The sequence below is a fragment of the Arachis stenosperma genome, chromosome 8, assembly GCF_014773155.1.
Source record: "Arachis stenosperma cultivar V10309 chromosome 8, arast.V10309.gnm1.PFL2, whole genome shotgun sequence".
Taxonomy (NCBI): domain Eukaryota; kingdom Viridiplantae; phylum Streptophyta; class Magnoliopsida; order Fabales; family Fabaceae; genus Arachis; species Arachis stenosperma.
The window spans coordinates 28,048,239-28,119,399 of record NC_080384.1 but is presented as its reverse complement, the minus strand read 5'-3'; the positions used below and the strand labels follow the sequence as shown (position 1 = coordinate 28,119,399).

The window sequence follows — 71,161 nt, the reverse complement described above, 5'->3', positions numbered from 1 at the left end:
GATAATATTTATATATTCGCAGTAATTATTCGCATTCGATCTGAATTTTTTGGATATTATCTGATCTGCAAAGCTATTAGATTGGATTAGATTTGATCTGCACTATAATAGGATCGAATAATAGATTTGGTCATGATACCTGCAGATCCGATTTACAGATCCGCATATCTGCACATTATATAAATAGCCTAGTTTCACCAAGTGTTGTGTTATAAATTTTAGTGTGTTGTCATAAATTTTATGACATATTATTTTTAATTTTTTATGTTATACTTCAACTTAGAACAATTAAACTTAGATATTGTGTTATTATTTTTTTTATTTAAAAAGACTTTTATTGATAATATTTTAAAAGTAAATAAACTTAAACATGTGAAAAATAGATTTTCTGAACATTTTTTTGAAAAAACAACCACATAGGAACTTAAATCAATTTTTTGAATTATGCGAATATACCCGATCGATATCCAATCCGATCCGATCCACAAGTATTTGGATCAGATCGGATCCGACCTAAAAAAATGCAGATATTGTATCAAATCCAATGGAAGCAGAACAGATCGAATAGAACTTTAAGCTATATGCAATCCGATTCGTGTACAATCTTAAATGAAATTAGCTAAAATTACATTAAAATACATCATTATTAAAAAATACATAATTTATATTCATATTTTATATCACTTTTGTCATTTATGTACCATGCGAATTAGTATGTATAATAAAGTGATTAGGAGAGTAGATTTTTGTGTATATTATTGTAGTAGTTAAAATATGTGTATAAAATGATATGTGATTGAATATATCGTGTATTGATGAAAATTTATATAAAAGTTGGTTTTCTTTCTTTTAGAGCACAGATTTAATTGCAACATCAAAATCAATTTTAGAAATAGATGGTTATGGTTTATAGATGGTCACCGACTCACCGTCTTTATAATGATAAGTCTTTAATCTCTAATTGAATATCGAAGATAATCTATTTTTGTCAAAGTGATATATGAAGCTTCTATCTCATTATTATATCGCTCAGGTTTAATGGTACCATAGCTAGCTCATTTTAAACTCAGCCTTTGTTTGCAAATCAATTTATATTATCACTTAATAAAGATTCTTTATTTCTCTTGAAGCAACAAAACATTTTGTGTAAAGAAATAAAAAAAAATCATGTATATCAAATTTAAAGGATAAAAAATCCTAACTTAAATTTTTAGAAAAAATAATTTTATAATATACTATAAAATCTTTTATAAATGATCTAAAATTCAATTCTTATTTATCCTAAAGAAAACTTAAGCATAAAACAAATAAAAAAAACTATAAAAAAAAACCACTTAGATAAAGATGTTAAAAATGTCTTTTTTTTAAGATATTTTTTAAAAATTAAAATTTAACACGTATAATTAATTAAACTGTCTTATTTTTATTAAAATTAGACCGGATAAATTAATCTAGACAAAAAATTAATAAATTTAATTTTGAACGGTATAAATTAATATTTTTTATAAAAATGACTATAATAGCTCTATTATAAAAAATAATTAAAATACTCCTATTATATATATATATATATATATATATATATATATATATATATATATATATATATATTTAAAACTTTAAATCCTAATCCTAAGACGACATATAGAGAAGCAACATGTTAGAATTTAAGATTTTCAAAATTAATATATATAATAAGAGTATTTTAGTCATTTTCTATAATAGAGGTATTGTAGTTATTTTTTATAAAAAATAATATTAATTTAGACCATTTCAAAATTTGATTCACCATTTTTCGATCAAATCAATTTGTTTGTCCTAATTTTGATAAAAAGAATATGATTTAATCGATTATATATATTAAATTTTAATTATTAAAAAACATCTTTTTAAAAAGATGCTTTAAACGTTTTTATTGGAGTGATTTCCTAAAAAAAATACATGCAAAGTACCATAAAAATATTATCTATTTAAGTTAGTGGACAATAAAAAAATGATTTATTATACCTAAAATGCCGAAACAATCTCAATATGTTTTTGAAAAAGGCAACTACTCCTGTGAAGATGCCAAAAACATCTTTTTATGATGATTCTTGTTTAAAAAGTGTAACTTATTTATTTTGCAACACTTTAAATAAAGATAACACTTTTACTTTAAATGAAATTAAGCTTTACAATCTATCATCTATTGATCAAAATGATATATCTTTACATAACGACAATCATTAAATCTTCATTGAAATAGCCACCTTTAAAAAATACATATTTAGATCAAGTTCAAAGTTTTCAAGGTCAGCAAGGATGACACAGCTACATTCTCATACACACACAGAAAATATTGATTCAAATTTTATCTTATCTATACAGTAATTTATTAATTAATAATAAATTGAATTGTTGCAATTCCTTTTTCAAAGTACTTTGAGTTTGTTTAAATTATATATATATATATATATATATATATATATATATATATATATATTCAATAAGCATTGAACTTTATAGTTTATACTATTTTAATAGAGAATCATTTATCCTAATAATTTAAATTGATAAATAATTATATCTCTACCCTGAACGGTTAGAATGGACCTATTCGGGGGGAGTTGAAATTTTTGACTTCGTGTTGTGAAGCAAAAGAAAAAGTATAGTAGATGATATGATGTGTTAGTTTATCATTAGGTGTGAGTGTGGAGTAATCACCGTATAATCAACTACCTATAACCAAAAAAATATAATTAGCCATGGAATTGTAAAGAATATATCTGATAGAATAAAAGCCAACTATCAATCATCATAAATATCATTATATCAAGTCTGAAAAATTCACTTACTTTATTGGTTACGTTGCATGCATTTTCTCATAAGCAACTTCTGGTTCAACCCTAGCTATTATTCAACGCCACATCGTCCAACAAATTAAAACAAACCCGTTTAATTTGAGGCCTTAATATCCCTTCTTTATTTGTCTACGGAGGCCCTATAGCTTATTTGGATTAAAATTTTTTAAAATAAAAAATTGATAAACACAAATAATTAATTATTTTTAAATTAAAATAACGAGACACATGTTTTATAAAATTATAAAATTAATAATGATTATTTTTTTTTTATTGTTTTATCATTTTTTTATTTTAAAAGATCTAAATACAGATTGTTTTCTTCAACATTGATTGAGAATTTAACTTCATGCTATTATTGTGATAAACTAAAGTCGCATGTGGGCAAATAAAGCAAGCAAGTTCTAAAGGGTATTCCCAAAAATATTGAAAATATTTGATAACCAAAATAAATTAATTAAAAATAGTTAAAATTTATTTTATTTAATATTTATTAAATAAAATAAATTCTGGCCTCTCAATCCAATGTTGCATCATGAGATGTTGATTAATTAAGTTGGCAATTAACAGATTTAAAAAGCATTAATTAATAGCTTGTTTGTAAGAAACAGGAGATGCAATGATAATAGAAAGCAGAATCCAGTGTGGGATTGAACAGCGAGCAAGTAGCAATGCATTATGGATTATTATCGTAGGTCAGAGGCTAACATCCATTGGTGTGGATCAGACAATCCATCAACTCACCCAACCCATGCCATATTACTATCATCATCATCATCATCATCATCAAAAACTCCTTCACATCTTCTTTCTTAAGATAGCAGCAAAAGCAATTGATGTTTTCCTACCAATTTTACAACAATTTCAACTTCATATGCAATCATGTGCTCTTCTTTTTTGAATTTGCCAACACACCCACTCCAGATCCACTGCTTTCCCTGCCTTCCCAAGCAATATCCAACTTGCTATTATTCACACTTTTCTATCAATTTTTTTTTTCAAAAATATCAAATTAGAATATATTGAGATAAAATTAAAGAGAAACCAATATTGTTTGTTGTACATTCCAAATAAACATCTCATAAATATATATGTTTTGAGTCCTTCATAAAACCACTCATTCCAAAAGTTTAATTTCTGAAAAAAGATAACACTAATGGTTATATCTTTAATACTGAATCAGATATTTTTAAACTTTTATTGTACACATTGTATAAATATTCTATTGACTTCCTATACTTCCTCGTATATTTTATAGGTTTGAAAAAAAATAATTTTCCAAGAGAAGTTATTGAAAAGAGTATTGTTGGTTGTGAAATTAGCATTGTTAATAAACCAACTTAGATTGGTTTAATAATCAATTTACTCGTCCGCTTAAATAAATATTAAAAATTTAAATTTTGCATTGTGCATGGAGCATCAGAAATACAATGAAAAAAAAGCATTGCTAATAATGATATTAATTAAATAACTTTTGTTTTGAGCAATGAAGCCAAGTGTCTCACTCATTATAACCTTTGAATTATGATCATCATTATTAAGATACACATACATATGCATGTTTTGACATACATAAACCCCATTGAGTCCTCAATAAATTTGACTCCCTCCCACCCCTCACTCTCACCAACACACACAAAGAAAAAATGGTGAGAATAATGAAATTCTTCTACTCCCTCTCACTTGTTCTGATCTTGTTGTTCTCTTCCACCACCACCATTTCGGCAGCAACAGCACCAGCACCGGCACCGTCGTCGGCGCCCACAGATATCATAAGAATCCTGAAGAAAGCCGGAGGATTCACAACCCTAATCCGTCTTCTGACAACCACACAAGTTTCGACGCAGATGAACGCTCAGCTCTTAAACTCAAACAACGGCATGACACTCTTTGCACCAAACGATAACGCGTTTCAGAGCCTCAAACCAGGGTTCCTCAACTCTCTCAACGATCAACAGAAGAACGAGCTCATCCAGTTCCATCTTCTGCCATCTTTCGTTGCGATCACCAACTTCGACACTCTCAGCAACCCTGTGAGGACGCAAGCCGGTGACGATCCTGAGAGGCTGGGACTCAACATAACAAGTTCCGGGAACCAAGTGAACTTGACAACCGGCATTGTTAACGCCACGCTTGGTGGTAGTGTTTATTCTGATCACCAGCTTGCGGTTTATCAGGTTGATAAGGTGCTTCTCCCTAAGGATTTCTTTCTTCCTAAGAGGCCACCGCCGCCGGCACCCTCTCCGGAAGAGAAGCCTAAGGATTCTAAGAAGAAGTCTGATGCTGACGGTCCTGCTTCTTCTGCCGATGCTTCTTCTGCGAACAAACGTGGAGTCATGTTGTTGCTGCTAACATTTTTTCTTGTTGCAGTTTCATCATTGTGACAATCATGATGGGACTTTGCTCCAATGTTGTGCTTCATTGTTTCTTTTTTCTTTTTTCTGTCTTCTTTCACGAATTCGATCGGTTTGTGGTGAAGAAATTGTAATTCGATTTTTGAAGGGTTTTGTTTTATTTTTTCAAGTTTTTGAGGTCCTCGTTTTGTTTGTGCACTCTTGCAAACTGTAATCAAAGAATTTTCAATATAGATATCAAGAGACAGAATGCTTCTTTATTATATTACTTTAACTATCTTTTAGTTATACATGCATGATTCTTATTATGAGATACATAAACATATATTTTAATATATAACTATTTCACTATGTATAGAAGACACTTGATCAAGCATTCATGTTTCTAAAATTTGCCAAAACTTAGATCTTGGTTTATTTGGAACTATCTCAGCAAATCGGTAGCACAACATAACTAGCTTTTACTTTGTGAGCTATAAAAGAAATTGTCACTACGATTTTTTTAGATAGACAATGACTTTGTAAACAATGTGAATAATAGACTCTAAAATTAGTTAAATAAAATTTCATCCCAAATTATCTCATAAATTTTAATATTAGAATAATTATTTACACATCTAATAAATTGAACATCCAGCAATTATTAATTGTGTATGAATAAATCGAATAAAAAAAATAACTATCCAATAAAAAATAATATCATCTGCATACCTATTGAATTGAACTTTTAACATATTCATTTTTAATATTGTTTAGTATTATAATTGAAACCGATAAAAAACATAAATAGACCAGGACAAAGAGCATTATATTTACCATAAAAAAAATGCCATACTGTCCAAAACTCCAACACAACACCAAAGAAAAGAAAACGAAAAAGGATAATAATTTCAATAATGTGCATTTTTATCAGTCAGCATTCCATATATTCTGCCATCACATCTTTTCCTGCATTTCCAAGTAAATGAAAGTGGCATTACAGTTAACAAATTCCATCACTAATGTAACACCCTCACTATCAGTAGTCACACTTCCGGCTGCGCCATTCTGATAGCAAGGAGTATTACGGCTACTTTACATACTAAATACTAAAATAGGAGTCTGTGACTCGACACTGTATCGCTGATTCCCTTGAAAACCAGAAATAAACACTTTATCTTAATAAAAATACAAACAGGCATAGATTCATATACAAGACTCCTTACATAATAACTCATAATATAATATACATATAAAACATATAAATCCTATCCCTCTTACAAATTTGTAATAACAAAGACGAGGGAATAAAATAATCTAATTAATACAACAACATATCAACCAAACGCAGTATAACTCTTCTTAACGCTTCTTCATCCGGTTCCTGAAAAGATAAAGCTGTAGGGGGGTGAGAACCTAACCACACGGTCTCACCACGGAGTTTCAAAGTTGTCATAAGAAGATATTCAATAAGAAAACTATTTTCAGATTCTGTGATTATCATTGTCTTATAAATACTTCTAAAATTCAATAGCTAATTGTTTAAAACCTTTTCAAAGAGGCAGTGTTTAACATTTTCAGAAATTCAAAGTCTTTCCTTTCTCATAAGCAAATCTCAATCAGAAACCAACCACACAATCAAACAACGCAGTCATTAATTCAGCACCAAGGTTCATTCTCAAATGTAGCACACCAGGACAAACACAAGCAAGGCAAACAAGGAAAGCACAAGTAGGTAGCAGTTACAGCAAATAGTTCAAGTAGCAGTTAAGAACAGTTTAGCAATTAGGCAAACCAAAACAAGTTCAAACCCAAGCAAAGCATACAAATGCATATGATGCATGCCTGTCCTATGGCTGATGAGGCTCATCTGTCGGTTATCCAGCCAACCCGACAAGTCTGAATTGTCCTTAGACTGTCCCCCGACGTGCATCCCCAAGAGTCTATGCATAGTTTTTTCTCAAATAATCAATATTACTCAATGGGGTAACATTCCGGGAATTTATATAGTGCCCGGTCACACTTACGTCGTAGGGTCAACAGAGTATCGAGTTTTCAACCTGGTACACGTGGTGGTAAGCCATGGCACTTAATCCAGGGAACCTCGTATCTCAGATATTTCAAATTCATAAACCATATAAATAATTCATTCATCATCATCAATCCATATCCATTTCCAAATCATTCAAAAATCATATTTCAAATCATCCTCATCATCCTTCTTTCCGTTTTGTTTACTAACAATTCTCAATCCAAAATAACTTTTTCTTTGATAAATGAATTATTCTTAAATCATCATTTAATGCTTTAAATTAAACTTTTAAATAACTACTTCAATGAAACTTCTAATTTTATAAAATTTCGGCAGCATCTCCTCTAAAACTCGGATTCTGCCACCCTTTTCGGGTCCCATCCAAACATTTCTCAAACCTTTCCAAAACTCAATCATTTTCCAAGATTCGGCTAGTTCCAATATCAAATAATTTTCAAAGCGAATCAGTGCCCATAATAAATCTCTTTTTAAATCAGACCAGCTCAAATACTAAATCATTTATAAAGTCACTAACTCAAAATTAAACCACTTTCAAAGCCAATTCCTTTACATCATCAAAAATAGCTTCAAACCAAGAAAAGACATTTCTCATAATAATCAACTAAATAACCTTTCAAACTATTTCTTTTCAGCAATCACAAACTACTCAAGCAGTCAAGCAATCAGTCATTCAGTCCAGCAAACAACCACATTTAGAAGGCAATTATAATCACAGGCATATGTTCTCTCACATTAAGAAAACCCTACCTCGACTCATCGAAACCATAACTTAAAATGCGTCAACGAAACCATTTCTCTTAACCCGAAACCAACAGCAACCGCAAACTCAGTCCCTGATCACTTCGCAGCACTCACAGCAACTTAAGAGCGACATATGACGCTCAAAACACGACCCTACGTTACCAGAACCTCAGAGTTTATAATCAAACATAACAGAATACTAACACGGGTTTCCGAAACATAAATACTTACCAAACTAAGAAAATGAATAGCGGCAATGGCAGGACCGGACAGAAGCTCCGGCAGCGCGGATTGGCGGCGACGGCTTCTCAATGGCAACACACCCCACGACGGCAACTCCCGCGCAGCGCGTCTCTCTCTCTCTCGCGAACGGCGGCGACGGCGACTCCGCGCGGCTCTCCCCTCGGTCCTGGTCTTCCTTGCGACGGCGGAGTGACGCGGTGGCAGCGGCGTCTGCGATGGCGGCGCGAGCTGGAGCACAACGGCGGCGGCTATGGACGTTACCGAGCTCGATGACAACAGCGGCCTCTTCTTCTTAGCTCGGTCGGCTGCTCGGTGGCGGTGGCTATGGCAAGACGCGTCGGCGGCGGCGGTCCCCCCTCCCTTCCTCATTCTCAGTTCAGCCCTCTTTTCTCGCTTTCCTTTCTTTTCTCTCTATCTCAGTATGTGTGGGTTTGTGTGTTACAGATGTGAAGGAGTTAGAAGGGTGAGGGGATAATGGCGGCTACTGAAGGAAACATGGGAGGTATAGGTGTGTTTGTGTGTATGTGGCTGGATGGAGTAATAATAATAATAATAATAATAATAATAATAATAATAATAATAAATAATAAATGATGATGATTAAATCAATGGTGAAAGAAGGCTGTTAATGAAGTACGTTTCAAAAGCTACACATGATTTCTAATAAAAATTATGATATAATGTATAAATTTAAAATCTAATTTAATTCATTAAATTATTTTTTAAAAAATATTATTTATTTATCAATTTGCTAATTGGATTTTAATTAAGTATTCCAATTTAAAATTAAAAATAATTAATTTTCTTTGTTTATAAATTAAAGTATTAAATTCTAGAATCTCAATTATTTAACTAAATTGTAAAAATTCTTATTTTTTTACAACTGTTAATCTCTATAATTTAAATATAAAAAAATTATTCAATAATTATAAAATTAAATAAAATTTTTAATTTATTTGTCAAAACTTGATTTAATTACTTTTAATAAAAATAATTTTTCTAAAAATAAATAATTTAATGAATAAATAAATTGAAATTAACTCATAATAATATTATTTTCGAAAATTATGGGTCTTACATCCTACCCACCTTATAAAAATTTTCGTCCTCGAAAATTAGCGTATTACAGACAATATTACATGGTTTTAGCATTTTATGAAAAAGTAAAGAACCTTAGCATTCTTATTTATATAGTTTCAAATACTTTGATTATCATATGGTATAAAAATATAAAAGTAGGAGTGTGACTGCAAGACAGAAATTATAAAGCAAGCTTGACGCAAATGCTGACATGGTTCAAACATGTAATGGTAAAGCAAGGTGACGAAAGATTATAAAACATGTTGGGCTTTAAACGATGTGCTTAACATTCACATACTAATCTCGCACCAACTTCAAATATTCAACTATTCAAATTTCAACATAACTTATTTCTACTATTCTCAACCGTACTTCATCGAACAACTCATCTGAGGGTTCTCAACTTCATCAAACACTTTGCAAATCTGACCAGTCCCAAACTTAACATCAACAAAACTCTTTCGTGTAAAACAAAGCTCCACAGCATCCTATGGCATCGCACATTTACTAATTTTACCTTTTGCATTCACTAACCGTGTCCTAAGAACTAATGTATTACTTACCATATCTAAGATCACACGTGACATTAAAATAAGTCTCGAATCACGTAGAAGGTCACATTTTAGAAAAGAACGATAAGTGACAAGAATAGTACTCATAGGATTTTGAAAGAACGAATGAGATTACAGGTAAATGAGGATACATAAGTAATGAAAATTGCCAAAAAGGAATTAATTGACAACTACAAGGATAACTCTGAATTAAAGAAATTCGATAAGATAATAAGAAAAAAAAACAGCGTGTTAGTCTGAAACAGATTTCAAGCTGAGTCAAAGAAGTATGAGATTTTGTAGAAATGGAATGATTAAAGACAATAGCGATGCATCACAACAGAACAATTCGGATTACTATAAGAGTTCCTTAGCTCGTGGAGAAATATGAGGTCAACAACTGTGTTACTAGAGTCTTATCTTATTCGAAAATGTAAATAGATCAAGATATGTGTAAGGTACATATTGTGAAGCAAAGAAATATAAATTACATCTCAAGAAAAGAAAAAGGGCAAACAACACGTCAAATTACGTGGCACGATTGGAACACATAAGCATATGACCTGATTAAAAGGAACACTTAACATTTTCAAAAATTCAAGGATCGGTGTTGTACCGAAATAATTTTAATGTTATGTCAAGAGTATAGGATCATGTAAGGAAGTGTAATGACCAAGACAGCTCATAAAGATTCAAACAGTATTTTATAAGTAAGGGACGGATGTATAGAGAGTTCGAAGAACTTTAATGGAGACTATGAGAAGAAAACAGTACATTCGTCAGAATTGAATTCAAACTGAATTTAAAGTACAAGACTCATAAGAAGGGAGTAACCAAAGTCAACGACGTCGTTTACAAAATTTAAGAAAATGTTTAGGAACGCAATTAAATGAATGTCCACAAAAAAAATAGATGAATTTAAGAGGAAGATTATCTTACTTTGTAAAAAGAAAAGATATGAAATAATATTTAAAGAACTAACAAAAGTATAGATTTGCGTTGATTCAAAACGTACCTGGGCTGAAATATATTACGTGAGGTTCATAAAATGAAAGTTATGTAAAATAGAAACAAATCTTCCTTCAAGAATCTCAAAATATGCTTAATATAACCAAACAAAATGCATAAAATTGCAATAGGATTAGAAGGAAAATCAAGTTCTTTACTTCAGAACTGTTCTTAAGATAAGAATAGAATATGTGAAGTTTGAAAGATGGAATTTAATTAAGCTAAGAACCAAAAGTAATTTCTCAAAAATTCATAAATATTAGTCAATTAGAGATATGTAGTGAAATTGCAGTAAGTTGAAAAGAATCCAAATTTGTTTAAAAAAAAGGATTTGAGATAAGGTCTCAAAATACATATGCTTTCAAGAACTCATGAATCAAAGCATGCTAAATTCAAAACATCTTCATCAGATTTAAAGGAGGGCATGCTATGGATACAATCAAACAAGAAAATATTGACTTGAAATTTCTTTAAAAAGGCCTAGAACCAAAATTCCAAGGGCACTCTTGAAATTGCAACCTCATAAAGATGTTCAAGGACATTGAGATGCACCTAAAAAGAGAATCAAATCGTATTTTGAATAAGAAACTTAAATCAAAAGTATTTGATAGGACCAACAAGATGAAAAATAATACAATATTTGAAATGAGTTCAAGCTGAATCAAAGAAGCGCGTTTATAGAAAAGAATATCCTAAACCCAAAACAAGGTTCACAGAACTCGAGAGTACCATTAAAAATACTTTCAAATGCATTATTCATAAAAGAATGGAAAACTTGCGAAAAATTATTGCGCAGTCTAAAAGAAAAGGTAAGCAACAAACATTCTTTAAAAGAATAACAAAAGCTTGAACGTAGCTTTATTCCAATATAAATTTAATTTGAAGTAAACTATGCAATATTTGAAAAAGAAAAGACTTAATTTGGGTAAGGCAAAATTATATTTTCTCAAACATTCCGAAAGGTATTCAAATACCAACTAAACAAAAGCATGCATGAATCTGCAATCTAGTTAGAAGGAAACTTGAGATAAAGTTTGCTTATGAAAAGGAATAGAAATGCACCGTTCAAGTAAAAGAATGCAAAGTCAATAACAACTTACACAAGAATAAACCAAAAGTTCTTAAAAAAAAGATTTAAAACATGAGTGAATAGGACTCTTAAAATCACAACCCTATAAAGATATTCAAAGAGAAGTGAAATATGTAAAAAAAAAATCAATTCACAGAGTATGACAATTCAAACAAGTTTGCAGCTAATTTCAAAAGAATGCAATACTCTCAAGGAAAACAACTTAATTGATAACATAATCGCAAAGATTCCAATGATCACTCTGTTATTTCAAACATGTTTCAACGCACATCAAAGAGTACATGAGTTAAGAAAAAGAGTTTAAACAACATAAGGCAGAGGGCATATAAACGAAGGGATAGGGTTGGGAAATAGTCAAACTATTTTTCAAGAAAGAATTCTCTAACAAGGACTTCAAGGCACATCAAGAAGGAACAAGTCACATGTCTTCAGCAGAGTTTCGAGACACATAACAGAGTAACCTCGAACGAACTCCTAACGTTCCCAAATCCCGCGACTCGCGTTATCTATAACTCGTATATCGTCCATGATAACTCATTAGTGCTAACATATACATAATTTACTAGTGTTAAGTCGGCCAAACTTAATACCAGGAATTATGCAATGCAAGACTAATGGCATTAATCAATAGACCGTCATGTGCATAAAGCTCTAATTCTCGTTATTCAAACAAGACCTACTACATGACAGACTCTCAGAGTATGCAATTGAAGCATAATCGGTCGATTCCTCAGGCTCTACAGGAAAGACCGCTCTGATACCAAAATGTAACACCCTCACTATCAGTAGTCACACTTCCGGCTGCGCCACTCTGATAGCAAGGAGTATTACGACTACTTTACATACTAAATACTAAAATAGGAGCCTGTGACACACTGTATCGCTGATTCCCTTGAAAACCAAAATAAACACTTTATCTTAATAAAAATACAAACAGGCATAGATTCATATACAAGACTCCTTACATAATAACTCATAATATAATATACATATAAAACATATAAATCCTATCCCTCTTACAAATTTGTAATAACAAAGACGAGGGAATAAAATAATCTAATTAATACAACAACATATCAACCAAACGCAGTATAACTCTTCTTAACGCTTCTTCATCCGGTTCCTGAAAAGATAAAGCTGTAGGGGGTGAGAACCTAATCACGGTCTCACCACGGAGTTTCAAAGTTGTCATAAGATATTCAATAAGAAAACTATTTTCAGATTCTGTGATTATCATTGTCTTATAAAACTTCTAAAATTCAAGCTAATCGTTTAAAACCTTTTCAAAGAGGCAGTGTTTAACATTTTCAGAATTCAAAGTCTTTCCTTTCTCATAAGCAAATCTCAATCAGAAACCAACCACACAATCAAACAACACAGTCATTAATTCAGCACCAAGGTTCATTCTCAAATGTAGCACACCAGGACAAACACAGGCAAGGCAAACAAGGAAAGCACAAGTAGGTAGCAGTTACAGCAATAGTTCAAGTAGCAGTTAAGAACAGTTTAGCAATTAGGCAAACCAACAAGTTCAAACCCAAGCAAAGCATACAAATGCATATGATGCATGCCTGTTCTATGGCTGATGAGGCTCATCTGTCGGTTATCCAGCCAACCCGACAAGTCTGAATTGTCCTTAGACTGTCCCCCGACGTGCATCCCCAAGAGTCTATGCATAGTTTTTCTCAAATAATCAATATTACTCAATGGGGGTAACATTCCCGGGAATTTATATAGTGCCCGGTCACACTTACGTCGTAGGTCAACAGAGTATCGAGTTTTCAACCTGGTACACGTGGTGGTAAGCCACGGCACTTAATCCAGGGAACCTCGTATCTCAGATATTTCAAATTCATAAATCATATAAATAATTCATTCATCATTCATCAATCCATATCCATTTCCAAATTCATTCAAAAATCATATTTCAAATCAATCCTCATCATCCTTCTTTCCGTTTTGTTTACTAACAATTCTCAATCCAAAACATAACTTTTTCTTTGATAAATGAATTATTCTTAAATCATCATTTAATGCTTAAAATTAAACCTTTTAAATAACTACTTCAAATGAAACTTCTAATTTATAAAATTTCGGCAGCATCTCCTCTAAAACTCGGATTCTGCCACCCTTTTCGGGTCCCATCCAAACATTTCTCAAACATTTCCAAAACCTCAATCATTTTCCAAGATTCGGCTAGTTCCAATATCAAATAATTTTCAAAGCGAATCAGTGCCCATAATAATCTCTTTTTAAAAGACCAGCTCAAATACTAAATCATTTATAAAGTCACTAACTCAAAATTAAACCACTTTCAAAGCCAATTCCTTTACATCATCAAAATAGCTTCAAACCAAGAAAAGACATTTCTCATAATAATCAACTAAATACCTTTCAAACTAATTTCTTTTCAGCAATCACAAACTACTCAAGCAGTCAAGCAATCAGTCATTCAGTCCAGCAAACAACCACATTTAGAAGGCATAATCACAGGCATATGTTCTCTCACATTATATCTATTTATCACATCTGTAATATAAATTAGATTTTAAGAAAAACCCCTACCTCGACTCATCGAAACCATAACTTAAATGCGTCAACGAAACCATTTCTCTTAACCCGAAACCAACAGCAACCGCAAACTCAGTCCCTGATCACTTCCGCAGCACTCACAGCAACTTAAGAGCGACATATGACGCTCAAAACACGACCCTACGTTACCAGAACCTCAGAGTTTATAATCAAACATAACAGAATACTAACACGGGTTTCCGAAACATAAATACTTACCAAACTAAGAAAATGAAATAGCGGCAATCGCTGAACCGGTTTGGCGGCAGCTCCGGCAGCCACCTCGAACGGCAGCGACGACCAGAACTCCGGCAACGGCGACTAAAACAAACACAGCGATGATTAAGCTCCCAAAAATTCAAAGAAAACGAAAACCAACTTAAAACCTTACCGGCGGCAGATCTCAGTGGCGGCAGAGGTGTTCTCCAGTGGCAGGACCCGGACAGAAGCTCCGGCAGCGGCGGATCTGGCGGCGACGTCTCTCTCGCGAACGGCGGCGACGGCGACTCCTCGCGCTCTCTCCCTCGGTCCTGGTCTTCCTTGCGACGGCGATGAGTGACGCGGTGGCAGCGCGGTCTGCGATGGCGGCGACGAGCTGGAGCACAACGGCGGCGGCTATGACGTTACCGAGCTCGATGACAACAGCGGCCTCTTCTTCTTAGCTCGTCCGGCTGCTCGTGGCGGTGGCTATGGCAGACGCGTCGCGGCGGTCGTCCCCCTCCCTTCCTCATTCTCAGTTCAGCCCTCTTTTCTCGCTTTCCTTTCTTTTCTCTCTATCTCCGTGTGGTTTGTGTGTGTTACAGATGTGAAGGAGTTAGAAGGGTGAGGGGGTAATGGCGGCTACTGAAGGAAACATGGGAGGTATAGGTGTGTTTGTGTGTATGTGGCTGGATGGAGTAATAATAATAATAATAATAATAATAATAATAATAATGATGATGATGATTAAATCAATGGTGAAAGAAGGCTGTTAATGAAGTACGTTTCAAAAGCTACACATGATTTCTAATAAAAATTATGATATAATGTATAAATTTAAAATCTAATTTAATTCATTAAAATTATTTTTAAAAAAATATTATTTATTTATCAATTTGCTAATTGGATTTTAATTAAGTATTCCAATTTAAAATTAAAAATAATTAATTTTCTTTGTTTATAAAATTAAAGTATTAAATTCTAGAATCTCAATTATTTAACTAAATTGTATAAAATTCTTATTCTTTTACAACTGTTAATCTCTATAATTTAAATATAAAAAAATTATTCAATAATTATAAAATTAAATAAAATTTTTAATTTATTTGTCAAAACTTGATTTAATTACTTTTAATAAAAATAATTTTTCTAAAAATAAAATCTTTAATGAATAAATAAATTGAAATTAACTCATAATAATATTATTTTCGAAAATTATGGGTCTTACAACTAAAACATTATATTACTATTCCCTAATTTCATAATTAATTAATAAATCTTTTGCCTCCCCATCATTTCTACAATCTTAAATTATTTCTAAGCAACCTACATAAATACAGGTTATTGAACATATATACTTTATAGATTTATTACACAATCGCATTATTATTATCCAAATTCAATTAAATAAATTTAACAATAACAAAAGTCACTCTCATTAAAAGAGTAGAATTATACGCGCGGAATGCGTTATCAACGTCATTGTCTTTTCTTTTGCGTTTCTTCTTCTTTACGTGTTTTCTCTTCATCGTTATTTTTTTATTGCTGCTGTTGCATTTTTTTCTTTTCTTCTTCTTTTCTTCGGAGATTTTGCGACATTATATATTTTGAATTATACAGAACAACAAGACCAAATGCACTTTAATTCACTCAAAAATAAATAAAAATTTTCGAAATAATTACTTAATGATGACGATACACGCAAACAAACTCGTTTAAAAACAAGCGCAGATTAATTGCACCTTATTCAAATTCATCAAGTGATTTTGTAGCATTATGTGTTTCTTCTTTTTTTTTTTCATGTTTTTATTATTGTTAAGAGGATAAAACAAGAAGAATTATGAGAAAGAAAAACAAGAAGGAGAAGATTAACAAGACAAGAAGAAGAAGAAGAAGAAGATGAGGAGTTTTTTTATTTTTTCTTGGTTTTATTCTTCTAAAGAGAGGATGTAAGGAGGAAGAATTTTAAATTGTGCAGAACACTGAGATCAAATGCACCTTAATTCACTCAGAAATAAATCGAAATAACATACAAAATAAACCGAAAATTAAATTCAGAATGTAAATTCGTTTCAAAACAAACACAGACCAAGTGCAACTTATTTAAATCCAAAATGAAGCAAAATTACTTAATAATTGCGACATATAAACTCAGTTAGAAAACAAGCACACAAACAAAATTGAATTATAAACAAAAATGCATCCAAATCTATCAAGTGAGTTTGCAGTATTATGTATTTTTTTTCTTTATTTGATTAGATGAACAAGACAAGAAGAAAAAGAATATGATGAAGAGTTTTGAGAATTGTTTTATTCTTGTTTTCTCTTTTCTGTTTGATTTTTTTCTTTTTTTTTTGTTTTATTTCTCTCAAGAGAATGAAACAAAAAGAATTATAACAAAATGAAATAAGAAGAAGATGAAGAAGAAGAAAAAATAAAAAAGAAGAATAAGAAGTAGTTGAAAGTGAGGAGGAAGAGTTTTGAATTGTGTAGAACAACTGAATCAAATGCATCTTAATTCACTCAGAAATAAACTAAAATTATATTCAGAATGAGCCGAAAATTAAATTCAGAATGTAAACTCGTTTTATAACAAGCACAGACCAAGTGCATCTTATTTAAATCCAAAATGAACTGAAATTACTTAATGATTGCGACATATAAACTTAGTTTGAAAACAAGCACACAAACAAAATTAAATCATGAACAAAAATGCATCCAAATTCATCAAGTAGTGAATTTTCAGTATTATGTATTTTTTCTTCTTTGTTTAATTAGATGAATAAGACAAGAAGAAAAAGAACATGATGATGAGTTTTTGAAGAATTTTTTATTTTTATTTTTTTATGTTTTATTTCTCTCAAGAGAATGAAATAAGAGTAAATATAATAAAATTAAATAAGAAGAAGATAAAGAAGAAAAAATAAAAAAGAAGAAGAAACAATAGAAGGTAAGGAAGAATAGTTTTGAATTTTGTAGAACAACGAGACCAAATACACCTTAATTTACTAAAAAATGAATTGAAACTAGAATGAGACCCTCGCAATGCGCAAACGGTAAATTAATGATGGTATATAATAAATATTAAAAATGAATATGTTTTGTAGAATTAAATTAAATATGTGTAAACTAAAGTTAAATTTGAAAGGTGTTTGTTTAAAATAATTTATAGTATAAAAGATTTGGATGTTAGAGTTGTACAAAGTGACATTTTTATTTGGTAGGTTGATTTTTACATTTGTTTTAGTTGATGGATTTAGTCTTCTTATGTGGCGCTAGTCCTTCTTTTTCTTTATTGGTTATTGTTAGAATTGTTGCTTTCTTCTTTCTGTTGAGGTTCTTGTCGAGGTTCTTGTGAAGGCATGTTCTTCTATTATGTTGTTTGTTCCATCTTTGTATGTATGTTTTTCTTCCCAAGATGTGTCTTGAATTTGTATGGTTCTCTTTTTTTTTTTAATCTCTTGATGTAGTTTTCCAATGACATCTACAATAAAAAGAATAAAAATATGTAGATTTTTTTGTATAAGTTATTTTTAATAAGAATAATTGAAATAGTATAAAATGAAATTACCTGTTAGTATTTTTCTTTGACCCACTCTGTCACATAATGTCTCAAGTGATGCAAATTTAAAATAGTCTTGAAAAATGTTCAAAATTTGATTTTTAATTTTTTTCAAAACAATTGTGAGTAAAAAGTTTACTTTCATTATATCTTTAATTGGCCTATACAAATCATTTGTATCTTTTATTTTTAAATTTTTTATAGTATAGACTTTTTCTTTCCTACAGTATTAGTAAATCATAGTTCATAATTAGTTAAAAAAGAATAATGAATAGCATATTAAAAAAAGTATAATTTTAATAATATTAAAATACAATTATATATAAAATATTATAAAATAATATAAAAAGTATAAAAAGTAAAAATAATTAAAGTATTTTTTTCATAAGTTCAATTTAAAAATATAATAAATATGTTTGTTTTGTACCTTTTCATCTAATATAATCATTTTTAAATAAAGAGACTCTTCTTCATTTGTGGGTGTTAATGTTTCCCATAGATAAACCACGCAAACTTTGATAAACAAATTGTCTTTTTGTTTGGTGATATTGTCCAAAGAATGATGCTCCATTGAGTAAGTTTGAGATGTTGTGTAGTTCGAAAATAATTTTTTTGTGCTAAATTTGATGTCATTTGAAGGAATAGTGATAAGAGACTTATACAAATAGTTCAAATAGTATGGAATTTGAATATTTTTAATGTAAAATTTATTATGATTAATAATATTATTATTACATTTGTAATGTGAATATTTATTATATTTAATGAGTTATTTATAGAAATTAATAAATTAATTATTTGAGTTATAAATTTATTGTATTGTTTATAACGGTGAAATACAATAATAAATATATGGATATGGATTCAATATTTTTGTAGGTGACAAATTTGATTACAAATTTTTGTATATATATATATATATATATTTTGTTGATTTAAAAATAATAATTGATTTGGTAAAAACTAAGTGATTGATTCTAATATTTTGCCAAGTAAGCGATGTTGCTGACATGACATTAGTAGAAAGAAAAAAATATTTTAAAAATAATGTGGATAAACTTATTTATCTATTTTTATATATTAAGAATAGATTATATTCAAAATGAATCAAAAATTAAATTCAGAATGTAAACTCGTTTCAAAACAAACATATATCAAGTGCACCTTATTTAAATCAAGAATGAACCGAAATTACTTAATTATTGCGACACAAAAAGTTCAGTTAAAAAACAAGCGCACAAACAAATTGAATCATAAAAAAAAAATGTATCAAAATCCATCAAATGATTTTGCATTATTATGTGTTTCTTCTTTTTTATTTGATTAGAAGAACAAGATAAGAAGAAGAATATGATAAAGAGTTTTGAAGAATTTTTTATTCTTATTTTTTTTATTTGATTTGTCTTCTCTTTGTTTTTAGTTTTATTCCTCTCAAGAGAGTGAAACAAGAAAAATTATAATAAAATGAAATAAGAAGACGATGAATAAGAAAAAAATAAAAAAGAAAAAGAAGAAGCAGTAGAAAGTGAAGAGAAAGAGTTTTGAATTGTGCAGAGCAACGAGATCAACTGCACCTTAAGTCACTCAGAAATAAACCAAAATTATATTCAAAATGAACCGAAAATTAAATTAAAAAATAACGACGATATGTATTAGAATAACACGACAATGATGATAACGATGATGATCATGATGATGATAATGATGGAAGAGAAAGATGAAAAGGAAAGAGGAGAAGAAATTCCAGTGTGAAAAGAAGGAGAAATAGGAGGAAAAGGTAGTGTTGATAACAACCGTAATAAAAGTGAAGAAGAAGACGATGACGTAGCATCAGGGGTGAAGAAAAAAAAGGGATAAGAAAGAAGTAGAAGAAGCCACAGAAACAGCACAAAAGAAGAAGAAAGTGAAAAAAATAACCACGAGAGTCTAAAATACTTAGTTAAATTTAAATGTTAAAATTACTTAAATGTAAGAAATAATTGTAATATTTATTCACAATAATAATAACTCAAAACTGCAGAAGAAGTAGCCTAAGATTTTGTATATATTTTTTAGTTACAAGGCTTATACTTTGTACTAAGATGTAACATACAACATATTACTAAGTCCATAATTCACAACTCATCATAACCAGATCTATCCAAAAATCTAGAACATATCCATCAAAATTTGGCATAAAATTAAATTAAAAAAAATAATAAGATGAAAGATCATTTATCTTCGTGACAGATGAGTTATACCATGAATCAATTACCTATCATTCATTTCCTTAGCCTCTACATAATAAACCCTTTTTAATGGACCATACATCACAAGAAAAATTCATGTCCTTTACATACTTGCACAAGAATAAAAGCAAATTGATTCACTTTCAGATTTTGACTACTAACTATAGAAAAAATGAAGCAAGTTCAGTTGTCCTATTCCCTCCTTCTACTCATGTTTGCTACCTTCTATTCTTGCACCAATTCAGCAACAGCACCATCTCCAAAAGCTTCATCCCCAACATCATCAAAACCATTAGTCCCTACATTACCAGATCCTCCAGATTCCTCTGACTCAGCACCAGATGACATAGGCAGAATCCTCAAGAAGGCGAAAACATTCAGGGTTCTAACAAGGCTGCTGAAAAGCACAGAGATAATGAGCAACATCAACTCACAGCTGATGACAGCAAAGAGTGGTGGCCTAACAATCTTTGCCCCGGACGATAACGCCTTCGCGCAACTTAAGGCAGGGTTCTTGAACTCCCTCAACCAAGGCCAGAAGATAGAGCTCTTGCAGTTCCACATCTTACCTCAATATGTTTCAAGCACAAACTTTGATTCTCTCAGCAATCCTGTTCAAACAGTGGCTGGTGAGGATCCCACAAAGCTTCCATTCAATGTGATGGCATCTGGTAACAGTGTCAACATTTCAACTGGGGTCGTCAATGCCACAATCAATGGACTTGTTTACTCTGATACCAATCTGGCCATATACCGTGTCAACCAGGTTTTGCTTCCTTTGGACTTCTTTGTGAAGGCTAAGGCTCCTGCTCCCGCTCCGGTCGAGGCAGAGTCACCCATTGCTGATAAGAAGTCTTCTACTGAAGATCAAGAGAATCAGGATAAGTCTGCTGCACTGAGCTTACTTAGCATTCAAGGAACTGCATTGATGTATATTGCTGTTGGTTTTGTTGTAGTAGCAATGATATGATGGACTTGAAGATGATCATCATCCATTTGGTTGCTTCACTTGTGAAGAACTCTTCTTTTCTTGATTCTTTTAAATTTTGCTTAGTTTTCTCTTTCTCACTTTCTGAAATGTCAAGAGTATGCTTTGCTGTCTGATTTGTTCTTTTCAACTTTTTGTTAGTAAAATGTCTGATATGCTTTGATTAATTTGATATTAAATTTCACAAAACCTGTTCACCATAAGCTCGGAAAAATGTGCTATTAAGGCAGGAAACTCTTTAGCTTGGGCCAGTTTGAGGGGTTTGGGCTTCTGTGTTTCATTTCTTCTAGAAACTTCAATATAATATAATATGATACATCAGTGTAAATCCTACTTCTTCTGGCAGTCATACAAGGAATATGAGACTGAGAGAAAATTAATGGTAGTTACTTTATATGGAAGTATTTTAATACCTTTTAATAGCCATATTTATGGATAATTGCAGAGAAATACTAAGAGTGCAAGCATGGAAAAAGGGAAATTAAATTCAATCTCTTCTCTAAGTCTCAACTAACTTGATCTGTATTAATCATCATCCATGTTCTTAGAGTTTATTCAGTACTTCTCTGGAGCTCGTGTATTAATTGCTGGTCCCATACTCAAACCATATTCCTTGTACTAACATATCAAAAATAGTAATGTTAATCTATTCTACTGTACATGTTCGAATCTAATATCTATTCCTATTTATGTGATCTAAGGTTTGGAATAAATGGCAGTACTAATATTCCACCTATCCCAAGTCTCTATCATTTCTTTGGCCTTCTATATAATCAAATATCATTTAAATCTTCTTTCTAAAACACGAGATTAAAAGCCTTCATTACCAATAATTAAGTAGAAGATGAAGCAAGCTCTATTTTCCTTGTCACTACTTCTAGTCCTCTTGATTTCTTCCTTGAATTCTTCAGTCACAATGGCACAGGCACCTGCATCAGCACCATCGCCTCAGGCTCCAGATTGCTGTGACTCAACCCTAGATGACATAACCAGAATCCTTGAAAAGGAAAAACACATTGATAGTCCTAACCATGCTGCTGAAAATAACAGAGAGCATGAAGAGCATCAACAAAGAGCTTATAGCAGCCAAGAGTAGTAATGGCCTAACAATCCTTGCAGCAGATGACAATGCCTTCTCAGAAGATAAAGCTCTTGTGGTGCCTTTATTTATATTATAATTAGTCCAATTAGTACTAGAGTTGAACTTAATCAACAAATTAATATAAATATGGGTGGGTATTAGGAGTTATATATAATATTTTGTGGTTGGAGTATGTTATTCGGATCTGATACTTATAGCAGCCAAGAGTAGTAATGGCCTAACAATCCTTGCAGCAGATGACAATGCCTTCAGGAGAGATAAAGCTCTTGTGGTGCCTTTATTTATATTATAATTAGTCCAATTAGTACTAGAGTTGAACTTAATCAACAAATTAATATAAATATGGGTGGGTATTAGGAGTTATATATAATATTTTGTGGTTGGAGTATGTTATTCGGATCTGATACTATATATTGTGCTTGTGAGTTAGATGCATGTATGTTATATATGAAAATGTCATTTAATTTGCAAGCAAAGGTGCTCCGTCTATATACATGTAAGTTGAGGAATTAATTGAGGAGAATATATATGTGTCAATCATTGTCTGAGTGAGAGTTTTATTTTCTCAAATGCTCAATCTATCATAATAAGAAACCTTACTCAATCACATATATTGTTCTGATGCATTGCAGTACCTTACCTTAATCTTCCTCCCAAGCAAATACCTGCAACCCCTACTATATATATATAATTTGCCCCATCAATAATCATATTCAATAATAACATGAACATAATAAACATGAAGCAATCACTCTTATCAAACCCATTAGCACTAGTACTAATATCTTCCCTCATGTGTTCTACCACCTTAGCTGCTCTCTCACCAGTCCCACTACCAACCTCCGCCGTGGACATCCTTGGAATCCTAACAAGAGGCGGATCCTTTAACACCTTCATCAGGCTCATGAAAACCACACAATTGATCAACCAACTCACCTCACAGCTCATAACCATTAAATCCGGTGGCCTAACCATTTTCGCCCCGGAGGACGCCGCCTTCTCCCAACTCAAACCAGGGTTCCTCAACATGCTTTCGAATGCGCAAAAGCTTGAGCTCGTTCAGTTCCATGTTCTCCCTGAATTCGTCCCCAGCTCCAACTTTAATACGTTAACTAACCCTGTTAGAACACTAGCCGGTGCTAAACAAGGGAAAGTTGAACTAAACGTGATCAGTTATGGTGGAAGTGTCAACATTTCAACGGGTGAAGTTAACACCACCATCAATGGGATCATATACACGGATAACCATCTTGCAATATATAAAGTTGCTAAGGTGCTTCTCCCATCCGACTTCTTCCCCACCAAGATTGCTGCCGCGCCGGCACCTACTCTGGCGCCGGCACCGGCAGTCGAGGTAGCGAAGGCGCCGAAACCTGATAAGGAGAAGCCGTTAGACGACAATTCGGAACCGTCGTCGACACAGGTTGTTCCGTCTAAGACGTCTGCATCTACGAAAAGTAGAGAGGTTTCCGCTGTGTTTATGGTCATGCTAATAATATTGATCGCATAAACTATATAACATGTAAATGAAGCTGTGTTTACGCATTGTTTCTAATGGAGCGTTGTGATATGTTTTTTGTTTCTACGTGCTTTTCTAATAAGAAAATCTTGAATCTGTATAAAAAAGTAAAGAGTAGTGCTAGGGAGCCAATGGCTTAAGTGTACAATGTGTACAATGGGCTAAATTTTTGGTCCATGAATAAAATGAACATCACCATACTAGCTAGAATAACCAAGGATAATAAACATCTCAATAAAAAATTAAACTGATTTTGGGGTTGAATCTGTATAAAAAAGTAAAGAGTAGTGCTAGGGAGCCAATGGCTTAAGTGTACAATGTGTACAATGGGCTAAATTTTTGGTCCATGAATAAAATGAACATCACCATACTAGCTAGAATAACCAAGGATAATAAACATCTCAATAAAAAATTAAACTGATTTTGGGGTTCACCAAGGATCGAACTCTTGACCTTTCGAATTTAGAACTCTAATACCATATCTGAAACCACTCATCCCAAAAGCATAACCTGACAGGACAATATAACACTAATGGTCATATCTCTAATACTTCTTAAACCTCCATTGTACACATTGTACGCTTAGGCCATTGGCTCCCTAGAATTTTTCAAAAGTAAATCCATGGTAATATAAACACAGATCTTGTTCGAGTGAAAAACAAATAAGTATTTTTTATGGTGTCTAAATTTTATTTATATAATTTAAAAATATAAAGATAAATCTTAGTTTGCTCTATTTCTACATTTAAACAAAATAAGCACAACTTCCATATACATCAAGAAAAAGAAGAGTGTTAGGGGGTTAGCCAGTCATAGTTAATATTTTTAATAGTGTGATATTTTATATAATAGTATAATATTACTTATTTTGCTTTTACTGATTAAGTATTGATCAAATTTTAATAAAAGTGATGAATTCGTAGACTTTCTCATCATGAAATTCCCCAAACAAATAATAGATAACTAGGTCTATAAAGTATAAAATATTCATCAGTATTGTTGCCAAATTCAACGAAACAATAGTTGAACTCTTTGCTCATATAGTAAATTCCCCGGCTACATTATTCTATATTGGTTAGTATTTTTAATTAGCAGTTTAATATTTTTAGTCTAGTAACTTAACATTATATTTTTAAATATGGTTGGTTAACACTGCTAATCAAAACAATATATTATACTGATCTATGATACTACGTACTTTTTCAATATACTTATTAGTTTCATTTTTAGGCACACTCACCAAATTATACCTAACCAAGAATCTGTCAACCTATTCCCAACATTTTACTTCAGGAACGAAGAGGGGAAGAAAACATCTAAACCCTAAAATAGCTAATTCCTCAACGTGGCTTAAATTGCTTATCAGTGTTTATCATCAAGTATTTCAAAATTGTTGGATAATGTTTGTAATGCATTGAAGAAATAATGGAGATTGGATTTGAAGAAGCTAAAGCAATATCCAATTTTTGATTTGAGGATGGATGATATAGATAGATGTAGAGGTTCACGGCCTCTAAAGAACTAAAAGTATGTGACAGTCAGCACTGATCACCACAGCATATATATATATATACTAGCAGAGGACCCGCGCAATGCACGAGTAAAAAATATCTATTAGCTAAATTTTTTTATTCAATTTAACTCGAAAAAGATTAATTGCTCTTTTAATTAAAAATGTATAATTTATATTGTCTCAAAAAAAATAAACACATCAACTCTAAAATATCATAGCTTAAATACTTTTTCTAAAACTTGTGGTGCCTTAGCGGGATGATCTTTCATTTTATTTGTAAGCAAAATAATTTGGTAAAATTTTTAAAAAATTATTGCATTTTACAGAACAATGATTTTATATTCCTCTCAAATACAAATAAGTGAGTCAAAAAAAATTACAAATATAAGTAATAGACTTTTTTGATAGACTTCCTTTACCTTTTATTTCTTTCTTTTTACTTTTTTTTTATTATTTATTCTTAAATATTGTAAAAATGACACATCAATAAAATACGATTGAGACTTTGAATTGTTTGTAATTTTAATAGGTTGTTGAGTGGTATAATGTGATTTTTATATTTTTAATGAGATTAAACATTATAAACGAATTAATCAACTTAGTATATAATTTTAAAAATAATAATTAATTTATTTTGTGTAATTTTTACATACAAAAATAATTTGTTCTTTATTTATCAGTTATAATATTAAATGGAAAAAAATAACATATTAAGAAATATCTCTCTAAAATTTGTTACTTATTAAACACATCACACATGGCGTTAAATTCAGTTACTTGCTCTTCTAGGCAATGCTCTAAAATTTTATGAAAAAGGAAGATTTTAACTCGTTAAAATTGAATAGAAGATTAATAAATTAGGGTGTGAATGTTTTCTCTATGTTTGATTATTATAAATGCTTAAAAAAATATTTGTTAAGAGAGAACATAAATAAAAAAGAAAAAGATACTTCACCTGAAAAGAGAGAATTTTTTATTTTATTTTGTATAGTATAATTTCTGTACTAATTAACTAACTCTCTTGCCTTTCATGAATATTGTCCAAGTCTGATCAAATCAATTTTTCTTCAAAACAGAAAAATCAACACAAGACACCACAATTTAGATAATTACAAATCTTAATATAACAGAATTGGCTAACATAATGAGCAAAAATATATATGTCAAAAACGCTCATTGATATAAAACAAAGTCTTTGTTAAAAATTATAAAGAACTCAAATTGATAAGTAATATCTCAATGAATTTTGCCTTAATATATAAAATTCCTGCAATCCTATAAATTGAGTAAAAAAACAAATTTTTGAAAACAATTTTTGAAAACCTTAGGCAATAGTAGCAGCAGCTCCAGAGAGTCCTTGGTGCAACTTTTGTACCTGATTAGAAGTAATAACAATAACCTTTAAAGTCATATCCTATCCTCCATAATAAAAAAAATCACACATAATTTTTCCCAAACTAATAATAATCATCAATGACAATAACATTAGTAATGGCAGTTAAAACAATAAAACTGTTCAATAAAAAAATAAAAATAGAAATTTAACCCCCGAATAAAATTACCTTCTACCCCCTATTGCTGTAACCTTAGAGCTAATAGCTTGTCTTGTCTGCATCTTTTTTTTTAAATAAGAAATCACGCACTAAACCTATCAGAGACATGAGACCAGTAGCAGTTACAAAGGCTTAAAGCAGAACATAAACCCACTACTATCTTGCTAAATAGACCAACAACTTAAAGAAACTACTATTCTAAATCAAGCAAAGAAGATAAAAACCATCCTATAATAATAATCAAGACCACAATAAGACAAAGCATATGTACATATTTCATCCACTCCTCAAATCATTATATTATTGAATTTTAAATTCTCCTCTCTTGCGCTCTTCTTTATTCGACACCCAAGATTGGCTCCAATACTTTATCTCCCATTTCAAAACCTGTGTATTTATCTCCCACTGCTGCTTATACCTCGCTGGAATCGGTGCCGCAATCCATGACTTTAAGCATTCTTTAGCTCATCTACAATGCAAACCTATATTATATAGTACATCGCCCCAAAGACTCAATGCTACATCACAACTAAAGAAAAGATGGCGTACATTCTCTGGCTCTTTACCACACATTGGACATTCATAGAGGCTGGCAAAATCTCACAGCTACATAAGTTGTCTCTAGTGTTACAATTTTTTCATTAAAACAAACCAGTTTAATAGCTCAACATGCTTGATGCTAAACCATCCCATTATTTCTTCATGAACCTGAAATTGTTCGACACCTCACTTGCCATATCTTTATAATGTACTTACAGCATCTTACCTCTATCCCTCTGAAATTCATAAAATCAAACCAACATCTGCAAATAATGAATGAACAAAGAAATATTTCGAAAGTAATGAATGAACAAAGAAATACTTCGAAATCAAAAAGGTCATTAGAATCTATGACATTACAAAATAAAATTGAGTGTTTTGTGGCAAACACATAAATATATTGGTTATTGAACCTCATTAAACATGCAACGAAATCAAAGTGCAAATCCATCAAAGAATTCTCAAAAATAAGGAGAAATAAGAACAAACTTTTGAATCAAAAGAAGTTATTTCACTGAATAAGTAAGAGATCCAGTTCTAACTTAACAATGTATTGAATTATTTTAAAAAAAAAGGCTGCAAATAGATTCAAAGTAGAAAATCAACAACTAAACAAAAAAAGTGAAGTCTAATACTCTACTACAGCAAAAAATAAAGTTTGAAAATAACAAAAAATGAAATCAATTTTTATATAGCAACTTAGTAACTATTGATGACTATATTTGGTATAAAATAGAGTAGTTATTTGCTTGAATATTAATATTCAACAATATAATCAAGAGATATGATTATTTTAGAAATGTATATTACCTACTCCCATTGATTCACCTACTCTCCTTAACTAACCTACGCTCTTTTACTAAAGCTTATTTATACTTTCTCAATTTTGTGAAGGACTGAAGGGAAAAAAGATCTATATCAAGTACTACTTGTACAAAAAGATGAAATAAAAGTAATGATTTATATATCTCTACCAAATTCATAAATTATATGTCTCTAAACAAAAATCGTATTCAATTATTTTTTTCCTAATATTCAGAGCTTGTCATGATTTTAACTCATTAGAAGATCCCAAACACAAAAAGAAAATTTTTTATTCAAAAAGTCTCATTATTTTAAGTATTTTAATTTAGCATCACTACTCATATAATTGTATTATTCTGAAGAACGCCTGATATTAGGATCTAAATACATTTTTTAATAAAAAAGAAAAAAGAAAGAAAAGTACTCAGCTTTTTATAAGAGCAATAAGTTCAGAATAAAATATAATAGTCAATGTCCCATTTTTCCAGAGGAGAAACTAAAAAATATTAAATAGGTTAAATGTATAAGTAGAAAAGATCATCTCAAAGAAATCCAAACAAACTTGATTATCCTCAAATTTCACTTTTGTCCAATCAACACTCTGTCTTAAAACAGAAGTAAATTGCAATAAAGTTATAGCATGATAACATAGTGATAGACAACTAATAAGAGCAAACAATAAACTAATTAAGATCATTTGTAACTAAACTGCTTTATGCAATTGTACTTCACAGCTTTTAGGGGTTAACTTTTAGTTAACAGCTCTGGTAGAACTCCTAAGATGCAATTTTAATCAATTGTTATTGATTATATCAAATGTTATCCTCATCAATTATCAAGTATAAGAACACTTACCCATAACAAAAATGACCAATTAAGAGAATCCATAACACAACAAAAATTGAAACTCTAAAAAAAAAATCAAATAAATTTACCGTCACTTTTATTGCTTTCTTCATTCATCTAAATTTAAAATAATTGGATAAATTCTCTAAACCAAAGAATATTTAAAAGGCATAATTGAGCATAATAATCACATTTAATTTTCATTAGCTCCACAATAGCTTAAAAATCTTAATATATTGTAATCTTCTTGTCATATTTAAAAATAAAATTGAGAAAAATCAAGACCCTCCAAAAACAAAACTTGATAAATAGTGAACTAACTCACCAGCAGTGGCCCACAAATCCAAATTTATGGTGCTTCTATCCACAATAAACATTTATCAAGGTCCTACAATAGGTAATCCTATTGTGATTATGATTAGTTTATAAATATAAAAGGCTCCTATATTAATATAGCCTCTGGTACTTTAGCATTGAAATTCAATGCGTAATTATTTCCAATTTTCTTACACAAAATGGTATTATTATAAAGAAAGAAGCTAAAATTTTTTTTTTAAAAAAAACTACACTTTCATAGACTAAGTTTAAAATTTTAAAGTATTCTTCATCTTCTATTTTTTTTTTTTAATCAAGAAGCAAAATATCTTTATCATAAAGACAAAATCTTTAAGCAAAGTAAAATTATAGTCAAACTCGCATTTGGAATCTAAAGTAAATTTTAACAGTTGTACAATTGTGCACATAATTTTCTGAATTTCCAACAAATAACAAATGATTTACAATTCAGATATCAATTCCAAAATTGTACATTGGCCACTTACAATTAATAACATTGTCCAATCTTTTGTTTCTTTTCGTTAAAGAGTGCATTAACATAGAATGTAAAAGGCATCAATTGAAAATCATAGCGAGTTGAAATAGCAAGATATGCACAAGATTGGCCTACGTATAACTTAACCAAATGTGAGAGAAAAAAGTAAAATATGTGAATAGGACAATGAAAGCAGCTACCAAAGTATAAGTAACAATGCACTTGAATGTTAAAAGTTACTTTTCATTTATTTGGTTAAGGAACTGACCTCGAAATCAGAGAACAATTGGTCCTTTTTTTGGAGCGTGTTCATTAGCCGTGAAGCAACTTCAGTTTCATGAGTTAGAATATCATCCACTGAAATTCGCAAAACATATCACAAACAACTTTAGAAGCATATTTTTTACTATTTTGATCCTTCTGTTCATTGCATAAAAGCAACAAACATATCAATGATGCTCCTTAATTGAATTATTTATTGCTTAGTCATACAGTTAACATGAAACCCAATTTTTATCATGATAATAGAAATATAAACTTAAATGCATACTTCAAAATTTAAATACTTCTTAGAACTGATGAGTTCATATTATTATCAAATGATAATGCAAGACTTGGTAAGTAAAAAATATGAGATCTAAAGTGAGAGGAATAGCTGATAATGCATATAATTGGTTCCTTTTAAAAAGAGAGCTAGCCATAAAGGATTTTGACTATCCTTTAATGTCAAAAGCTTATGGTACAGTATTTACTTATCTATCTCCTATTTTTACTCTCCTGTAATGAACTCTAAAATGTGAAATTCCCAGCAAAAGATAGGTAACTTCAGGATTAATCTTATTTATCATATCCATGGCAATTCTCATATTGAAATGGGATGAAAAGCTTGAAAGAAAAAATAGAGGCCAAATACTAAAACAAATTTTATAAAAAAAAAACAACACAATGAGCTAGAAAGAGGTGAGAAAACTGTGACTCTCACAACAAAATGGGAATTTGAAATTGAACATTCAGGACACGCAGCAATGAACACAGTATAAGAAACATATATAAAACCTTTTTAGAGTGACCAATGATATAAAAAGAACCTATTTAAATAATGATATACAATGAAGTCACCCAAAATTGATTTAAAACAATCCTAAATAAACACAAAAGTTATAAAATCTGAAACATTTAAAGTTTTAGAATTTATAGATTCGTGAATTTTTATAACCTTCAATAAATTTAGCCACAATATTTAGCACTATCAAATTGGGACTAAAACACAACTTACCAATCAAGTAGCTTTTACATGACCTTTAATAAGCACCACCTGAAGCTCTTCATCAACACCAGACCTATTCAAAGTAGGGACCAGAATTGCAAGGTTCATGGATAAATGTTAAAAGTTGGCCCCAAATAAACTAATATTAAGTACTAATTGTGAAAACAAACAAATAATTTTTTTTTTTTAAATTAAGCCTATCAAACTTGAAAGTTTACCTAAACTTGTGGAACCTAGAAAACTTAAAATTATAAAATAAAAAAATATATATTGTCACTCATGTTATATCACTATGGACATAATGACAAATTACTTTTTTTATTATGTCTTTGCATGAATTTATAAAAAAAAAATAAGTGATATGAATCAACATGGCAACAAAATGCTCGAGGAAAAAGTAAGATGTTGATGCAAGAATCTTGATAATCTTGTGTTTTGACCACAATGTATAAAACAAAAAAAAAAAAAGTAAGATGTGATCTTTCAAATATAAAAGAATACATGATCAGCAGAGAAAATGGCCCAAGCTAAGGGCTTGTTGAAGAGAACACTTCTCCTAACCAAACTCACAACACAACGGAGTCCTTGAATCAAAGAGTATCCAGCAGCCAAACCATTCGCAACAACCAAGAATCTGCAAAGTTTTTTAATCCATCAAAAACTAATGAATTAGGACAACAAAACATGCAACACTTTTATTGCTAGAAATTAACATAGAACATAGATTAATAGATACTTACACCAAAGCCTTAACATCAGTGAATTTAGCTTCCTTCTCAAAGGAGAAAAACACCTTCACTTGTGAATCAGTTCTAATAAGAACAGCTGCAACAACTCCAAGACCAAGAATCATAAACCTTAACACCAACTCAGCTATCTTGATCCTCTTATCGAACAATTTCAGGTTTGTGCTATGGTACGCTAGAACTGTTCCAGGACTAAAACCTACACCCAAATAACTCATTTTCTATAGACACTAACAATGCAAAAGAAAACAATGGATATGAACACCAACCACTAAAAAGGTACAAATACCAATATAATTTCAAACCACTCTTGAGATCCTATCATATCATTGCACTTGCTGAAAGCACAAATATTTTCTATCTTCTTCCTGCAATTATCTTTTCTCCCACTTTTCTCAAATCAGATCAACACCCCAGCCATATTTTCATGTGAAACAAAAACGTATATACGGATCAAAAAGATAGAGAGTTGGTGTTGTATTATTATCATTACCGGCCTACATAATACCAAAACCATTTCTTGAAGAGACATGAAGATTAATTTGGAGACTATATTTTGCAATGAATAAAAATGATACAGCTTGATGTTGTTGGATAATGCGAAATCAGCGTGACTTACCCAACGAAATGGGGAAGATTCAAGGCACAAAGGCAACGCTGCAAATCACCTATACCAACTATCAGAATGGTCAGATTTCTTCCAAAGATCATAAAGGTAGAGGTTTTTTTACCGCGACAGCACATACGGAAACCAATCTTCTTAATCTTGCTAAAATTAAACCTCCAGAACATCTGAAGCCATCCAGAAACAGAAAACATACCAAACCTCAAATCAAAGACAACGAAAACAGACAGGAAAATCCTAAATCAAAGAGATTAAAGACCCAGTCCCAGACAAAGAAATAAATCAAGAGAATACCTTCACGGGGGAGCGCTGGTTGAGATCTCGACCCAACATGTATCACCAAGGCTGTTGACGTTCGAGAGCGCATCAACCACGCAACAGATATCTTAGTCGCCCAGCATCGCCGGCATTTCACCAGCTGAAACTAACAGCGCCATCGCCGTGATTGTGATCTGAGACGAAAATTCCGCTCAGCTCGGTGAGTTAGGGTTTTCAGATGGGGGTTGTTGAAAATGGTGTTTAAGAGATGGCTTTTCAAATGGAGATATATGGCTTACTGAAATGAGGTTTTGAGAACCAGGGAGAGCCATAAAGAGAGCGTGGATGGGCAGCGATTATATGGACCAGAATGAGTTTGTGGGCTATGGAGGAGAGAACGAAGCAGAAGGGGGCATTTAGAGTTTCAAAAGGGAGAGAGAGAAATTGAAGTGAAAGATAGATAGATAGATAATAGGAGAGATTTTTTATTCTGGTTAATTGAGAAAATGACGCGTGGCTTCAGGAGCCACGGTCATTATACAAGTAGTAGATAGGACGCTGTAAAGTTGTTGTACGTCGTACATGTACTTCCATTGCATTGACAGTCACAGATATAGAATAGGTAGGTTAAGTTTACTATACTAGATTACTAGTGTAGTGCTATTGCTACTACCAAAAATAATAATTGAAAGAGCTGAGGGAATATTATTATAGATAGTGGTTCCAAATATGGGTTGGCCCCCACTTAGTTCACGAGATGGATCCTGTCATATCTCATCTCATCTCAATGCTATGCCTCCGTGACCCATCTATCATCATTAACTTACCTACTTAATTAACTTAACTTGTTCTTTTTATTATCTATGTATCATACAATTAACCTCACCTACATATATTCTTGATGATGATGAAGAGGATTGGTTTGGAAGTCGACGAGGGATCCCATTGGATTATTCATGAACTTGGTGGTGACCCCAACGCCAAGAAAGTCTCTGGTCAACCCAAGTGGGTGTTGCATCAAGTTTGAATCGTTATTGAAGGAGGAGAACTGAGACGAAGAGCTGAGCATGAATCCGACAAAGGCATTGTCGTTGTTAGAAGCCATGGGGGTAGATTCCATTTGTGTAGCTTTCTGCAACAACGCAGTGGCCGACATGAGTGTGGATGATGATGATGATGAGTACAACAAGTCTCCGAGCTTGTTCTCTTGGTTGATTGTTTGGTCAAGCCATAGTGGTAGTGATGGTGGTGGCATGGAAGCAGTATGAAATTGAGGCAAGGCTTGACAAAAAGATCTGTGAGTGAGGAAGCTGTCCTTCCTGGAGAAGGGAGTGCCACAGTGACAACGATACTCTCTGGTGCCACAGATCTTGGTATGAGCCTTCCAATCAGAGTGAACAGCGTATTTCTTGGAGCACTTTTCGCATTTCAGCTTCTTCTCGCCGTGCTTTCTGCTGTAGTGTTTCTTTATCCCCGTCAAGTCCCCCAGCGCACGAGAACTCTCGTGGTGGACGCAGCTCTTCTCCGGACACACGTACACCTTCTTCCGCACCACCTCCTCCTTCTCCCTCTGCCGAAGCTTCCACGGCAGGTTGTGCCCTCGCCGGTGCAGCTGCAGGTTCTGGTCTCTCTGGAACCCTTTCTTGCATATCTCGCATATGAAACGGTTTGTCGCCATCAGCGACTTTGGTGATAGAGCTATTACTTCTGCCTCTGGATCTGCATGCTTCAATTCATCAATTCATATATATAATAATAGATTTCAAACTATATTAAGTATTCTTTAATTTCTTGCCTGGCCTTCCTGGTTGACTTCGCTTTCTCTTCACTACTCCTGAAATTGAATTAGGGTTTCCGTAATGGATGATGCTGGAACTCGAAGGAGCTGCTGCTGATGGTGATGATGAAAAGGCTTCTGATGAAGACATCATCATCATTCATGAAATATGCTTTTATTGCTTGGTTTGAATAAGGATGAGATGCACGATTCAGAATTCTAAAACAAAACAAGAAATATGGTGCAGCTGCTTAGAAGGGAAAAGAAAGCAAAAAGGTAAAATCTAAATTTTCATATGCTTAACACTGCTGCTTTAACATGAAGACAAGAAAGAAAAGGTGTGGTATATTTATATACATACATGTCTGAAAATTAATAATAAAAAAACAATTAAAATTGATACATATATTACAACATGTGAATCGCGGTGGCAGCTAGCTAGCACAACTGCACAAGTGTTGTGTGTTGGCTTCACTTCCCTTGAGTAGTTTAATTTTATGCTCATGAAGAGAGACAAGCTAGAAGAGAATAATACTTATTCATATAATCTAATAATAATAATTAATAAATGAAATTTTGGTTCGCCAGTGTGGATTTCTTCTTATCAAAAAGAGCTGGACCGCTTTTGTGTCTGTGTCACTCACTTTCACGGTGCATATACGGTATTAGCAAGTTGATTAAGTAACTACGTAAATCTACCAACTAAATCCATCAAACCAGCTACTATGCCTACTAGCCTAGTTCCATCGTAATCTACTCTTCTTTTAGACAAAGCAGCCAAAGCATATGCACATATATAATATTCATTATTATTTCAACTTTGATTTCAAGTATAGTCTTTGTTTTGTAGAGAAAAAAAAAGTTTCCGATCCAATCACTATTTTTAGATATTAATTATTAATATTTTAATTCTACTAAACTTTTCCAACTTTTAATATTTCTATTTGTAGATTGTTATATGCCGTATTGCTGCTTTATCTAGCAATTAACTACTTGCAACATTCTTTAATTAGTACATGCAAATTAAACCTATTTAAAAATTTGTGACATTTTTATTCTCTAAAAATTTTACTCTACCTAGTTAACTTTATAAAATATATGTATTAAACCGCATGCATTCTTATCCTACACATGCTGTTCTAATGCGACCAATTACTTTAATTTATCAAAATACTTAATTTATTTGAGATATCACTAATTAAGAAAAACGAGCATACGACTCAATAAAATTTTCAAAGTTCAAATTCTAGAAAAAGTAATTATTTGATGGTTTTCCTAATATTCATGACAATACTAAAGTTGATATATTCTAAATAAAAAAATAGAAAATAAATAAGCGCTTATTTAAAGTATAAAAGAGCTTATATAAGTCAAAAATTAAAAGAGGCATAATAATTAAAACATCAAATAAAACCATAAATATGACTATGCAAAATAGTTTTCCTTCTAAGAACCAAAACTTCATCAAATTAGTGAGAATATAAAAGTGTGTTTTGGGGATGGGATTGATAATATAGACAGATACATACAGATAAAAATGTTTTATGTATACTAAAACTTAATAATTAAATCCGTTATTACGTATCTATATATTTTTATATATACCGGTTTATATATTTATTTAACTAAATAATCAGTTACAGAAATAAATAAATTTATCATAATAAATTAATTAATCATAATAAAAAAATTTAAAAAATATCTCGCTTTCAGCGAGAAGAGATTTTTCTTTTTTTTAATATATATATATCCAATTATTAATATTAATATATTTAGTAATAGAGATTTTTCTTTTTTTAAATATATATCCAATTCTTAATATTATATTTAATATTAATACATTTAGTAATTAAACTATCGTAGTAAAAATTAATTATATTCGATGTTAATTATTTACAACAAAAATAATAACATTAAAATGTATCAAAAAATAATTTTTAAGTTATAAGGGTTATATTATTATAAATATTATTATCTAAGTCGTAATATTACCAACTTTTTCTAAGATTAATTTTGGTGTTATTAAATTTGTGTTAAAAAAAAAACAATTCTACAGTAAATACTTAATATTCATCAATAAATACTATAAACACATCATAAACACATTATATTATACATATATATGTTACCACTATTATAAATTTATGTATATAAAGTAATTAGAATATATGTATAACATAATGTATTTCTAGTGTTTAATAATAAATATGTGAGATGAAAAACGTTACAACTTTTTCAGCTAATATCAATTAATTGAATAAAGTGAGATAAAAAATACGTATTATTTTTATTTAATTTTATATTTTATATTTTTAAATTTAAATATATTTATCTAATATTTAGATTTTAATATTTAAATTTATTTTTTTAATTTAGGTATGTATTTAGATTTATGGATACAAAATTTAAATATTTTTCTAAGATTTAGGAATAAGTACTGTTTTAATCCCTAAAGTTTAGGGTCAAAATCAAATTCATCCCTTATTTTATTTTGGATTTAAAATCGTCTTCAACGTTTTATATTAAAATCGTCCTTTTGAATAAAATATTTTTTTAAATGACAAAAATATCCCCTTATCTTCTTTATTTGGCTATCATCTCCACTTATTCAAGAAAATACCCCATTATCCCAACGTTTCACACTCCTCCTCTTCCTCTTAATCGGACCACCCTCTGAATCCACTCATCTTCTTTCTCTTGAGCATTCTTGTAACATCCTAACTATCAAAATATCACACTTTTGCCTGCGTCACTCTGATAGCTCGGGTGTTACAACGACTCTTAAAATATTTAATACTAAAATACGAGTCTGTTTAAAACTTAGACCGTATTTCTTAATATTTACATCCATAATTACATTACAATTACAATACTTACAATGCAAGAATATATATATATATCAATTTTCTATCCCTCTTACAAAACTTATAAAATTAAAAACGAAAAAAATAAATAAATACTAAAACAATACAAAATATAGGATAAACAAAAAAGTAATAAGCTCTCCCAAACTTCGTTGTCCATGACCTGAAATAGAAAAGATCTGTAGGAGAGTGAAAACATCGTCCTCGCTGGTTCTCACTATGGGGTTAGGAAATTATTATAACAGGATACGTGAAAATAAAGTTGTTTCTAAAGTACCGTGATTAATAGCCGTCTTATGTATGTATCTTTTCAAAACCAAAGATTTAATATTCAAAATCCAAAATTCATTTTAAAAGAGGAAGCTATTAACTCTTCAAAAATCTTAAACCCTTTTAAAAGTTTTTTCTAAACAATATGAATGACCAACCTGTTTCAAGTATAGGTTCATTAAGTCTATGCTGAACCAGTTTAGTTTTTCATACTTTTCTAAACCAAAAACACAAACCACACAGCCTTCGATCCATTTCATAATCAACCACGGCTCTAGACCTAAGCAACTCAATCAAGTAGTTACATCAAGTAGAGCAATTAGCAATTAAACATAAATAATCACATAAGCAAACCAATTACAATATGCACACCCAAACAATGTCATATAGATGCATATGATGAATACATTCCCTATGGGTGATGATATCATCTGTCGGTTAAATAGCCAACCCGACACGTCCTGGTAGCTAATCATGGACTGAAACACCCTTGCGGAGCAAGTAGGTTTGAGCTACAACTAACCCACCCCCTTACTACTACCCGCTTAACCCAGAGTCAGTGGAATAACCACCACTGCGGCTACTACCCAGGCAGGGGTTTAAAAGCTCAACTTGGAACAAGTGGGACGAACCACAACCCGTGCTACTACCTAGGCATCACAATCATTGACTTGGAGCAAGCGAGATGAACCACCATACTTGCTACTACCCAGGTGGTATCTCAAACAATGACCTGGAGCAAGCGGGATGAACCACCATCCTTCCTACTACCCAAGTATCTCAAACATACATTCATTTATGCCATATATCACTTTCTCCTCAAATCACTTTACCTTAAAACCAAAAGTCCTTTTTCTTTATAGCATTCTTTTTCACATCATCTAATTTTCCCAAACCAACCTAAAAATTATTTCATTCTTAAACCATCTGCTTAACCATTTTAAATTAGGAATTATTAATTAATTATCACCACAAAGTCTCAAGATTTTGAGAAAAAATCTACCAAATTTTAATTTTTAAATTCATTAAAAATCCTTAAAAATCATTGTTTTCCTAATTTGAATCAAAATCAAATCACAAAAATTAAAAATCCTAAACAATTTTCAAAGCTGAATCACTTAGAACAAAACCAGCCCATTCAAATCGAAACCACTTTCAAGTTCACTTTTAAAATCAATTCTCGACTTCTTCCAAAACGTCACAAATAGAATTACTTAATCAAAGTCCAATTTCTTTCAAATCCACTAGTACTCCTCCAATTGAAATCCTCAAATCAAATTCAAAAACATAAACCATTTTCACATTTAAAACAGCTTTAAGACATAAGTTTCTTCGAAACGACTTGCTCCCAAAAGAGATATAATATTTTTCTCAAGAAAATAGGACTAAATTATAATTTTCATTTGAATAATTCATTTCAAAACATTGTTCATTACTTTTTTGAATAATTCAAGTAAAATGGTAAAAATCTTTAAATAATAATTTTTCGAATAACATTTCAATAAAATCTCGAATTTTATAGGAATTTCGCCAGTATCTTCCCTAAAATTTGGACTTTGCCACCCTTTCTGGATCCCAATTATACCATTCCACAACCCTTTCCAACGGGTTCAAAACCAAATTAGTTTAAAATAAAGCTAATTCAAAAAATTCATATCATTTTCGTATCTCAAGAAAATCGATTCAAAATCAAATCATTTTTAACGAACCAAACTCATTTCCCAAAACTTTAAAGAATTAATTTAACAAAACCAAACAATAATCCAATCAAACAATAGTCATATTTATCCCAAAATAGCCCGACAATATATAAGACTTACATAATCACCAGAAATTATATTTATCATATCTATATCCATTTATAACAATTCCAAAGTATAAAATAAGCTTTTTAGAAAAACACCCCTACCTCGACAAGCCGAAATCCGAAAACCAAACGCATCAAGAAAACCTTCCCTCTTAGCGCGCAATCCGCGGCAGCTGCAACCACAACAACCTTAATCACGGCGTGTAAGAACTGAACTCAAACCTAAAGCATTAACGTTGCAAGGACCTTAGAAACATATCACAGAATAGCGACTAAAAGAAATCGGAACAGAAAATAGCTTACTGAACCTACGAATATCCAAAAAAAGGGAACGGCGGCAACTCCGTTGACGACGCGGTAGCTTGATGTCGCATGCTCGACTACTGAACTCGGCATGCACAAACCACAATTCGACCCTATGTTACCATCATCTCAGTAACTCTAACAGGTTATGATAGAAAAGCTAATTTCAAAGGTCTTAGAGACGATAACGCTTACCAAGATAGAGGATCCCGCGGTAGTTTCCAACGGCAGAGGCAAGACACGGCAAAACCCAACTTTTCCTCCTTCCCCGCGACTCAGACGGCGGCACAGGTAGCCATAATGGCGGCGAGCTTCAGCCGCGACGGGGAATGGCAAAACAACGTCGTTCTTCCCCTCCTCCAACTCTTCCCTCTTGAATGTTGCGCGTCCCTCTCTTTCCCGGCAACAATGGCGATGAAGGCGAGTTTGGTGGTGACGGCGGCAACACGCGACGGTGGAGGTCCGCGATGAGGACAACAGCGACGCTGGCTCCGCGGTGAACTAACACGGTCTCCCTCACTCCTCGCGATTTTGCTTCGACGGCTGCTCCAAGGCGGACCGGCGGCGACCAAGAGCTGGGTGGTGGCGCAGACAGCTCCCCCTACTCTTCCTCTCCTTCCTCGAGCTCCCTTTCCCGTTCCCCTTTTCTTTTTCTTTCTTTCCTTCTTTTCTTTTTTGTGTTACTGCGTGTGTGTGTTCTTGTCTTGAGTGTGAGTGTTGTGTGTGAGGGATGGGGGGAGTGTCGTTTAGTTTAGGATTTGAGGTAGATTAGGAAATTTTAATAAAAATAAGGGTAATAAGATAATTTTATAAAATAAATGAAAAGATAGAATAATAATTAAAAACTAAATTAAATATAAAGTATCTATCTTAGAAAAATATCTTTTAATTGCTAATCTGTAAATTATTTTCAGTTAAATACCAATTTAATAAAAATTGAAGATAAGTAAATTAATTCTCTTTTATTTATAAAATAAGGTTAAAAATTTATAAGTCAAAATTAACGTATATAAAATACTCATTATTTTTCAATTATAAGAATTCTAAATAATAAATAAGAATTTACTCAACTTATATATAAAAATCTCCAAAAATATTATCTTAAATAAATATTATTATGGATCATAAATAATTTATTAATTCCTTTTTCAAAATCCGGCGGGGTCCTACAATCATTGCCCTACTTTCGGTGCTTTTCAAAATGGCGTCATTATTGTGTTGTTGTTGTTGTTGGATTTGAAGGATTTGATGTTGCATTTAAAACAAAATTTTTTGAAGCATTAGAGATGGTGGTGAACATTGAGAGTGAGCTTCTCTGCTTTTCTGTTAGCGTTTGCAGGGACTTCTCTAGTTCCAAATCTCCTTTTCCTTCCTTTTCCGACAGCAATTTCCAAGAACAACTGCGGCGGCGGTTTCGATTGTGGTGGCCATGATTTTGAGCTCTCTCCCTCTCGCTCTTTCGCTTTCCCTTTCTTTCTGACAGTCTCACTTTCTTTTCAATTTGATCTCTTTAAAATAAATGAGATTGTTGATATTATTTTTTAATTTGAATGTTACGTTGTTGATGATGAATTTTTAAATTTGAATGTTATATTGTGTTGTGTTGCTGTTGTTTATGATTAAAATGAATATAGATATGAGAAGAGGAATAGTTGGTGGTAATAAAAGTGGTGGCAGTAGTGATTATGAATGGTGCGATTAGAATAAAAAAAAAAATAAGAATATATTTGTCCAAAAAAAAGTTGAAAGGACGATTTTAATACCAAATAAAACGTTGGAGATGATTTTAAATTCAAAATAAGATTAGAAACGAATTTGATTTTGATCCTAAATCTTAGAGACCAAATCAGTACTAATTCCTAAAATTTACGTATGAAAGTTATTTCATTGTAAACTGCTATGATCCATGAAGGATCTTTTTAAACCTTTATATAAAAGGGTGATTTATGTTATGATGAATCTTCCGGTAGAGAAAATAGGTGCTTTTTATATAAGCGAAGAAGAGAACATGGACAACGTGCGTCTACCCCTAGCATGTCGCAGTGGGCGAGATTGTAATTATGCGTCGAGAAGCACACTTCATTATACATGCATGGGTTTATCTCACTATTGTCTCACACTCTCACTCACATACACAATAGCAACAACAAACTAGCTAGTTATCTTATTATAATATTTACTGAGGGATGAGAATGATTGAATTAGAGTATGGTAAGGGTTAACTCTCTCATGAAAAAGATGGAAAAGAAATATTCTACTGAAAATTCATTTCAATTGTTGTAAAATTCAATTTGGGTAATAGATAAAATTGTCTAGGCCTCGAATCGCTATCGAATCCAAAAACTAGCCGAAAAATTTGTGTATTTATATATATTTTTATCACAATTAAATTTCCAACCTACTTAATCAATAATTAGAACGTGAGGCGTTCGATTTTCACAAATTTGAGAGAAAGAGAGAATGAACGAAAGGAGAGTGTGCAATCCGTGAGCCATGACTGGGTACGAGTGGGACCAAACCTCAGAAAGACTCAAAGTTTGATGATACAACAAAACAAATTGAATAATACTATTTTAATTTTCAAATTCTTGATAAATTAATTTTTAAGAAAGGCAACATTTCTGTAGATGATTTTAATCTAATAAAATACAATATTTTGTAATAAACGACAAATGATTAAATTTCTTTTAGAAAATTTTAAAAAATTGTTTTTGTAATATTATTTTCTCAAAATTAAAATATCTAGAAGATTAAAATAATAGTTTACTAAAAAGACATGACATGACTTGTACGGCTTTATTTGTCCATTCTACAATAATATGTACATTGCTTCACATTTCTCCACAAAATTCTATTCTCCCTTAGCATCACGATTTTTTATAATTTGTGTCTTCTTCTTATTTACGTGCAAACACTCCCACTATAATAAGATATAAGGTATCATACAGTCAAACACGCGTTCATATATAATCCCCATTCCCTTCCACATGTTCCCCAAGTTTTTATTTCATCACAAATAATAGAGCTGACTAATTAAAAAATTCCACTTATTAATATTTATATGTTTGAGGATATATGGCAAAGCTTTGCAATTAATAAGAGACATTATCAAATCATATTTTTTAGTTTACATCCCTCAAAATAACTGTTAGTGATTTTTAACTATTTTGGAAAATGGAAATTAGGTGTTGCCTGAACAGCACGCCAGAAACAGTGATTTCTGTTCTTTCAAAAAAGTCATATCCCAATTATTCTTGAGCCAACAACAACAATAATTCCCCGTTAATTACAATATATTTTTAATAGTGTTGAGGGCTCCTCCACTAATTAGTTTATGGGCCCAGCACAGTTTAAGAAAAGAAAAAAATATCCCCTTTTTCTTCAATCACTCGATTAGTCTTATATTTCATTATCATTTTGTTTGTTAAATTCAATATTTCTACTATAATATAAGGTATACCTATACCATCCTCTGATCTTTCTTTCCCGTATCTCTATTTATTACTTCATAGAAAATTAACTTTTAATGAATCATTAATCGTAGAATGCTACCTAGTATAACATAAACTATTCAAGTTAAGTCCGTACCACTATACTATTATATATTTCTGAAGATATACCATCATGTAAAGAGGTACTGATGATGATTAGGGTTTAGGGAGCCATTGAAATATTTGTATAACGGAGGATTAAGAAATATTAGAGATATAATTATTAGTGTTATTTTTTTTCATCAGCGTAAGCCTTTAGAATGAGTGGTATCATGATATAATATTAGAGTTTTAGATCTAAATCCAAAATCAACTTTAAATTTTTGAGATGAGTAATTTTATAATATGAAATGTTTATTATCCGTACCCTAGCGCGACTCTAATATAAATAATTAAATAATAACGGCAATGGCAACATATATTATAGTGTTAAAATTAAAGTGAATGATATAAGAAATGCACGTGGATATGATCATGCATGCACGATAATAATAATAACTTACATATCTATTATCTAACACTGAATCATATCTAGCAAATAAGCAATAATGCCTATTATGTTGAATTAGTTTTTAATCTTAGACTGAAAGGGCGTAAATATATTACTATCTGCAATAATATTCTATATTCTATATCTAACTGAGCTACTTATAATGGTGTCATCCCTGAGTAAAGATATATATATATATATATATATATATATATATATATATATATACCTTATTATTCCAGCAGCAGACACAATGAATTGGGCTCTCCCATAAATATTCCTCATCATCTCTATGTGTTGGTACCTTTATTATCATCATCATTTCCTAAAAAATTCCTTTGTGTGTCACGAGTTTGAAATCCATATATATTTTTTCAAATTCATGCACACTGTACTCACGTGCATCCGTTACCATTTAGTGATCCTCATGACTAAAGAGAGGACAAATGCTCAACATGGATGGAGCCATTCTATGTATATACATTTTGTACATGTCGCTATCAAGAAACTAAGGAGGATCCTAAATACTAATCTTTAACACAAATTAGGATGTATTGAACTTTAAAAATACTATTTGTACACGTAAATTAACTATTAAAATTTGATATGGTTACTATAACTCGGCAATTACAAGCTATAATTCTAATATTAGGTCAAGACGTTACGATTTTTATAACTCACAAATTACCAACACATAATTCGGTCGTTATACTTTAAATTCGGCCGTTACGGTCTAGTCCGTTCCGTATTATTCGGTAACTGCCACCTGTTACTTAGAGAACAAGTCTTGATCTATTACCTATAACTCGGCCAATGAAACCTATACCTCGGCCTGAATTTACCTCGATCCGTTAGATATAACTCGGTCCAAATTTACCTCGATCCGTTATCTAGAGTTTGGCCTAATTATACGTATAAATCAGAATCCAAGTGAGATAATAAAGGTGACTTATCTTCAGTTAGAGAGAATCTCGACTGTTGTTGCTTGACTTTTAGCCGAGGTATAGCTTATCTTCTGCCGAGTATAAGAGAGCCTTTCCAGCAAAAAGGGAAACACGTCGGCTGCCCGAGGAAACGAAGAGGTCGATACCTGCAAAAGGCACTCCGACGCTCAAGTAAGTATATTGTATAATAAGTTCTTTTTCAAAATGTAATCTGGGTCTGAATTTCTTACCATTCCCCTTTTATTAAGAGGTTCGGATCGGGAGTTACAATTCCGAGCAATTATATTCGGATTAAAGAGTAACGTCGTACCTGTCGTTATTGGTCGGCATTCAATAAAAAAAGGGGTAACGTTTGTGGACGAGTTTATGATCATAATGGCCGAGTTATAACCTTGTAACCGATGTATAATGGTTATATCACAGCCCCCAAACTTGACCTGGTGGCTTTTTGATGAAACAGGTTGAGTTTTTTTTTTTTTTACTGAGTTATAACTCGGCCTTTTGTCGAAGACCAGGAGCCCCCAAGTCAACTTGTTTTATCAAAAAATAAAATTGAAAAGGAAATAAATGTGATATTATTTTTTAAAAAATGACTAAATGAAATAAATGAAGTGGCACTTCATTAATGATACGGTTAGGTGTTATTTCCTAGGTGAGTTAGTGACCGTGAATTAATATCTTAAGGTAACGGTCCAGGAGCATTGGTTTGAAATTGTAAAATAACAGAACTATTAAATATTTTAGAAATTTGGGAGTCTTGAATTAAACTTCTGGTGGTCAATTGGAGTTGTAGAACCGAAGAGACAGGGATGAATAAAAAAGGTTAGTCTTCATTTTATCTCTGTGTAACTTTCTGTTTCGGTTTTATATTGTCTCTTTATAACAATGGGAGACAAGAAAGGAAAGGGTATTTCAAAGGTCCCAGATGATGATTCATATAAATGGGTTAATGAGGATGTCAAGCTTCGTGGCTCCTTGTTCATTGACCAGGCCAGTGTTGGTGAGATTAGTTTATCTAATATAGTGAGGATTGGTTGTCGTGTGGAGTTGCTGCCATGCACGAAGTCTGAACGGGTGTTTCACAGAAAGAAAGATTTTGAGTATTTTTTTGTATATAGCTGTCTCCTTGAAGAGTTGCATGTGAAGTTGCTTTTTACAGGCTTTGAATGTAATATTCTGAAACAGCTTAACTGTGCCCCTTCTCAGCTTCATCCGAATGGGTGGGCATTCTTAAGGAGTTTTGAAATATTAATGGAGTATTTGGAGATTAAACCAACATTGGAGTTGTTCTTTTCTCTGTTTCAAGCGAAGAAAGTTTGGAAGGGAGTGTGGGTAAATCTAAATAGTTCTCCTGAATTTGGTATTTTTAAACTTTATAAATCTTCTTTTAAGGATTTTAAAGAGTTGTTTCTCAAGGTAAAGGCTTTTGAGGAAGATTTTCCCTTCTATATTGATGAGAATTTTGGTGATAAATTTCCCATGTATTGGTGTTGTCAACCACAACAAATTTTAGGTCCCGAATACATATCTCCTCGGGATGAGTGTATAATTGCGTTTCTGGTTGAATTGGTTAACAGAGGAGAATTGATATCTATATACAAATTGCTTCCATGGGAGTAGGATAGGACATCTGTGATTAATTATCTTGGTGAGGGTTTGTTTTACTATGTTATCAGCTAATTGTTATTTTTTTTATTGATGTGTGTTGTTTGTTTGCAGGCGATAAATATCCTGGTGTTTCGGCCTCAAACCTAAGGGCTCGACTGAAAACAAAAAATTTAGATAAAGAGGGATCGTCTTCAAACCCAACAAAGTTGACGGTGATGGAGTAGTTGATCAACCTGTGCCAGTGAAGAAGAATTTTGTTTTTAAGAAAAGAAAAACTGATGTTGTTAATCTTGATAGTGATGTTGTGGAAAAGAATGAGGAAATTCCTCTGGATGAACTCTCGAATTTTGTGAAGAATCAAGAAAAATTGCATGGATTTCTTATGGATGATAACAGTTCTTCTCTTTGGGATAAGAAGTTTCCAATTATTGTAGTGGCCGATGAGGTGCTTCAGTCTGCTTCTGATCGAGCTCTTGTGGATGAGGTTGGGGATGTGGCTGTTGATCAATATTTACAAATATAGTGTCATATTTGTTTTATTTAGAAAGTTTGGATGTTTTATTAACATATTATACTTTATCAGGTTTTGGGCTTACGGCTTGCTAGCATAGGGCGTAGCCGGGAAATTTCTCACAAAATGGCATTGAATCAAAGTGAGGAGTTGCTAAAACTGAAAGAGCAGGTTAACTTAAAGGAAATTGCAATAGAGAATTTGAAAACTAATTTGGCTGCTAAGGAAAAGATTTTGAAAGCGGAAAAGGATGAGCACAGTAAAGTGCTGGAGTCTCTTCAGAAGAAGGATGAGGAAATTTTGTTGGTGAAAAAACAAGTTATAGAGGTGACTGTCAAAATCAAGGAGCTGGAAAACAACAAAGAAAATGAGATCCTTGACGCCTTTGCTGAAGGTTTCGAGCGGGCTGTGACACAGGCCAAGTTTATTGCTCCAGAGGTTGATTTTTCGCCAATGGAGCCTGGTAAGGTGGTTCGAGATGGGGCATTAGTGGATGACGATGAAGTCGCGGAAGAGGAGGATGATAATCTGAAATGATGGTAGCTTGAAAGTTTTAATTTGTGTAATAGACAATATTGTCGCATAGTCTTACTTTATTTCTATGCTTTTTTAATAAAAAACTGGTTTGTAGTTTTTGTATAAAGATGGTTCGCCGATTTGTATTTCGGACGAAGTTATTTTGCACTTGAAATGCATAACGAGATGTATTTGCCTCATTTGATTTTTAAGGTTTGCGGTGGGCAATTGTATCTACTTGCTTGCAATAAGTCCCCATTGTCGAGTCTTGGGGTCAGTAGTGTCGAGTTTAACTCGGCAGGTCACCATTGTAGGCGTTTTGATTATTAGTTTTGTTGCGTATTTGATGATAATACGACTTATAGTTAATTGTGGAAGATGATTGATATAGTCGGGTTTTTCAGTACTATGTTATGCCCATAATTAGAAAAGATTCCAATAATAATAATAAATTAATGAATGTAAAAAAAAATCGGTAAAAATATGACTGAGTCAACCTTTCATTTATAAAGGTGCAGGTAGGCTAGCCTCGTTAAAACCTCTCCAAACAAAACTCAAAATGGAAAAAATATTGTGAGTAGGAAAAAGAGTACAAGCATGTCCCTGTCTTTTAACTGTAATAACGCTTTAAGGATGTAATATTCCAAGAGTTGGGTAATGTAGTACCATTTATAGTTTCGAGCTTATAAGCCCCCTGGCCGATGACTTCTGCAACTTTGAATGGTCCTTCCCACTTGGCTGCAAGCTTTCCGTGTGATGGAGGTCGTCTTGCTTGTTCGATTTTTCTGAGCACTAGGCCCCCAATCTGTAAGGAGCGTGGGTGAACTTTCTGGTTATACTGCCGAGCAATTTTCTGTTGCATTGCCCGTTGCTGGATAGATGTAATATCCTTGATTTCTTCAATTAGGTCAAGCTCTACTCGCTGCATTGCGTCTGGCTGGGTTGCCTGTGTTCTGAGTGAGCTTTGAGACACCTCCAACGGAATCATGGCTTCGGAACCATAAATTAGGCAGAAATGAGTTTCCTTTGTTGTAGAATGGATGGTAGTGTTGTATCCCCATAGTATCTCTGGTATTAGCTCAGCCCAGAGTCCTTTGGCATCATCCAGCTTTTTCCTTAAGGCATGTAGAACGACTTTATTGGCAGCCTCGGCTAGTCCGTTCGTCTGTGGATGTTCTACCGAGGAAAAGTGTTGTTTAATTTTGAGGTTCTGTAAAAACGTTCTAAAATTTTGGTCGGCAAACTGGCGACCATTGTCAGTAATAATATGTGCAGGAATTCCAAATCGGCATATGATGTGCTTCCATATAAATGTAATCATGTGTTTTGAAGTGATTTTTGCTAATGGTTGTGTCTCAATCCATTTTGAAAAGTAGTCAATTGCTACGACTAAGAATTTTACCTGTCCGGGTGCCATTGGAAAAGGTCCCAAGATATCAATCCCCCATTGATAAAATGGCCAGCATACCTCTGAACTATGTAATAGTTCGGCTGGTGTATGTATGATCGGAGCGTGCTGCTGGCAATTCTTGCAGGTCTTTACTTTCTGTTGGCAGTCCGTATTTAAAGTCGGCCAAAAGAATCCAGCTCCGAGGATTTTGGTAGACAAGCTTCTTGCTCCAATGTGTGTTCCACAAATTCCCTCGTGAACCTCGGCCAGAGCAAGGTCGGCTTCCTGTGTGCTAAGACATTTCAAAAGAGGTCGAGTGTACCCTCGTCTATACAGATTATTGTTTAGTAAAGTAAAGAAGGATGTTTGCCTCCGGAATTTCCTCGGATTGGTGATCTCCAGGGGAATATTTCCGGTTTTCAGATAATGAATGTAAGGCTGCCGCCAATCATCCTTATCAAGATTTAAGCAAATAGTATTGATGCTTGGTGTAGATAAAGTTGACTGAAGTAAGGTGGTGTTGTGTGACTATGTGCTGCCGAGCTTGGACAAGATGTCTGCTCGGTGGTTTTGTTCTCTCGAAATGTGATGTATTTCAAACTTTGAAAAATGAGCTACTAATTCTTTGACAATACATAGGTATTTTGACAGAAGAGGATCTTTTACTTAAAAAGTTTCATTGACTTGTTGGACTACAAGTTGAGAGTCGCAATGTACCTTGATTACTGTGATATTTAGTTCAATGCATAACCTTAGTCCTGCGATAAGTGCCTCGTACTCGGCCTGATTGTTACTGGCCTTGAAGGAGAAGCGTAAAGAATGCTCTAGGACGATACCATTCTGGTCTTCCAATAAGATACCGGCCCCAGACCCTTGAGTGTTAGAAGAGCCATCAACATACAGAGTCTATTCTGTTCGGTTTTCAACAGGCTGAGGGCCAGTAAATTCCGCTATAAAGTCTGCCAGGTACTGTGACTTAATTGGTCCTCTCGACTGATACTTGATGTCGAATTCGGAAAGTTTGATGGACCACTTAATTAGCCGACCTGCGAGCTCTGGCTTGGTAAGCACTTGTCTCAGTGGTTGATCGGTTCGGACAGTGATAGTGTGGCTTTGGAAATAAGGTCGGAGGCATCTAGCCGAGAATACGAGTGCGAGTGCGAGCTTTTCGATGGTTGGGTAGCGAAGCTCGGCATCCTGCAAAGATTTGCTAGTAAAGTACACAGGTTGTTGAATCCTGTTTCTTTCTGTGACAAGAACAGAACTTACAGCCCAGTTAGTTACAGATAAATAAAGAAAAAGTTGTTCTCCCAAATCAGGTTTTTGTAAAATAGGTGGTTTTGAAAGTGTATTTTTCAACTCTGAAAAAGCTTTTTCACAATCGTCGTCCCAGCTGAATTTGTTTTGTTTTTTAAGCAATCGAAAGAAGTAAATAGATTTAGAAGCTAAACAAGGTAAAAATCTGGATAAAGCTGCGAGCCTTCCTGTGAGTCTTTGAACTTCTTTGACTGTTTGCGGTGTTTGCATGTCTAAAATAGCTCGGCATTTCTCGGGGTTTGCCTCAATTCCTCGGCTAGTCAGCAGAAACCCGAGGAACATCCCTCCTTGGACACCAAAGGCGCATTTGTCAGGGTTTAGTCGCATATTATACTTCCGGATCTGGTTAAAAATTTCGGTCAGGTCATCTACATGGGACTTTCCTGTTGTTGTTTTAGCGACCATGTCGTCAACATACACTTTAACATTTTTGCCGATTTGTTTTGCAAAGATCTTGTCCATCAGTCTTTGGTACGTAGCCCCTGCATTCTTAAGCCCAAAAGGCATTACTTTGTAGCAATAATTTTCAAATTCTGTTATGAAGGCTGTTTTTTCTTAGTCTGATGGATGCATAAGAATCTGGTTATAACCAGAGTATGCATCCATAAAACTTAATATGCCAAAGCCAGAAGAGTTATCAACTAAAGCATCAATAGAAGGTAAAGGGTATGCGTCTTTAGGGCATGCTTTATTTAAATCAGTAAAGTCGACGCACATGCGCCATTTACCGTTATGCTTTTTTACCATGACAACATTTGCTAACCATGTTGTAAATCGGATTTCTCGGATGAAGCTTGCTTTGATGAGCTTTTGGGTTTCCTCCATTGATGCTCGTCTTTTTTCAGCGCCAATGTTTTGCTTTTTCTGAGCAACAGGTCGGACAGCCGGGTTTATAGCCAGTTTATGAGATATGACTGTTGGGTCAATCCCTGGCATATCTTCTGGTGTCCAAGCAAAGAGATCGGCGTTTTGTCGAAGGAATTGGATGAGCTTTTCTTTGTCGGCACCTTGAACTGTTGAACCTACAAAAGTAAATTTTGTTTCATCATCAGTTAAGCTTACTTTTATTAGGTCCTCATTTGGCATAGGTCGGTCCTGGAGCTCGGCACGGGGGTCAAGCTCGGCCAAAGGAGGTGAGTCTGGTTGCTTAAGGATAGCATTAACTTGTGCTCTGTTCTCTCTATTTGGGGGTTTTAAACTAGTATTGTAATAGTGGTGCGCCTCACGGTGATCACTATGGACGGTGGCAACAATGTTATCCTGCACATGGAACTTCACACAAAGGTAAACGGTAGATACAATTGCACCAAATTTATTTAAAAAAGGTCTGCCAAGAATGAGATTATATGGACTAAAGCAGTCGACCACAAGATACTAAATATCTTGGGTTTTATATAGAGGGTGCTCACCGAGTGTGGTTTGTAACCACACTGTACCAAGGATAGGAACTCATTCACCTGAGAACCCTACAAGGTTGCCGGTTGATGACTGGAGCAAGTTGTCACTTAATTTCATCTTTTTGAATGTTGAATAAAACAGAACGTCGGCACTGCTCCCGGGATCTAACAGGACCTTCCGTGCTAGTAGATCTCCTAACTGTAATGTAATGACGACAGGGTCGTCTAAATTAAGGTCGGTTGAGATAAGGTCGGATGAATGAAAAGTCATGTTTGGTATATTCAATACTGGTTGACGAGTGTTGGTCGTATTTTCCACTGCCAACATAGCTCTGTAAGTTCGTTTTCGAGCAGAACTTGTTTCTCCTCCTCCAGCGAATCCTCCAGATATATAGTTGATCACCCCCCGAGGTTGAGTTGGTGGAGCTAATAGGGCTTTGTCTTTGCCTTGAGATGAAGAACCTGCTAAATTAGAATTCTGTGTGCCTTGTTTCTGGATATGCCCCCCGATATATTTGTCAAGATGTCCCTGCCGAGCTAGGCGCTCTAGCAGATCCTTAGCAATAACACATTCATCTGTTGTATGTCCGTGTTTTTGATGGAAAGTGCAGTACTTAGTCTTGTCTACATTCTTTGATTCCGGGTAGGTTCTGGCCTTCCTGGGAGGTTTGATTAATTTCGAGTTTAATATTTCTTTGATGATGTTCTCCCGCTTGGTGTTGAACTGTGTATATGAGCCATATCGTGGTGTTAATCGTTGAGGTCGCTTGTTATCGCGTCCCCTGTCATCTTCTTTGCTTGCCGAGCATTTTTCTGACTTCCTAGCTTGTCTTAATTCTTCGATTTCCATTTGGCTTTTAGCTTTTTCTCAAAATTCGGCTAAAGTTTTTGGCTTAGCTACTGTGATCGTCTCCTGGAATTTTCCGGGGCGTAGACCACTTTTGATGGCACGTAAGTGCACTTTCGGGTGAAGATCGGGAATGGTCATCGCCACCTTAGTGAAACGAGTAATGTAGTCTTTCAAACTTTCATTCTGTCCTTGTTTGATGGTGTTCAAATAGTCGGAATCATGAAGGTAGATTGAGGAAGCAGCAAAGTGTTCTTCAAATTGTTTGGCGAGTTCCTGGAAACGCGAGATAGAATCTGCAGGCAAAAAACAAAACCAATCAAGTGCAGGACCGTCTAAATAAGTAGCAAAACAACGACATAAAACAGGGTCAGAAGCACCGTTTACTATGATTATTGATCGGAATTTCTTGACGTGCCTCTTTGGATCTCCTAACCCACCATAAGGAGTTAAAGTTGCAGGTAAAGCAAATCTTCGGGACATTTGAAAATTCATAATATCAGCAGTAAAGGGTCCCACAGCATTATCGGTCTCTAGATTTTCATTTTCAGGCTGAGCCCCTTCTTGCCGAGGAGTTTCAGAGATGTGCGTCGGCCCAGATTCATGCTTTTCATCTTCCACCTGTTCATTGCGGTTGCCATCATTTTCAATCCGAGCATTGGTCAACTCGGCTATTTGGTTTGCCATCCTCTGATTTTCCTCCGCTATTCTTTCGTTTGCCTGTTGCAGCTTGGTTACCATTCGCAGGAGCTCGGAAGGTGTGGGTGGAGCATGATCAGCCATGGATTAAAGAAAAAAGGGGTTTTCTGAGGCCGATAAGAAAGATGAGAAGAGTTTTATATTTTCGGCCCCACGGTGGGCGCCAATTGTTCTTGCTTGACTTTTAGCCGAGGTATAGCTTATCTTCTGCAGTTCTGCCGAGTATAAGAGAGCCTTTCTAGCAAAAAGGGAAACACGTCGGCTGTCGGAGGAAACGAAAAGGTCGATACCTGCAAAAGGCACTCCGACGCTCAAGTAAGTATATTGTATAATAAGTTCTTTTTCAGAATGTAATCTGGGTCTGAATTTCTTACCATTCCCCTTTTATTAAGAGGTTCGGATCGGGAGTTACAATTCCGAGCAATTATATTCGGATTAAAGAGTAACGTCGTACCTGTCGTTATTGGTCGGCATTCAATAAAAAAGGGGTAACGTTTGTGGACGAGTTTATGATCATAATGGCCGAGTTATAACCTTGTAACCGATGTATAACGGTTATATCATCGATTATAATAGAATCATATGAATATATTCAGGAGCAGTTACCACAAAATCAGACTGACCTCCTTAGCAGCTCCGCAATACTAGGCATGCTGAGTAACCACCTATAACACAACATCTCTATAAATACGAAACCCTAACTACGTTTTAAGGTACGCTATTCACTCTGAATAACATATACCTCATTTTATACTTTTTCTTACTTGAGCGTTGGAGTCTCTTTACAGGTCCCAACTTCCTTCGGTGTTCCTCGACGACTCAAGTATAGCTCGACATCTATGCTCTTAGGACAGAAAACTCCATACACAAGGAAGAAGGAGTTATACCTCGGCACTAGAAAGAGTTATACCTCGGCTCAGATTATTAGACAGGAACATTTGGCGCCCACTGTAGGGCCGAGTTTACTTAACCCCACTACCATTTTTTCTACCCAATTATTTATCCTATTTTGCAGGTTATAATCAATAGCGGAAGAGTAAAATAATCCACCCTCCTCCTCCTTCCACCGAGGCCGAGCTGTTAGCTACTAATAAGTCACTGTGAACAAAAGTTTAGCAGATGGCCAAATTATTAAACCAGAAACAAAACAACCGAAGCAATGAGGAGAAGCAAAAAAATCCTAGTAATGATAACAACTATATCTCGGAAGTTAAAGCCGCAGTGACAAACACCCAAAGCTCATCAGACGAGATGCATACATTTTGTGGCAATACTCTAATAAGTACAGGAAATATCTTTTTCTCAAAGATGTATTACAGCTAAGTTCATACGTCAAAACACAATTATGTGCTCTCTTTCATTAATAAAATATCTTTACTTTTTATTTTCATTTTTTTTCTATTAATCTTCCTATATTGATCTATAAGCCATTTAGTACACGATCAAATAAAAACCAAACTATACTCCAATTTTCGAATGCACAAGATACCAACCTATCTATTATATTCAATTATCCCTAATAACCGACCATAAAGATTGGATACTCAAACTCAAGTACAACTCACACAAGTGATACTTTGATGCAATCATTCAACTTCAAAATCAATCAATCAATCCGAGAATAAACTCGGCTATCAAGCAATTCGAAAACGAAACTCGGCTTTCTATCAATCCAAACAAACCGACACCTATAAATCGGCGTTAACCCAACAAACCGACAATTATAAGTCGAAATCAATGCAACAAAACAGCAGCTATAACTCGGAATCAACCCAAACAAACTGACACCTATAAGTCGGAATCACTTCAAACAAACTAATAATTATAAGTTTGAATCAGTCAAAGTAAACCGACACCTATAAGTCGGCGTCAGTCCAACAAACAATTATCTCTAAGCTCGTTCAAAAATATATTGAAATAAGTAACACATTTCCCAATGACAAGCTTGTCCAATTTTATTTTTAACATTATCAAGTTCATCATGGGGGCTAATCCTCATATCTCTGAATTATAACACAACCGCATCTCTTCGATATTCTACCGAATTAAAACTCAATTTTCATAACAGCTCAACTTGCTTCTCTTAAAAATAAACAGGTCAAGCTTGGGGCTTGTGATATGGTCATTATAACTCGGCGGCTACAAGCTATAACTCGGATATTAGGTCAAGACGTTACGATTTTCACGACTCACAAATTACCAACACATAACTCGGTCGTTATACTTCAAACTCGACCATTACGGTCTGGTCCGTTCCGTATTACTCGGTAACTGCCACTTGTTACTTAGAGAACAAGTCTTGATCCATTACCTATAACTCGGCCAATGAAACCTATAGCTCGGCCCGAATTTACCCGATCCGTTAGCTATAGCTCGACCCAAATTTACCTCGATCCGTTAGCTATAGCTCAGCCCAAATTTACATATAAATCAGAATCCAAGTGAGATAATAAAGGTGACTTATCTTCAGTTAAAGAGAATCTCGGCTACAATAGAATCATATGAATATGTTCAGGAGCAGTTACCACAAAATCAGACTGACCTCCTTAACGGCTCTGCAATATTAGGCATGCTGAGTAACCATCTATAACACAACGTCTCTATAAATACAAAACCCTAACTACGTTTTAAGTTACGATATTCACTCTAAATAACATATACCTCATCTTATACTTTTTCTTACTTGAGCGTTGGAGTCTCTTTGCGGGTCCCAATCTCTTTTGGTGTTCCTCGACGATTCAAGTATAGCTCAGCATCTGTGATCTTTGGACAGAAAATTTCATACACAAAAAAAAAGAGTTATACCAAAACATTAAAAAGAGTTAATTATACCTCGACTCAGATTATTAGACAAAAACAAAATCAGTTACAATTATGTATTTATATATAAATATATACGTAGTTTAACTTATTTTTAATATATATGTTATACTAATTTTAATATATACTTAATATGATTATTTAAATTTAGATACATTCAGACAGATCGCTCAACATATTTTTAATCCGTTAAGGGGATAAAATATTAGTAGCATTCTCTTTCTGCATATATAGCATGAGAGGTAAAGGAAAGTGAATAATAATTAGTCAATATTTTTTATTGATGCGAATTAATATTTTATTTTTATATTATTAAAATTTAAAATTTATAATTCAAGATTTAAATTTTAATATTAATTAGAATTGTCTAAATATAAGCAAAAGATATAAATCATATTATATAAAAATTATTTGTTATTTTTTATCAATATTTTAATATAAAAATTGAAACATATAATTTTTTGTCTGATAAATTAAACAACTCGCAACTTTAGATATTATTATAACATTACAAATTCATATATATAATATTTAAGGTTTTCATCTACTATTTTGTCTTAGCTAAGTTTTAAATCAAAGTACAACACATTAAAAAACACCAAGATTTACCATTAAAGAAAAGCCTCAGCTGCAATGGTCAACATTCATGGCACAAAATATTATTGGTGGCATTTATTTTCTGCCCCTTTATACCTTTGGTTTCTCTTTTTTCCATATGTACAAAGCGAACTATTCTTTCGCTTTTGTATTTTTGGTTAACATATATAGTCCAGCTTGAGTAAATAACTTAATTAATTTTTTAAAAAAAAAATTCTTTTTAAAAAATAGTTTAAATAATAAATAACTATATTAAAAGTAATTTATAAATAAGTTATTTTATATTTGAGATTTTAGTTCTAAAAGTATTTATTTTATAAAAATGTAATAAAAAATAGTAGTATTATGAGAGGAATCATTTTTTTTAACTTTTCCTTAAACTTTTAAATAACTTTTTAAAAAATTATAATTTAATTTTAAAAATTACACTAGATATTAATACTACTATTTTTGATAAGTCAAAAATTTAAAAAAATTATTTTTGAAACTTTTTAAATAGGTCTTATATAATGATGAACAAAAGGCCAAACACCAGTCACCAAAAAAAAAAGGCCAAACACCAATATGAAGGACTAAAATAGTAGGCCCAAACTAACCAAGAAGAACATTTCCATATGGTGTATTTGGGAAATTGGGCTTAACACACTGAAGTCTGAGCATAACAAAAAAAAAATGAAAAAAAACTAAGCTCACGTAAAAAGAAATAACAATTGAGTATTTTTTAATTTGGAATATGCTTAAAAAAATTGACATTTTTGGTTATTTATCATACATGAATGGTTGTAGAATTAAGAGAAAAGAGTTGCAACGATAACTACTTGCTTCTTTCTTTCTTTAATTAAAAAGTAGGATATGAGGCTTGAAATAGAAGGGCAATTCATATAAATAAAATAAGTTGAAAAAAATTTTAAGTAAATATAATATTGTAAAATTGTAGACGAAAATATAATAATCTTAATTGTATGTAATCCGTAACATTTTAATGCAGATTTTAAATACATATAATTTATTATATTCTGTTACAAATTATATTGAGAGGATGATTTCACATAAATCGCTATATTCTATACGGGTTTATGAATAAACTGGCACAAAGCATAATCCACTACATCCTGTAGCGGATTATGAGGAGAGTGGCTCACTAAAAAAAATCATGAATATCAGTGTAATAGTAACAATTCATGATGCAAAATGCACGAATTCATACAAATATAATCGTCATAAGTAATAAGTGTGTGTTTGAATTAGAATTTGCAAACAAGATTTTGTAAAAATTGATTTTACAAATTTAATTTTGATGAAAAGTGAGTTAGTGTTAACGTGATTTATGTTTGGTAATTTTGTATCAAAATAGATTATAATAAAATGAATGTTATTTGAATTACATCATTTAAAATTACGTTTAGATAAAAATTACTAAAAAAGACATGAATTTATATCATTCAAATCTATATTATTTTAACACTTTTTGGCTATAATTACTTTTAAAAAAAATTTAAATTTATGTGTTGAAATTTAGTATTCTTTTGGTTATAATTTGTTAGTATTCTTCTTTAGTACTTTTTTGTATTTAATTATATCTTTCTAAAATTTATATTATAAAAATTAACAATAATAAATAAAATATATACTAATTTAAGAACACATAGTAAAAAATATACAAGGTCAAATAAAAAAAATACGTATTAATAAAAATGATTAAAAAAAGACATATGAATAATAAATACTAAAAATTCTATTAAAAAATTGCAATAATACACATAAGTGAACATAAAAAAATTTTAAATAAAAATATCCATACTATTAATAAAAAAATAAAAAATTGATAAAAATTAAAACTTAACAAAGAGTAATAATAATAATATTAAAAAAAATTGTTTGTAAAGCATAGTCATAACAAAAATTTCAAGAACTTTGACCATTATTTTTGGTATTTTTTACTGTAGATAAAATTAAATGGTAAAATTAGTAAAAAGTCAATTAATTTTTTAATTTATGAATTGAACGTAGAAGCTAAACCCAAAAGCTAGAATTTATTGCTTCTCGTAAACGGGAGTTCAAATCCAGAATGATGTTCGCCTTTAGAAAAAAAATTAGCCAAACAAAAATTACAACATTCAAAAAGATTGAACGTGCTTCTTATACTTCCAACGTGTTTCCCAAACATATTCTAGCTGCATTTGTACGACTTATTGCTTATGACGATTACATTTGTATGAATTCGTGCATTTTGTATCATAGGTTGTTATTATTACACTGATATTTATAGTTTTTTTTATAGTGAGTCACTTTTCTCATAATCCGCTGTAGGATGTAGCGGATTATGCTTTGTGCCAGTTTGTTCATAAACTGGTATAGAGCGTAGCGGATTATGTGTATTTGGAATCCATGTTAGGGTGTCGCAGATTACATACAATTAGGATTATTGTATTTTTTTTTGCAGTTTCACAATATTGTATTTGTATAAATTGCCCAAATAGAACGATATTTTTAATTAATTATAGTATTGTTTTTAAGAATAAACAAAATAAGACTTTTTTTCTTTTTAGTATGGAAGTAAAAATAGTGATATATCATAATATTATAATTTTTATTTTTTAAAATTGTGAAAAATACACAAATTAGAGGGTTCAATTTCTATACCTCAAATATTTTAATTTTTTTTAACATAGTTCAATTTCTGGATCTCTACAAATCAGACAGTCAAATTTTTGTACCTCTAATAAATCCGACGATCCAATTTCTACTTTTCTAATTAAAGGGTTTCACATTTAAAAATAACACCCCATCGGTCCACATTTCAAAAAATCATCGTTATACCGTAGTTGCCAGTGATGGGTTCCACGGAAAATTAAAGAGGACAAAAAGTTTAGCCTCATCTTTTCCATTGCCCATATTTGTGACATTACATACTGAATATATTAGTTTCCAAATTTCAATAACATTGATCTTATTTTGGATATCATACAAATTATTGAAAGTAGATGAGAGCTAAAAAAGTGCACTTCAATTTTGTCGAGAAAACAGCACGTCATCATGAACTTGTTCTAGACTTAGCTTGGAGAACACGCAAGAGATGATCAGAAGGTGGCTTAAGCTTTGTGATGGACGAAAAGCATGAAATGCTGGTCCAAGAATTCGAGGTTGACATACAAAAGGTGACAAGTTTTGAATCGATTGGAACTATGTCTCTCACTGTTATGCTGTGTGTGTATGGGATATTTGCCAATCATATTTACACCAGGTAACTTCCAAATCTAGAGTAGCTTTCTCTACTCTCCACCAAATTCAAAACCTGGGATTCATCGGTTTTTGTTTCAAACCACACTCTTATTGCTAACACAAAACTTTAAGATAATTAATGAGCCGATAAAACTTTAGTTACTGTTCACAGTTATTTTTATGTGAAGATAGATAATAATTGAGGACTGTCAAATAATTTGACATATTTAATTAAATTACTATCTAATAATTTTTAACTATTAAGATGGTGGGAAACCAATTGTAAGTACGTGAGCTGTATAATATGTTAAAGCTAAGTGTCATGCAAGGTGTAAATGAAGCTAAGCTAGGCCCCCACGTAGTTTGTGGTTCATATTGGTAGAGTAGTGTTTGGAAGCTGTATAGTAAGAAGTAGGAAGAGAAGACAAGGAAGAAGGGACAAAGTTAATGCTAAAACGAGGAAGTTTCAAGGCAATAATAAAAAGTGCGGTTGGGTGGCTTTATTATGTCTTTCTAATAAGACAAGTGACGTACTTGTCCAACCGCAGATACCTATGTACGTGCCTATGTCATCCCTGTGCCACTTTCCTTCTTTCACTTCTTATGATTACCCTACCACCCTTATTGGTAACATAGTAATTAGTAACATCATTTGAAGGATCTCAGTCACAAGGTAACGGTATCAACTCTGATAAATTAAGTTCAGAAAAAAGAGCTCCTAGAACAGGCTGAACAGCTATAATTTTAGACCCAGGAGTTGGACCTTAACAATTACTTTGCTTTATCTAACTAGGCTATCGTATTGCTCCTATCTATTGTGTATGGTATCCAATTAAATGAGCAACTCTCTATTTAGTTCTTAATCTGATTTGTTTTGGATACAAATATTTTCTCTTTCACATGATGAGTTCTATAAACAACATTGCTGAGAAAGTGACACTAACATATTATGGCAGAAAACCACTGTGTATTGTGCTGATGAGGTGTTAAGCAGATAATATAATTTTAATTTGGTAGAGTGGTGCCGCTAGGTGAAGGTCAATTTCAACGAGTAAAACCAATTTGGTTGGTTTTCTCTGTCTTTTCTTACAAACTTTACATGCAAGTGATTGGTTCCTCTCCCTTTCAATCTTCACATGTGCATGGGACTAGAGCCATATATATAATGTGGATGACACACTTTGGTTTCTTATTAAAAGCAAGCCAAAAATTCATATTGGTATCATCGGCACTTGTTGATTCCTTTGTCAAGAACAAAGAAAATTCTTTTCATGGAAGAAGGAGGAGGAGATCAACATGCCTGTAACAGCAGCTACACTTTTCCACCAGGTTTCAGATTCCACCCTTCTGATGAAGAACTCATAGTTCATTACCTACAAAACAGAATCAGCTCTCGTCCACTTCCAGCTTCCATTATAGCTGAGATTGATCTTTATAAGTATAACCCTTGGGATTTGCCAAGTATGTTCTTTAATTCCTCATCCACTTTGTGTGTTCACTAAATCTTTCCTTGTCATTATAAAGACAGTATTTGCTTTTTCTTGTCATTGTGCAGAGAAGGCTTTGTTTGGAGAGGAAGAATGGTACTTCTTTAGCCCGAGAGATCGAAAGTATCCAAATGGATTGAGGCCAAACAGGGCAGCAGGTTCAGGGTACTGGAAGGCTACCGGAACTGACAAGCCGATTCTCACTTCTTATGGATCGAAGCGCATCGGAGTGAAGAAAGCTCTTGTCTTCTATTTAGGTAGACCTCCAAAGGGGACTAAAACTGATTGGATCATGAATGAGTATAGATTGGTTGACACAATCACCAGCCCCTCCAGGCTCAAAGGTTCCATGCGCGTAAGTTTTCATAAAGAAATATTTGTGCCACTCATTTTTCTTTTCTTTTATTGTGTAAAATCATCATTCCATGCTCTTACAGTTAGATGACTGGGTACTCTGTCGCGTTCGACACAAAGGCTACTCATCGAAGAACTCATGTGAGAATCAAGATAATCCTTGTGAACCAAACATGCTATCAAATCTGCCAAGGTGTGATGAAGGTTATCCAGCAACAAACATGAACTTTCATGCTGATATGATCACTGATTATCAATACAAAGACTATCAGATCCTAGCTTCTATTCTTGTTGGTGGCCATGTTCCTACCACTGAGAGCATGTCAAGTTTGAACTTGAAGGATGGCAAAGGCAATGATCCAATAACTTCAGTTCATGAAGATGGTTTCCACAGAGAAGATTCTTCTACAACAGTTTCTCCTTTGGACTGTTACTTCAACTCACTGAAAAGAAAATCTAATGAGGATAACCAATATGAGAATCTCATTTCCTTTAACAGGAAGTTGAACATGGAGACCACAATGGATGATGAATCTTCTATCATCAATGGAGGTTTGAGCTTCTACAATCAAAACCAGTCTCAAGATGACATAATATTCAATAAGAGAGCAGCAGAGCCTAGCATCAACTTTCAAGAGCTAAAGCAATCAGCTTTTATAGGAAGATACCCGCAATGCTCAAGTGATTGACCATAAGACATATTCAATACTCTCTATTCCACTTGTATATTTTCATGGATATACAACTAAGAATATAGGCCTCATATATTAAAGTGAATTATTGTTCTTTAAGCGTGGTTGTAATAAATATATATAGAACTTTTCTATATACTCATGAAATTCCTTGAAAACATTGTGAATAATGCTAGCTTGTGCAGAATCTGCACAATGTCATTTCAACTAGAATTTTATCCTACTCAGTAATGATAAAACTTGTACAAACAATTTATATTCTTCCCACAAAATAGTTGCATCTTATCTCAAATCATATATATAAGTACAAAGCTTGTTGGTAATTGTTATGTAATAATAATACCCCTTCCATGGCAAGAACTTCCTCGCTGATCAACCACAATAAACAACGGTTAGCTTACTCCTTTTTATGTTGTTGTGTGTGTGTTGGGGGTTATGACATATCAGATATGACAAAATAATACATCAAACAATTACATAAAATATATAGTGTTGACATCCTCCAGCAGGTGAATGATAATGTAATGTGAAGCCATGATACAACGGGTACAACAAAGCGAAAAAAGTTTGAGATCATATCACCTCAGTTGACTGAAACAAAAGAGACATTGGTTTGTTATGATGAATACAAAAGCATCACAAGGTTTGAAATACATAGGTTTGAATTTGAATTGGAAAAGCATGGGAGGATTGATTGTAAGAAGGCTTACTTGTATATATAGAGAACAATGCTGAGAAGAATACAGAGCAGAATGATGTCAATGAAGAAATTTTGAGTAGACCTCATCTGGAGAAGAAATTTAAAAAATAAAAAGATAAATTATTCACTGGAAACTTGAACCCTTTTTTCCACAAAGAAAATTGCAATTAATCACGTTGGATTACCTCAGTGAGACTTTGCTTCAATCTTTTGTTAGTGTTTCTCACATCAGCTGTTGCCCTATTGACCTGTATGATCAGGCCATCAAGACACCATATCATTCATTTGCGACATACAAATAATAGAGATAGAAACTCACATGCAGATTCTTTGTGAGAAGTTGATAGTTAAAAACTATTAAATGACAATTTAGTCAAATATATTAAATCATCTAACTGTTCTCAGTTATCATCATCTAACTGTTCTCAGTTATCATCTGTATGTAATACAATTGTATATAAGTTTTCCTCGATAATATATATATATGAGAAGTTTTTGTTTGTTACCTTTGTGTCAATTTCGTCCATTAGAGGAACTTGCCTATCCATTTCCTGAAAATAGTTCAAGGGAAAGAGAAAAGCAAAAGAAAATGGTTATCATGTTGGAAATCGATCATCTCCGAATTAAAAAAAGTAAGGTACATTCATTACAAACCTCACTCATGTCATGAGCTAGATTTTTCAAAGTATCCAATCCCTCCGATATGAAGTCAAGACCCTCATCCTATAGAAATAAAAAATGTGAATAAGGCAATGTTGCTTTGTTCACCGTAAAATAAGGAATGAATGGTGCATTGCCTGTTTGATCCTGCGCATTTCATACTCATTTCTGAACTGACTGGATTCTTCAGTTTGGTCGAAATAATCAGTGCCGTGATGCACGTCTGAATCAAACTTGATGTTGGGCTGTGATGTCCATCCTCCTCCTGTTTGATTGACAGTGGTAATACCATCGGGAATTGCTTGAATTCTTTCTGGCAATGCCAATACAAGATCCTCACGGATCGCCAAATCTTCGTCTGTCAAACCTTTAACCTTCTTCTTAGCCAATTTGCGGAGCTTGGGAATCTCGTCCATGAGTCTACCCTTGGCGCGTCGAACCTCCGCATTCATAGCAGCAGCAGCTGCTCTGTTGTTCTCCGCCAAGGCAGCATCCGATTTCTTGAGGGCGGCTTCGATGGTGGAATCAACGGTGGCGTAGAGGCGAGCGAAGGCGTCATCACCGTAGGCATTGAGTTCCCGCTGCTTGTCGAGGTCGTATTTGTCGTATTTGCTGCATATGGAGTCCACCCGGAACAGGATGTCTACCACCGTCATATTCTTCTTGTTGAGACGAGAGATGAACGTGAAAGGTTATGGTGGTTGTTGTCTCTGGTTTTTGTGTGTTGCGATAACAATGCAATAACATTATGGAATGGAATGAAGCGTTCCATGTCAAACTCAAAATGAAGCGTTCACCGCACACAACGGCACGCTGCCAACTGCCAAATGCCAAACACCACCTTCCATCTCTATATATGTCATGCCTTCAACAACCAACAACAAATCCTTCTTTCTTTCTTTTTTGCACTTTTTGGCTTTTGTATAGTGTGACACGTGTACAAAATTAATAAGCGGTTGAATCTCGTATAATAAAGTTTGTGCCCAAAGGAGGGAAATGAAATCCTTCGCTCATTTATTTTGATAGTTGGGCAGGTGTAGACTTACCCACGAAGAATCAATGTTATCCAGAATTCCGTACTCTAAAGTATAGATGCCACAGCTAACAAAATTAATTGAGCATTGCATAACTTGCCTTTCAGACTCAGAATTGAGAAACTAGCTGCTTTCTTAGCTGTGCAGCATTTAATGTTGAAAACCAGATCTTAAGTTAATTAATTGATTGATGAACTCAACCATTTCATTTCAAGTTCGCAGAACAACAAACTGGAATTGAATTGTCGCCTAATCTTAAGCAATTTTATAATTTGTCGTATTTGATTGGGACAGAAGAGAAACGGTTTCTTCCAGCGTTAGATAAAGATAACATGATTGCAACAATCGCGAATAACCAAGCGAAGCTCATCGATTTGCACGGAATATATACAAGTAAAGTGTAGATCGGCAAGAAGTAATCATTTAACAGCTGCAAAATTAGCAAGTCTAATTCAAAATTAAGCCCACGGAAAATTTACAGCATCCAGAAAAAAAAAAAGAAAAAATATTAACCCTGTTAAAGCGAGAACATAAAACGCAGCGTTGAATTACAAAAGGGAGAATCGAAAATCAAGCTCTTAATTAGGGCACGGATCACAAGAAGAACAAATTCAAAGGAGATCCGATCGGATCGGAAGTTGAAGGATCAAGCGTTGGCGCCAGCTTTGTAGCGGTACAGCTTGCCGAAGACATGTAGGGCGGTGACGAAGCCGATGAAGCAGAGGCTCATCACCAGCACCACCGTCGGCGATATCTTCAGTCCTGGCGCGTCGTCCGTGTAGAACCGGAGCATGTTGCTAGGCCCTCCACCGCCTCCAACGCTGCCGGAGCTGTTTCCGCCTGTGCTGCCTCCAGCTAGGCGACGGCGACGCATGCCGGCAGTGGCGGCAGCGGAGCCGCGGGGAGCCATGACTCCCGGGCGAGTGGTGGTGGCAGATGTTGCCGACTGAGATTGAGAGGCGCCTCTTGCCATGTTTGGAGATGACGAAGAAATTGGTGTAAGAGAGAGGGAGAAGTGATAGAAAGGTGAAAAAAAATAGGGAGAGAAAAAGTGAATGATGAATGAGGAGAAGGATTCCTACTTCTTTGTTTGTTAGAAGGGTGTGTAATGAAATACGGCTTTATTTGCATTCTTTTTTATTTATTTTCCTCTCTGTACTTATCTACTCTCTGACCTGCTTATGAAATTATAATCAACCATGTTAGGTTAGGTTTCGTATCTACAACCATTATGGGCGGGTTAGATTATAAAAATATTATTTATATATTAAAAATTAATAATTAAATTAATTATTATAAATTTATATATATTGTTTTATATATTTTAATATGTATTTATATAGATAATGATTTTGTCACCAAAAAAAATATAGATAATGATTTTGTGATTAATTTGTGATGTTTTTTGTACAAATAATAATTAAGAAAAAAATTAAAGATAAGTAAAATTTATTTTCTTTTGCTAGTATTTTTAATTATTACTTTAATTTTTTAATTTAATAATCTAATAATATATTTTTAATTTATATTTTTAAATATTAATAATTAATTATTATCAAAAAACTAATAAATTCTATTGATTTTTTCATATTTTTTAATAATTAATTTATATATTAATGAATTTGTCTGATAAATACATTGATAAATTTATTTTTGAAAAGAAGAGTATTAAGGAAGTGTTTGTTTTAAGGTATTAGGACAGAGATTGGAAGACTGAGACATAGTATCATGTTTGTTGGTTCAAAGACTGGTATTAAAATTTCTGTTTCTGTCCCTAAAATTTTAGTATTTCAGTACCTCCAAAACATAGCGACACAGGGGATTGAAATTTTTAGAGACGTAGACTGAAATTTTGATAACATTTTATACCTAAAATACCCTCATTTCAAATAATTAATTCCAATTTCTTTCTTTGTGCGAATTAAATTAGAGTTTTATTTTGTGCGAATTAAATTAGAGTTTTATTCTTGTTTCAATTTCTGTCTCTCACTTTGCACCAAACAAAATACTAAAATTTATTTCTGCTTCTGTCTCTTAGTCTCTGTCTCTCAGTCTTTCAATCTCTGTCTCTCAACCAAACACTACCTAAGAGATCAGTATATTTTGTAATTTGCAATTATTAATTAATTATAAATAATATTTTTAATGACGTAAGATTTCGTCTAATAATAAAAAATTATTCATTTAATTTTTTTTTCTAATTAAATACTTTAAAAATTGGTATCAATTTAATGACCTAGATATCGGCACATGCCTACATGTGTGTTTTGGCTTTGACTAGTGTTTGGAAAACAAAATGATAATCCTCACTAATCAATCTTTTAAAAATTTAATTCTAAATCAGTTCAAACTAGGCCAATCTGTTTGCAAATTGCCTGAGCTTAAGTCAATTTGCTCCATACGAATATGTCTACAGTGGTACTGGAAATCTAAAAGTGGATAAACATTTTCTTATGTATATAGATAGTGGATATAAACTAACGCTAAAAAAGAAAGTATATATAACTTGTGAAATGCGTGTTACAGAAACACAGAAGTGATGAAGTACAAAATGGTAGGTTGTACATGATAACGAGTGAGCAATTCACCATTGATGAAAATGAGAGATGCAATTATTAGAGGTGGTGAGGGCGGAGATGAAGAGGTGGGCCATGAAAGGCACGAAGACGACGCATCGTACGGTCATGATTATTGTAGATGTGGTTCTCTTGTATTTCCTCCATGCACTTGCTAACAAAGTGAGATATTGCAATCCACATAACAACAAGTAACAACATCATCATCGCATACCACTTACCATCTCTCTCACTCTGAGGAGAATCGTTGATTTATATAAGTACAACCATCTTCACAATTAACGTGGGCGCCCTCTGGTCTCGTATTGTGCTGAAAAATCAGGGCTTGTCTTATTTCAGTTTCCCTTGCCCATGGTTTTCTCACCAAAACCCAATCTCTTTAATCATCATTTCTTCCATTTATCTTTTTTGGTTATATAAAATATTCAGAATTTCTCTAATTTAATATTTATTAATTATTAAAAAAAATATGTAAACAATTTATGTTACATAAACACCAAAAAAAAACTCTTTAATATATTTCTATTTAATTGTTAAATTTTTTGGACAAATAATTTAACAAAAAATACAAACTTATCGAAGATGAATCGAAATCAAAATGTACAAAAATAAAAAACATATTTATGTAAATATATTTGAGAGCTTTTTTTTTTGGTCAACCTTCAATTTTAAATACACAATACACTCACACACTCCTCACATATTTATCATATTTTTTTTCTCAAATGCATCCTCTAAAATTTGAACTCTAAACCTTAGTAGTGGAAGAGGGTGAAATGCCACCTGAGCTAAGGCTTTTCGGCAAGAGCTCTTCTCTATACACTCATATACATCAACTAACCATAATTTGTTCCTTTCTCTACATCGTTTAAGGGGAAAAAAAAATCCGAATTTCCAAGTCATATTTGCTACTAAGAAGTAAGAATCCTCCAAAATTACTTGCTGGTTTCAATCTGAATTTCATGTTGGGGCAGTGGTAGATCTGAAGCAACATGTACGGAATTGGGCTCTTTGAGATTCTGGTGCTGGTAATGGGCCACATGGGCTATTTCAATTTCGTGGTGACTAGATGAGTTGGAAAAGGAAGACGAAGAAGAAAAACAAGAGTGGGCCCTGGCCCCGTTGGAGGACGAAAGAGAATCAGCGTCGTAAGAGTGGTTTGGAGATGGAGTTGTGGTTTGAGAGAAGGAGGATCCAGCACGGTTCTTCTTTTTTATGTTTCTCTTGGCGCTTTGGTGCCAATTCCTTAAAGCAGTTGCTACTCTTTCGTTGAATATGGTGGGCTTCATATTTGAGCCCATCTGTGTCACCAGAGCATAGAGTGGAAGAGTCACGTAGCTGCAAAGTATTTGAACCAATATCCTGCCCAATTCATTATATTATATATCCATCCATCTTAATTACTATATAACCATCAATATCATTGATAATTTGTTACTCACTCACCCCATTGAGATTTTGATAACCACATCCTCCGTTTTCGATTGGAAACATGATTTCATTCCAAATTGAAGCTGAACATTAAATAATATTCAACCAATATTATATCATTACGTGCATCCAAAAAATCAACTATTAAACTAATCCAAAAAATATAAATTTCTGAGGCCTTACCGCAGTCCAAGAAAAGAAAGCAAGCTGGAAAGCGTTCTGTTTGGATAAATAAATTAACTAAAAATAATCAAAATTTATCTTATTTAATATATATTAATTTTAATAATAAGTAATAAATATTAAATAAAATAATTTTTTTTCTAGTATTATCGAAAATATTTATAGGTACCTGAAAGAGTACAAAATTAATGAGGTAGAGCATAAGTTGAGGCTTCTTAAACCAGAAGAGGTCATCACCAGGCTGCACCACCGGTGTGCCTTTTACTATCTCTCCTCTTTCTCCAATTCTAAGACCCATCTTTGTTATTATCACTTGCAACTTGCTTCCAACTATTACAATTATCTGCATTTTATTTCGTTTCATTAATTTCCTCCCTCACATTATTACATGTATGTTTAAATAAATAATAATCACAACATATGTGCTTACAATCAAAGGAACAAAAGGCATCCACAGATAAGAGTACCACCCTGTAATAAGGTTCATGCACAAATGTAGAGTTATATATATATAATATGTGTACCGTGGGTAGTTATAATAAGATGTAGTATTATAATTGTATTGGCTTACCATGCGTGTGAAACAGGAGAAACAACACTGTGATGAACCAGATTGGAGGACTGAACCAACAAATAATTGGAAATAAAATAAAAGCACTTAATTAATGTATTGGTAGCTAAAAATGGTTAAAATACATATATATAGTAATCATCACATGAACCTGATTTCTACAACAACTTTGAAGTCCTCTTCCAATGTTCTTTCAATGTATTGCATAAAATCAAACTTCTGGTGACTTTGAGGTGCCAAGTGTGCCTACATCAAGTCATTAGTTAATTATAATTAAAAAAATGAAGAACGGTAAATCATAAATATATATACCATGACAAACCCATGTCTCAAGGTCAAGTAATCCACTTTAGGTACTGAGCATACAAACTGCCTGAAGAAACAAACCTGCATGTGTATGCATAGAAATAGTAATAAATGTAACAACATATACATAGATACAGAAAGTAAGAACAACATGAGAGAAATGATGAGTTTGACTTACAATCCAAACGAGAATAGGATTTGTGGTCCACACACTCAAATGTCTCTTCCCAAAGGAAGTCTGCCTCGTAAGTCTGAACTTTTCAGGATCTGTTGTATGTAGTATTCATGAAAAACACAGTAGAATATAATGCAATGTGATGAGTTAGTTTCCTAATAAGCACTAATAACTAACCATGTGAAAATTGATACTCAGGTGTCTTTGTTTCCTCTTCCCATTGTTTCCACCTTCTCATCTATTCATCAAATGTAAACAATAAGGTCAGCACAGAAAGATTTAAGATTTATAATTTAGAGTTATGGGTAATTAATTACCTTTGCAGTGCCTAAAACGAGAGTAAATATGCAGTAAAGAACATGAAAAAGAGCGAGCACGAAGATAAATATGTGCAGTTGATGAATGCTTTGAGCTGATACAAGCGCCACTTTACCCTGCATACATCTATACTTAGTCAATAAATTTGATGTATAATATAGAAACATGAATTGATATATAATAATTGCACCTGATGAGCTGCACATTGATGAGTAGATGATCCAGGTGCTAGTAAAAATACATGATGGTCCTCTGACTCTTGTTGATGATTGCAGGGGTGCCACGTGGCAGCAAGCTTTTCCGGTACACATATCCTCGATATTGGACCTTGTAACACCGTTAGCAGCAGCGATATGAACCCCATTAACATAAGCTCTGCATGTATGCATGCATGCATCATCATTATTAGTATTATTAGTGATGATGATGAACTAATTATTAATTAATACATACCAGACTTGATCTTTGCAAGTGACTCGTAGAGAGCTTTCTTGCGCTTCTTCCTCAAGCACTGCATGTATGGCAAATAAAATAAAATGCATGAAGGAATGAAGTAAAAGTAAAGCATGGTGCATGCATCATTGTTTATGGATACATACTTTTGCTATGAGGTGGAAGATGTGGTCCATGAAAATAGAAATTAAGAGCAAGACAAAGCAAACAAGAGCCACAGCCCAAGTAGGCGTTTCCTCTAAGCTTCTTCCACCACCCATAATACTATACGTTCATTCTTC

At 32.9% G+C, this 71,161-nt stretch overlaps 9 protein-coding genes across 19 annotated transcripts; 4 read left to right on the top strand and 5 right to left on the bottom strand.

Annotated features, from left to right (window-relative positions):
• The first annotated feature begins 4,434 nt into the window (after positions 1–4,434).
• Positions 4,435–5,457, top strand: LOC130945013 (fasciclin-like arabinogalactan protein 12). The gene has a single exon (XM_057873650.1). The coding sequence runs from the start codon at positions 4,487–4,489 to the stop codon at positions 5,222–5,224; it is 738 nt and encodes a 245-aa protein (XP_057729633.1). The 5' UTR covers positions 4,435–4,486; the 3' UTR covers positions 5,225–5,457.
• Positions 5,458–20,593: 15,136 nt separating this feature from the next.
• LOC130943714 (fasciclin-like arabinogalactan protein 11) lies at positions 20,594–21,632 on the top strand. The gene has a single exon (XM_057871717.1). It carries the CDS (start codon positions 20,671–20,673, stop codon positions 21,466–21,468), a length of 798 nt encoding a protein of 265 aa, XP_057727700.1. The 5' UTR covers positions 20,594–20,670; the 3' UTR covers positions 21,469–21,632.
• Positions 21,633–22,268: 636 nt separating this feature from the next.
• On the top strand, positions 22,269–24,169 carry LOC130945717 (fasciclin-like arabinogalactan protein 12). Its single transcript, XM_057874424.1, has 2 exons — positions 22,269–22,578; positions 23,279–24,169. Exons 1-2 carry the CDS (start codon positions 22,331–22,333, stop codon positions 24,096–24,098), a joined length of 1,068 nt encoding a protein of 355 aa, XP_057730407.1. The 5' UTR covers positions 22,269–22,330; the 3' UTR covers positions 24,099–24,169.
• Positions 24,170–27,390: 3,221 nt separating this feature from the next.
• LOC130944054 (zinc finger protein BALDIBIS-like) lies at positions 27,391–35,369 on the bottom strand. Of its 10 annotated transcripts, none has more exons than XM_057872181.1 (9): positions 34,866–35,369; positions 33,107–34,789; positions 32,807–32,979; positions 32,182–32,386; positions 32,012–32,075; positions 31,451–31,514; positions 30,443–30,531; positions 29,689–29,751; positions 27,391–27,976 (listed from the first exon to the last, which is right to left on the bottom strand). In XM_057872181.1, exons 1-2 carry the CDS (start codon positions 35,005–35,007, stop codon positions 33,957–33,959), a joined length of 975 nt encoding a protein of 324 aa, XP_057728164.1. In that variant the 5' UTR covers positions 35,008–35,369; the 3' UTR covers positions 27,391–27,976; positions 29,689–29,751; positions 30,443–30,531; positions 31,451–31,514; positions 32,012–32,075; positions 32,182–32,386; positions 32,807–32,979; positions 33,107–33,956. The 10 variants fall into 10 exon arrangements, with proteins under 10 accessions (XP_057728164.1, XP_057728168.1, XP_057728160.1 ...); XM_057872185.1 differs by having other exon boundaries at positions 27,391–27,949; XM_057872177.1 differs by lacking the exon at positions 29,689–29,751 and having other exon boundaries at positions 27,391–27,642; positions 27,723–27,976.
• LOC130945715 (CASP-like protein 2B1) lies at positions 31,925–32,405 on the bottom strand. The gene is made up of 2 exons (XM_057874423.1): positions 32,182–32,405; positions 31,925–32,075 (listed from the first exon to the last, which is right to left on the bottom strand). Exons 1-2 carry the CDS (start codon positions 32,403–32,405, stop codon positions 31,925–31,927), a joined length of 375 nt encoding a protein of 124 aa, XP_057730406.1.
• Positions 35,370–61,148: 25,779 nt separating the features above from the next.
• Positions 61,149–62,572, top strand: LOC130946342 (NAC transcription factor 32-like). The gene is made up of 3 exons (XM_057875039.1): positions 61,149–61,401; positions 61,496–61,782; positions 61,865–62,572. Exons 1-3 carry the CDS (start codon positions 61,212–61,214, stop codon positions 62,468–62,470), a joined length of 1,083 nt encoding a protein of 360 aa, XP_057731022.1. The 5' UTR covers positions 61,149–61,211; the 3' UTR covers positions 62,471–62,572.
• Positions 62,573–63,179: 607 nt separating this feature from the next.
• LOC130946798 (syntaxin-71-like) lies at positions 63,180–64,569 on the bottom strand. Its single transcript, XM_057875649.1, has 5 exons — positions 63,971–64,569; positions 63,828–63,896; positions 63,680–63,724; positions 63,359–63,421; positions 63,180–63,260 (listed from the first exon to the last, which is right to left on the bottom strand). Exons 1-5 carry the CDS (start codon positions 64,487–64,489, stop codon positions 63,180–63,182), a joined length of 777 nt encoding a protein of 258 aa, XP_057731632.1. The 5' UTR covers positions 64,490–64,569.
• A 699-nt stretch (positions 64,570–65,268) lies between these two features.
• LOC130943973 (protein transport protein Sec61 subunit beta) lies at positions 65,269–66,024 on the bottom strand. The gene has a single exon (XM_057872080.1). It carries the CDS (start codon positions 65,838–65,840, stop codon positions 65,514–65,516), a length of 327 nt encoding a protein of 108 aa, XP_057728063.1. The 5' UTR covers positions 65,841–66,024; the 3' UTR covers positions 65,269–65,513.
• A 2,249-nt stretch (positions 66,025–68,273) lies between these two features.
• On the bottom strand, positions 68,274–71,131 carry LOC130946574 (MLO-like protein 6). 2 transcript variants are annotated; one of them, XM_057875363.1, is made up of 14 exons: positions 71,027–71,131; positions 70,881–70,938; positions 70,618–70,802; positions 70,427–70,543; positions 70,287–70,347; positions 70,113–70,201; positions 69,941–70,015; positions 69,780–69,874; positions 69,629–69,678; positions 69,488–69,528; positions 69,227–69,400; positions 69,058–69,093; positions 68,890–68,957; positions 68,274–68,805 (listed from the first exon to the last, which is right to left on the bottom strand). In XM_057875363.1, exons 1-14 carry the CDS (start codon positions 71,054–71,056, stop codon positions 68,379–68,381), a joined length of 1,506 nt encoding a protein of 501 aa, XP_057731346.1. In that variant the 5' UTR covers positions 71,057–71,131; the 3' UTR covers positions 68,274–68,378. The 2 variants fall into 2 exon arrangements, with proteins under 2 accessions (XP_057731346.1, XP_057731347.1); XM_057875364.1 differs by having other exon boundaries at positions 70,427–70,577; positions 70,634–70,802; positions 71,027–71,126.
• Between the last annotated feature and the right edge of the window lie 30 nt (positions 71,132–71,161).

What these genes read in the sequence shown, in the direction of transcription:
- LOC130943973 (XM_057872080.1), bottom strand. Translation starts at nt 65,840, where the DNA reads ATGGCAAGAGGCGCCTCTCAATCTCAGTCGGCAACATCTGCCACCACC.
- LOC130945715 (XM_057874423.1), bottom strand. Translation starts at nt 32,405, where the DNA reads ATGAGTTATTTGGGTGTAGGTTTTAGTCCTGGAACAGTTCTAGCGTAC. An exon ending in ACTGATGTTAAGGCTTTGGT is followed by an intron (nt 32,076 to 32,181) that starts GTAAGTATCTAT and finishes AAAACTTTGCAG; the next exon opens with ATTCTTGGTTGTTGCGAATG.
- LOC130944054 (XM_057872181.1), bottom strand. Translation starts at nt 35,007, where the DNA reads ATGATGATGATGTCTTCATCAGAAGCCTTTTCATCATCACCATCAGCA. An exon ending in AAGTCAACCAGGAAGGCCAG is followed by an intron (nt 34,790 to 34,865) that starts GCAAGAAATTAA and finishes TGAAGCATGCAG; the next exon opens with ATCCAGAGGCAGAAGTAATA.
- LOC130946342 (XM_057875039.1), top strand. Translation starts at nt 61,212, where the DNA reads ATGGAAGAAGGAGGAGGAGATCAACATGCCTGTAACAGCAGCTACACT. An exon ending in TAACCCTTGGGATTTGCCAA is followed by an intron (nt 61,402 to 61,495) that starts GTATGTTCTTTA and finishes GTCATTGTGCAG; the next exon opens with AGAAGGCTTTGTTTGGAGAG. An exon ending in GGCTCAAAGGTTCCATGCGC is followed by an intron (nt 61,783 to 61,864) that starts GTAAGTTTTCAT and finishes ATGCTCTTACAG; the next exon opens with TTAGATGACTGGGTACTCTG.
- LOC130945717 (XM_057874424.1), top strand. Translation starts at nt 22,331, where the DNA reads ATGAAGCAAGCTCTATTTTCCTTGTCACTACTTCTAGTCCTCTTGATT. An exon ending in AGAGCTTATAGCAGCCAAGA is followed by an intron (nt 22,579 to 23,278) that starts GTAGTAATGGCC and finishes TATATATATATA; the next exon opens with ATTTGCCCCATCAATAATCA.
- LOC130946798 (XM_057875649.1), bottom strand. Translation starts at nt 64,489, where the DNA reads ATGACGGTGGTAGACATCCTGTTCCGGGTGGACTCCATATGCAGCAAA. An exon ending in TAGCTCATGACATGAGTGAG is followed by an intron (nt 63,725 to 63,827) that starts GTTTGTAATGAA and finishes AACTATTTTCAG; the next exon opens with GAAATGGATAGGCAAGTTCC. An exon ending in TGAAGCAAAGTCTCACTGAG is followed by an intron (nt 63,261 to 63,358) that starts GTAATCCAACGT and finishes TTTCTTCTCCAG; the next exon opens with ATGAGGTCTACTCAAAATTT.
- LOC130946574 (XM_057875364.1), bottom strand. Translation starts at nt 71,056, where the DNA reads ATGGACCACATCTTCCACCTCATAGCAAAA. An exon ending in TGAGACATGGGTTTGTCATG is followed by an intron (nt 69,875 to 69,940) that starts GTATATATATTT and finishes GACTTGATGTAG; the next exon opens with GCACACTTGGCACCTCAAAG. An exon ending in CTTTCTTTTCTTGGACTGCG is followed by an intron (nt 68,958 to 69,057) that starts GTAAGGCCTCAG and finishes TTTAATGTTCAG; the next exon opens with CTTCAATTTGGAATGAAATC.
- LOC130943714 (XM_057871717.1), top strand. Translation starts at nt 20,671, where the DNA reads ATGAAGCAAGTTCAGTTGTCCTATTCCCTCCTTCTACTCATGTTTGCT.
- LOC130945013 (XM_057873650.1), top strand. Translation starts at nt 4,487, where the DNA reads ATGGTGAGAATAATGAAATTCTTCTACTCCCTCTCACTTGTTCTGATC.